Consider the following 72,089-nt stretch of genomic DNA (forward strand, 5'->3'; position numbering starts at 1 on the left):
GTCGTTGGGGGAATGTTCGGTTTTTCACATGATTCGGTTGGGGGATCTTGTTTGAATGTTAAATGACGAGACAGAGACATTCATGCGAGTAACCAGCCTTGTTCCGTACATCACAATACACCCGGGTATCTCAAGCACCCCGGTATGAAACACATGAGTTGCAGTAATGAACATTTACCAACAGATGGCATCACTGTGCCATCTTACACCCATAACATCTTCCCTTTAATAAAATAGGACAGGATGTGTCAATTCACTAACAAAACAAACCTAGTAATAATTTCCAACATGAACAGTTTAGTATTTTTTATTTAATTTTTTTCCCTCAGGTAACAACTTAACACATTTTGATAGTCTCTTTACTTTTTTATCTCTGTCAACAATCCCTGATGGGAAACCTACAGATTAAGTATTTTTGGTGGCTGAGACAAACGCCCGTAGCGTGAAAAGACAGGGGGCTTTTCTGCGAGGACTGCGGGTTCCCGCACAGGCGTGTCACCTGACTGTCTAAGGGGAGTATTGATGGGCGAGGGAGCAGCCGACCTGTGATCACCTGGCTCTTCGCCCAGTGCCTCAGGCCCCATGTGACTTGCTGGGGTTCCGTCTTTTGTCATGCGACCCCTTTGACCATCAGGGTTCTGAGTAGGTGCTGGCTCAGCAATCCGAAGGTCAACCCTGTTGCAACGGTACAATGATCCATTCACTTCGACCAAGTAGGAGCGTGGTGCCACTTTCTGTACACAGCATCCGAGTCTCCAGAGGCCCGTCCGGTCCCCTGGTAGTGGCTTCATCCGCACCGTTTCACCCACCCTGAGCTCAGGTAAGTCTTTTGCTGATTTGTTGTAGATGAACTTGGAGACCTGTCTTCTGTGACGTAGCTTCACCAGCACGTCTGTCACCACACATGGCTCCAGGAGAGTGCTGGCTACTGGCAGAGCTGCTTTTAAGCGCCGTGCCATGAGGCGCTGGGCCGGACTGCTATCCATGCCTTCTGTCGGGGTATTGCGCCACTGCAGGATTGCTTTCCAGGCATCTTTGCCCTCTCGCAGAGCCTTTTTGCAGAGGTTCTTTGCGATTTTTACTGCGGACTCCGCCTTCCCATTAGCTTTTGGGTGTCGTGGTGATGAAGTGACGTGCTCGAATTCCCATCCTGCAGCAAATTTTCGGAACTCAACTACGGAGAATTGGCGTCCATTGTCTGAAATTACTCTATCTGGCTGGCCATAGCGGGCAAACTGAGCCTTGCAGCGTTTGATCGTTGTCTCTGCTGAGAGGTCGGGGAGGAGGTCAATCTCCCAAAAGTCTGAATAATGATCAACTACCAGCAGAAAGTCTTTGCCACTGTGCTGGAAGAGATCTAGACTTACTATCTGCCAGGGGCGCATCGGTAGCTCGTGGGACATCATCGTCTCTCTCTGTTGCTCAATGGCATATTCATTGCAGATTGTGCATTTACTGACATAGTCTTTGATTTCACTCTGCATTCCTGGCCAATACAGTGTGTCACGTGCTTGTCTGTAACAGGCCTCACCTCCTATGTGACTTGAGTGCACGCGCGCCAACATCTCATGGCGCAGAGACCGGGGAATAACGACTCTCTGACACTTGAATATTACTCCGTTTTGAACACTGAGCTCCTCTTTGACTGGCCAATATTCTCTGACGGCTAAAGCAGTTTCTTCCTTGCAGTCGGGCCAGCCCATCATAATCACAGACCTCAATGCCTGGAGTTGTCCGTCCCTGTCTGTGTGCTGTCTGATTTGTATAAGGCGCTGGTCCGTAACATTGAGGTAGTCAGCCTGGTTGATGTGTTCAACATCCACTTGCTCTGTTTGTAAGCTGCACACTGCGTGTTGTTCATGCATGGAGCGTGTGTAAATGCCTGATGCAGTAGCCCTGCTGAGCGTGTCACTCACATACATCTCTGGCCCTGGCTTATACACCACCTTGAGGTTGTAGTTTTGTAGGGCCAGTAGCATGCTCTGCAGTTGTTTTGGGGCATTCAGAAGAGGCTTGCTGAATATAGCAATAAGGGGCTTGTGATCTGTCTCTGCGGTAATATTGTCGCGCCCGTACAGGTAATGGTGGAAACGTTGGCATGCAAACACAATGCTGGGGCACTCCTTCTCTATCTGGGCATCGTTCTGCTCTGTTAGGGTGAGTGCCCTAGAGGCGAATGCCACAGGCTGGCCCTGCTGCATGAGGCAACAGCCAAGTCCATACTGGCTTGAGTCACTCTGAATCGTGACAGGTTTTGACACATTGTAGTATCGCAGTACAGGTGTCTGGGTGACCAGTTTTTTTATTTCCCTCACCGCTGCGTCATGTTTTGGGAGCCAATGCCAGATGGCGTCCTTGTCCATGAGCCTCCTTAGTGGCTCACACACTTCAGAGAGCCGCGGTAGGAATTTGGCCAGGTAAGTGACGAATCCGACGAAGCGCTGCACTCCCTTCACGTCAGATGGGTGGGGCATTTCCAAGACAGCCTTCACTTTTTCAGGATCCGCCTTCAATCCGGTGGAGGACAAGATGTGCCCATGAAAGCGGACCTCTGGCACTTTAAACTGAAGCTTTTTTATGCTTAGCCTTAGCTTAACCTGTCTGCATCTGACCATCAGGGCCAGCAGCTTGGCGTCATGGTCACATTCTGCCTCCTCATCACTGTCCCCACAGCCCACTACGAGGATGTCATCTGCTATGGGTTCCACGCCACTGAGTCCCATCAACAGCTCGTGCTGTTTCCGCTGATATACCTCTGGAGCCACGGAGACACCAAACGGAAGCTTCAACCACCTCTTCCTGCCCCAGGGTGTCCAAAAGGTGGTCATGTAGCATGACCAAAGGTGGTCATGTAGTCGAGCTTGCACTGCAGGAAGGCATCTCTGGCGTCCACGAGCGTGAAGACTCTGGCCTTTGGGAGCTTGTAAAGAACATCCTCCAACGTGGGCATAATGTAATGTGAACGTCGCAGAGCCCGGTTGAAGTGTTTAGGATCAGTCCATTTCCCTGCTGCTGAAATTGATGCTGCTTGCGTCATAAGCAAAGACGACTAATAACCCACATTTCATGTGAAACATAGGCTAGGCCTATACATTTCGCAGACTTTTGAATGAAAATAAATAACACTATAATCTACAAGTAATTTTGATTGATTTCATGATTTGAACCCCGGTTGTGTTATTTCCTCCACAGTGCTCTAGCACACTGCACCACAATGTTCTGACTTCTGTGTTATGTCCTGATCAGTTGTAGTTTTTTTTACTGTAAGATGTATTTTTTCCCCCCTGTTTTGTATATGTTTCCATGTCTGGATGTTTTAAGTACTACAGATGGAAATTAGCTATTCGCTAAATCTGGTGCGACATGTTTCCTCAGTGCTCTGAGACAGCCTATGTTTTTGTTGTGCATTGTCCCTGCCAAACAAACGTAATAAAATTATTATCAGTCTGTTTCCTTTTAGCCCACACATATCTACAGTAACTAACCCTCTACTGCACACATATCTACAGTAACTAACCCTCTACTGCACACATATCTACAGTAACTAACCCTCTACTGCACACATATCTACAGTAACTAACCCTCTACTGCACACATATCTACAGTAACTAACCCTCTACTGCACACATATCTACAGTAACTAACCCTCTACTGCACACATATCTACAGTAACTAACCCTCTACTGCACACATATCTACAGTAACTAACCCTCTACTGCACACACATCTACAGTAACTAACCCTCTACTGCACACACATCTACAGTAACTAACCCTCTACTGCACACACATCTACAGTAACTAACCCTCTACTGCACACATATCTACAGTAACTAACCCTCTACTGCACACATATCTACAGTAACTAACCCTCTACTGCACACGTTTTGGTTTTTCCTTTTTTTATGTTCTGAGGACGTGTCCATCCCCAAGGAGCTGGAGAGAACTCCCCACTACGTAAAAACACAATGCTGTTCGATGCTGCACCTCAGCACTCCGCGCAAAATTGCAGTGGGTTGGTTGGCTGAATGAGGGGACACAAGGTCGAACAGTCTGAGTATCTCCTCTCCTGTAGTTCTACTCCATCACTGTGTGTCTGCAAGGGGCTCAGGTTGTTGAGAATATGCGCATTACACCAACCGCCTGCGCAGCCGCGGGTTATGTTGGAGAGCAACAATCTGCTGAATGGCAGCCAAAATATATGCTGTATTATTGTTATTCCGCTGACGCCTGACAATGGCTTGGTGTTTATAGTGTTCCAGGTGTTTCCAATTTGTACCAGATAAGATTCAGCTTGGGATAAAACTAATCTTGACAAAATGTTACAAATACATATTTCAAATATTACATGAGATATTTTTACATTACCCAAATGTAACATTGTCATCGTATGATCATCCCCAATTACACAAAACTCGTATAAATTGTTTTGGAATTATATCTTGTGAGTTAAGGTAGAAAATAAACCCAACGGTGCACTTTGGCTGCTCTATAAGTGGTCTGGATCACTCGTAGATGTGCAAGGGTTTCAAGAGCCACGTTACTAACGAAGGCTCTGGGAAACACCTCGGCTACTAAAGATACATCGTAAGATGGTTCTAACGCTATACAAAGGCTCTGGGAAAACGATGCCCCGGGCTCGGTTTGCCAAAAGCGTCTTAAAGCTAAATTCGTCAAGATGATTTTGGGGACTGGGCCCCGGTCTTTACCCACGGTTGCGCGTCAGAGTTTGAAAATACGTGTCATATGCTATAGGTCCGTGGACAGAGCTCTTTCAAAAAATATATCACACCTTATTATTTATGTAGCTTATAGGCTCATCACAAATGGCCAGATCCTGACATAGGCCAGACTAAACTAACTATTCTCCATAGGTTATGACCACTGTAGATCATTGGTCATGACGCGCGAATTTCAACGGACCGCGGCTGACTGCCCATGTGGTCATGTTGTCTAAACTCGTAGGCACTGAAGCTTGTGGTGATCAGTGGCATGTTATAGAGCCTATAAACAATTATGTAGGCTACAGGTTAGTCGTTAAGGTTGTAAAAGTTTTGGAAGTTCAAGTGACTGTCTCACTGACCTAGGCCAATTTGGACTCAGGACTGGTCATATGACCCACTACGTTTAGTGTCATTCATCAAATCATTAGAATGAGAAACGTTTTTTTTTTTTTTACAAATAAATATTGTTTGTTTATTCGATTACATATGCAGATTAAACACATGAAGACGCATTTATATGTTCTGTGTTGTCTGGAAGCCACGACTATTAATTGGCCAAAACATACGGTGCACGGATCGAACCAGAACCGATATGTAAAAACAACAGTTGAATAATCAAATCATTATTCCGTTTCTCGTTATTTAATATTTACTTTAGACAATAAAAACAAAACCGTTTGTTTGATTTCAGATTCAAATCAAATAAAGGAAGAACGACCCTTTACTAATTTTCTATCCTTTCATCTAATAGGAAATATTTATTGGCCAAAAAGTACACCGACCCTGTGTCCAACTTTCGTCACTTAAACGCTCCAGTCAGATTTTAAGCTATATTTATGGACGTGCGCAAAAGGGATTTATTTACAATCATAGCAATAAAACGCGTTAAAACGACATGCATTGATGGAAAATGATCTGGCGAGTTTAATAACGGCGAATTGCGCTCTCATTCCTTTATTACATCACGTTAGCTCGCACAAATTATTATTTTGATGAAACCGAATTTGGCTTCTTACGTCGATTTTCCTTAATTCTCTCGATAATGTTATAGAGAAAGGATAAATGTGTCAACTCCTCTCTTGCTGCGCAAAACATTTTTGGGGCTGGTTTTCAGGCCTTGTCCGAGTAGTCATTGGTCTGGAAATGTTTTCTCAACCTGGCAACACTAGAAAGGAGCACACTGCACAATTGTTATTTACAAAGGTTGTAGAGTAGACGCTAGCCTAGGCTAATCAGACAGAGGTTTCAACCAACATTTATTTGACAAAACGAACAGCTAGACTTCCATAACCATCGCCAATATGTCCAAACTACCGTTGCTTAATGTGTTCGTCACCGAGCGTTTGTCGACAGCTGCTGTGGAGATATTCGTGGCCGCGGAGAAGATTATAGCAGAGTATCAGGAACAAATCTGCCGTTCAGCAGAGGAGATCGAGCGCCTACGGAGGCTGTTGGGCATGGTTTTCCAACCAGAGATTAAGTTACATGGAGCAGGTTTGTAGCGAGCTACAGTTGTTGTCACGAAGATATTTGATTTGTAGATTAACGTTATAAGACTAGAGAATTCATGTGGCAGTTTGTAATATGCGCACTCTGAACGCAACATTGCCTTCTTGAATTCAGGGTAAAACGACTGCCCCCTCCCTTTGAAGCCACGAAATTCGAGTCCGTTTCCCTGTGCTTGACATCCAGTAGCGCAGTCTCAGCCAGGATAGCATGAAGTAAAGAGACTGCACCGTTTTCCACCTGCATCTCCATCCCGAATCTCCCCATTGCCCCCCAGCAACATTAGCCTACATTTAGGCTATAGTTTAATTATATGTGTATGTCACACTATGTTGAGGTAAAGATCGGAGTATAATGCTGTATAGATGTCAACCCCAATACATGTTCATGACATCGTCATCAATCAACTGCATTGCAGTTAAAAACTACTGACTACCACCACCTATTTCTATATGCTAACTATGCTACCAGTTTATACGAATGGGAGTTAGCATTTAGCACACTTTTTCCAAACCTGAAAAGTGACGACTTCTATATTTTATGCAGTGAAAACACCAAAATATATCCAAATCGGATTTTAGTAACCACATTGTGGGCCTGTTACAATAGAGAAATCATGATGGATTTGACAAATATCCACTCGGTTAGATCAGATTTGTTGAATGTACGCCAATCCAGCGTCCTATCCCCCATGGTCTGCTACCATTGACCTCTTTACCACATCTATCCCAATGACATATATCCCAATGACTAGCAGTCATTTAGTGTATATATATATAAACGTATACACTAAATGACTGCTAGGGGGTGCTGGGTCGAAGCCACCGCGCCTCCATCTTGGCACTTCGGGAAGCTATATAAAAGCATTTATTAATGTCAACATTAATTTCTGCCACATTTGTTTTATTACAGACACATTAATGCAAAAATGTTCTTTTGGCTGGGGGGGTAAATACAGGCAAATATATAGGCAAATTAATTACTTAAAAATCATACAATGTGATTTTCTGGATTTTTGTTTTAGATTCCGTCTCTCACAGTTGAAGTGTACCTATGATAAAAAATGACAGACCTCTACATGCTTTGTAAGTAGGAAAACCTGCAAAATCGGCAGTGTATCAAATACTTGTTCTCCCCACTGTATATATATTTTTTTTTTCAATATTTTTTATTTTATTATTAACAACAAATCAATACAGAAAGTACATGAGGGAACACAAGTATATATAGATTATATACAAAGGACAATTGGGCTAGGGGGTACAATATCACATTACAATTACACAAGGACCTTAAGGGACATACATACACTTATAATTCTAACAGCTTTTTTGTTAGTAGAGTATTTAACTGTCTTAAAATACAGTTACATTTATTTTTGTAGGGTAAGAAAAAAAAAAAAAAAATGTTTGTAAATTTACATTTGTGTATATTTGGCCAAAAGAATAATGAAATTAATTACATAAAAATGCTTCAGCTTATTTCTATTGTATGTAAAGAATCCAAGCAGTACATCTCTCCACAATAGTGTAAAATCTTCATAAATGTGTTCAATTATAAATCTACTGATGTCTTGCCACAGTTTTCTTACATGAATACAATGCCAAAAAAGATGCAACACTGTTTCTGGGTGGTCATTACAAAAGGAGCAATTTGAGTTGATGTTTTCCTTAAACTTCTTCATATAGTGGTTGGCAGGATAATATTTATGAATAATTTTAAAGGAAACTTCCTTAATTTTGTTAACAAGTAGGTATGTGTGTGGCAACATCCAAACTTTTTCCCAACAGATATTATCAATAAATCCATTCCAATAAGGCATGACATAAGGTATAGACATCCTGCTGAAACAAGGTTCGTATCGCTCTGTTGTTGAATGGACCAAAAGAGAAACAAATCTTTCCTACTGATGAGTCAACAGGGTCAGGTCTTGACACGTTCCTGAATAACAGAGCAACACCTGAGGGAATGGCGTCTAAAACAATTGCAAAATCTTTAGGTGTTAAGGGACCTTGTAAAGTGATAAGAATTCCTTATAACTGAGTAAAAGACCCTCTGCATTTACCAGTTGTCTCACCAATAGGATATTATTTCGGAACCAATATTCTAAAAACAAAGAAGTTTTTTTATAGAATATAACCCGATTATTCCATATATAATATCTGTGTGGAGAAAAATTGTGTTTATAAATTAAGGACCATGACAAGAAAACCTGCCGATGAAAAGCAGAAATTTTCACTGGAATTTTGTCAATATTATAATTGCAAAACAACATGAAGTTAAGGCCACCAAAAGTAGAGAAGACATGATGAGGAATAAAATTCCAGATAGAAGTGGGTCTTCTTAGGAATTGTTTTATCCAATTGATCTTAAAAGTATTATTTAAAGTAGTAAAGTCCAGAAAATTCAGTCCACCATTCTCATAAGTGTTCATTACAACAGTTTTCCTAATGTAATGGGTACGGTTTCTCCAAAGAAAGTTGAAAAGCATCTGGTCTATCTCCTAATTTTACTGTCAAGATATAAAGATAGAGCGCCATATGTTAGTCTAGAGATACCTTCAGCCTTGGTTATTAGGACTCTACCTTTTAAAGATAAGTCCCTCTGTAGCCATTGATTTAGCTTCTTCTGGGTATTTTTAATAAGAGGGTTAAAATTTAGTAAGCCTCTAGACTTCTGATCCTTTGTAATGGTTATGCCTAAATATGTAAGTTCTTCTTTTACTGGAATACCATAATATGAAGGTGTCACACAATCTTTGACAGCCATGAGTTCACATTTATTAATGTTAAGGTATAGACCAGACGCTTTGGAAAAGGATTGTATCACATTGATCGACATGGGAATTTGGTTAGCGTCTTTCAGAAAAAGTGTAGTATCATCAGCCAGCTGGCTTATAATCATTTCTTTACCAGCTATGGAAATACCTTGTACAGGACTATTATTTAAAGAATTTGCAAGAAGTTGGGTGATTAATAAAAACAGGTACGGGGAGATAGGACAACCTTGCCTAATTCCTCTCTTTAACTCAAATCTAGGTGAGGTGCCATATTTCAATTTGATAGAGCTGTTACCATTTGCATAGAGAGTCTTAATAGCCTTACAGAAAAAATCCCCAAAGCCAAGTTTCTCAAGGGAGTGGAAGAGAAACTGATGCTCTACTGTGTCAAATGCTTTATAAAAATCTAAAAATAATATGAAGCTATCCTCAGTTATTAGGTCTGAGTAGTCAAGTATGTCTAATACTAGTCTGACATTGTTAGAAATATGTCTGTTCCTCATGAAGCCAGACTGTGTTTCATCAATGACTGCATCCAGGACTTCTTTAATTATTTTTGCAAGTAGTAAGGCTAATATCTTATAGTCATTATTAAGAAGACAAATTGGACGCCAGTTATCGATGAGCAGCACTTCTTTTTTAGGCTTAGGTAATCTAACTGATTTCCTTGGGTGACTCATTCCTACGTTTTACCTCCGTGGTCGTGTCCCTGGTCTTTTGAATTGGATTGACGATTATATCATCAAATTGATGAAAACGTGGCCATTTTAAGATGTATTAAAAAAAACGATGTTTGTGGTTGAATGTACTTCTGCCAGATGCCTTTCCTAACGTTTTTGCGCTGAAGACTATTCAAAAATGGTTTTACTTTCCACGTCACTTGTATAGCTTATTGAGTCTTCACAAACGAAAGAACGGTGTCATGTGAAACGATGGCTTTGTCCATTTATGTACAGTCATTGGTTGAAACACATGCTATAGTGTAGACTAACAAAATTGTCTTGTTTTTGCAGAATTGACATCAGCATCAACAACCTACCCATTACAAAACAGAGGCATTTCAAACAAAATGGCAGGTATATCATTAAGATTATAGGTCAAAATATTGATTTAATATTTTTTCCCTCCAGACTTTTAACTAGTCACTCCTACTGTTCCCCCTGAAAATCAGAACTGTGAGCAGGAGTGGAGCCCCAGTCTGGGGCAGGATGACCCAGAACCCACACATATTAAAGAGGAACAACAGGAGCTCAGACTCAGTCAGGAGGACCCACCTCAGCCCTCACATCTTTACCAAAACCAAACTGTGGATGATGGAGAGGAGCACTCTACCTATCATCATAACTGAAGAGATCAAAACAGAACCTGATGTAGAGGGCTACAGAGTACCAGAACCAACCAGTGATCAGCCCCTCTCAGTTCATCCAGACTACTCTGTTGCAGTGGAGAAGCCATATCAGTGTAAACAATGTGGCAAAAGCTTTACACGTAAGGGAAACTTAACCTTGCATTTAAAGATACACACAGGAGAGAAACCTTATCTGTGCAAACAGTGTGGCAAAAGCTTCATCCAGAAGGGTGATTTGAACAGACATACAAGGGTACACACAGGAGAGAAACCTTATCTGTGCAAACAATGTGGCAAAAGCTTCATCCAGAAGCGAGACTTGACCATCCATACAAGGGTACACACAGGAGAGAATCCCTATGAGTGCAAACAATGTGGCAAAATGTTTAACCAGAAGGGACACTTGACCGTTCATTCAAGGATACACACAGGGGAGAGATCATATCAGTGCAAAAACTGGCAAAGCCTTCAACCAGAAGATAGAACTGACATTGCACATGAGAGCTCATACAGGAGAGAGACCATATATCTGTCCTGTATGCAGGAAAAGTTACATCGCATTAAGCTATTTAAGACTTCATCAGCGTGTTCACACTGGGCAGAAATCTTACCAGTGCAAAGAATGTGACAAATACTTTAGTTATAAACATCGCCTAACATCACATATGAGCACTCATACTAAAGGGCATAAATGATATTACTACACTGAGTGTAATAATAGCCTGAAATGAAAACAACAAATTAATACTTTGTCATTGTGAATTTCTTAATACGTCCAACTTCTGAATAATTATGTTCTGTTTTCTGGCAATTAACAACAGAACAAACTGAGTAATGTGTGTTGAGGGGAAATCACCAGTCAGTATCAGATTGGTATACTGAATCTAGCGCTCCGTTTCAGGGACCTACCCTCCAGGACACTGCTGGCTTCAGGAAGTCCTCACAGCTGTATCTAGCACAGAACACACACTTGGATTTCTAAACAACAGGAGTTCCTATTCAATTGTTTAACAATGACATACAGGATATCTTCTATCTGTACTGATGGCTGCATGTTAGAATATTGAAGTAGCCTATTACGTTTTTTGTTGACAATCTATATAATGCAGCAAATAATTTGTTTAAATAAAGTCATTTTTTTCAATGGATGTCATAGTGAAACCCTATTTTTCCTATTTTTGCCTATATTAGGCAGGTTAAATACATCCTCTATCAGCTCAATTCCCTGCTTCTTACCCCAACCCTGTCCTGAACCATTAGGCAGATGGGAAACTATCTGAGCCCATATTCAGAAAGGCTCAGATGAGTGCTGATCTAGGGTCAGATCACCACTGTAATTTAAAATGCAAAACTAATCCTAGATCAGCACTCCTACTGTAAGACACTCTGTGAATAGAACCCCTGACCCTGTGTTACTGGTTTGGGTCAACATTTACCTCCTCCCAGTTGGTGTCTCCTGAGACATGATGATTTAAAGGTGCACCAAAGACATTACAGTATGAAGATGGGCATAAACTGCTTCTCCAATAGAAATCCCTGATCACACTTCTAGGCAATGTTGGCTAGCTAAGCTCATGTGCAGAAACACGTCATCGTGTCATCTCGTGCCGAGTTACACGTGCTGGCCGTCAAATAAAGGCACTCCTTCCATATAAAGTTGTTTTTGACGAAAATGAAAACGTGTCAGTTTGTCACAAGGAGAAACACTTTAGGTGACAGACAGTGACACATTCAATACTGCCTTGTACACTCCTGCCTGCATCTAGCTTATCTAAGGTGTAATCATTAGTCCAACAGTTGCAAACGAGAGTTTCTATTAGACAAATTCAGGTATGTTTATTCCTGTTTCATTCCGTCTGCATCCGTTTAAGTAACGTTTTTAAACAGAATCGTCAGAATGAATACACCCCTGATCACGCTGAAACACAGTTCCCTTTCATACCAGCCACATTATATACCTTCTCGCATCTATGCGCTCTCCTTCTCTCACCTTTTCCCTTCGCTTGTGGATTTCAATGCACAACACATCAGCTGTATGTGACCAGGTGAAAAAACCTTTCCAAGCCAAACCATATCATAACCCACTACACACAGCCTACATGTTGTCACCATATTAGCTAAAGTAAGTCATAGTCAACGTAGCTAATAGAAATAACAGGTTAGTAAACTCGCTACAATCATGCAGTAATGTTACAGTGTAAGCAGTTTAGCACTTACACCGGCGGGGCCCAGTGGTAATAAATGAGTAAAACCAAAAGCTTACCTTGACTTGGAAGAGTTCCAGTGTTGTGTTGGATAGTCATAGCCAGCTAGCTAACATAACATCCCTCTGTTTGAGTAGGCTAAACTAGCTTGCTGCATTTGCTAGCTAAGCAAGTGAAACGAAGGAAATTACAGTCTCCCTCTTGCTTCTCCTCAATTTTGGAAGAAATGAAATTGTTCAAAACTGTTCAACTATTGTCTTTCTCTTTGAACTACTCACCACATTTTATGCACTGCAGTGCTAGCTAGCTGTAGCTTATGCTTTCAGTACTAGATTAATTATCTGATCCTTTGATTGGGTGGACAACATGTCAGTTCATGCTGTAAGAGCTTTGATAGGTTGGTGGACGTCCTCTGGAAGTTGTCATAATTACTGTGTAAGTCTATGGAAGGGGGTGAGAACCATGAGCCTCCTCGGTTTTGTATTGAAGTCAATGTACCCAGAGGAGGACGGGAGCTAGCTGTCCTCCGGCTACACCATGGTGATACCCTACAGAGTACTGTTGAGGCTACTGTAGACCTTCAATGCAAGTGTCTTTCAATACATTATTTGGTGACGTGAATATATTTAATATAGTTTTATCTAAAAAGGATAACTTTTTTATGTTTTACTATTTACATTTTTATAAAATTCACTGAGGATGATGGTCCTCCCCTTCCTCCTCTGAGGAGCCTCCACTGGTCTATTGTTGTCCAAAGGTTGCTACCAGCCGCTAAACTAGGTGTCCCGTCCTTCCAGGTTTTTGGCCTGAGGTAGGACTACATAGGTTTAAATAGTGGAATAGGGTGGTGGGGTTGTAATGAGTGTAGGGTTAGATGGTACCGTATTTTACTTTTTTCATGTAAAGTATAAAAGATTTATACCCCAGTCTAGTTGGTGGCGGTAATTCAACATTTATTGGATGCCAACCGCCGTTAAATCTCATCGAAGAAGAAGAAGACGAAGAACGCTAAGCAGAATCAGAGATAGAGGTTTCAACCAACATTTCTTTGATGAAGCGAAAAGCTACTTTCATAACCATTGCTAATATGTCAAAACTACAGATGTTGAATGTGTTTGTCACCGAGCGTTTGTCGGCGGCTGCTGTGGAGATATTCGGAGCCGTGGAGAAGACCGTAGCAGAGTATCAGGAAGAAATCTGCCGTTCAGCGGAGGAGAACGAGCGTTTACGCAGGCTGTTGGATTTGGTTAGCAAACCAGAGATAAAGTTACACAGAGCAGGTTCGTACAACATTCTGTTGTTGTAACGAGATTTGACTAATAGACTAGATTCATGTTTATTTTCGATTTTTTTTAACCGTTATTTTATAAGGGAGTCATTCGTGTGCAGGGTTGCCAGGTCTAGCTAACATTTCTAGACAATGACTACTCAAAACCTGCCCACAAGGCCTGAAAACTAGCCCCAATCTGGGGGGGGGGGGGGCAGTAAAAGAGGATTTGCCACGTTTATCCTTTTTCCATAACGTTATCGAGCGAATTAAGAAGGAATATCCACGTCACGACGTAAGAATCAAAATTCGTTTTGCATGAAAATAATAATTATTGCGAGCTAACGTGATGTAATTGAGGAATTTTAACATGTCGCAAGAGGAAAGATGAATCGCCCTTATTAAACTCGCCAGATCATTTTCCATCAACGGATGTCGATTTAACTCGTTTGACTGCTATGATTGTAAATCAATCCCATTTGCGCATGTGTATAACTATAGATAAATCTGACAGAAGAGTTTGAGTGATGAAAGTTGGACAGAGGATGACAATCTCTGCGCAAGACAGACACACTTGGACGAACTTCAGGCTATTTTCTGGCAGTTGTGTCCTTACGTGCCAGCAGGGTTGGGTAGGTTACTTTCTAAATGTAATCCATTAGTTACTAGTTACCGTTCCAAAATGTAATCAGTAACGTAACTTTTGGATTACCCAAACTCAGTAATGAATGTAATATGATTACATTCCGTCACGTTCCCCTTAAGAGGCATTATAAGAAGACAAAAATGTATGTTTACTTTGTTTAACCTTTATTTAACTGTTGAGCCACATCTATTGCAGAATAAAACAATGTTAAAGTTTACATAGCTGGCCATATATGGATGTTGAATGTTACTTTATAGGGCTGGTTATGTCGGCTTCTTCTAACCATTCACTTTCTACTACATATAATAATACGATTCAATTATATCTTTACATTAAAAACCAAAGTCTATCAGAATTCCAGTCATTCCAATAAATGCTATACACCTTCATCTTCAAGAATAGGACGTGGAAATATGGAAGGATAGTTTATCCAAATTGTTTTACCTAAGCATGACCCCAAAATTAAGGACTTATTAGCCAGCACTGCTCTGTTGTTTATGATTTTGTTGTCATGGAGGACTGATTGGGCTCATTGATTTGAGTGGGAAAATAAATGCAGCGCTCTTGGAATGGCATGCTTTGAGCACTAATGAAAAATGCTATTTACATGTGAAAAATGAATGCCACATGCTGCATTTGCTATAGGCCTATTGTTGACCTTTTTGCTGGTGACACGTTGATATCTTGATAATATGCACCTATTTAAAGGGCAAATCCACAGATGAAACAATAACAAAACGGCCGCCCCGCCTCTGTTTTGGTAAATAGCTGAGGGATCGGCCTGGAGAAATGTAACCACTCTCAGATTAATAGACAGCTATGGATGAAAGGACTGACCATCCATGACATAAAACATATTGTTTTAACCATGTTAAGAGGCTTTACAGTGTTTGTTTACATTTACAATGTTTTAGAAACATTGGAGTAAAACAAGCTTATATTTTGGGTTCTCATGGAATGTGACAGTTGAACAAAGCTCATGAGGCATTTATAAGTTATATTCTTCAATAATCAATTGATATATAGATAGATAGATATATATATATATATATATACAGGACCAGTCAAAAAGTTTGGACACACCTACTCATTCAAGGGTTTTTATTCTACTATTTTCTACGTTGTAGAATAATAGTGAAGACATCAACACTATGAAATAACATATGGAATCATGTAGTAACCAAAAAAGTGTTAAACAAATGAAAATATATTTTTATATTTTAGATTCTTCAAAGTAGCCACCCTTTGCCTTGATGACAGCTTTGCATACGCTTAGCATTCTCTCAACCAGCTTCACCTGGAATGCTTTTCCAACAGTCTTGAAGGAGTTCCCACATATGCTGAGCACTTGTTTGCTGCCTTTCCTTCACTCTGCGGTCCAACTCATCCCAAACCATCTCAATTGGGTTGAGGTCTGGTGATTGTGGAGGCCAGGTCATCTGATGGTTACAACATGATTCCATATGTGTTATTTAATAGCTTTGATGTCCACTATAATTCTACAATTTAGAAATTAGTAAAAAAATAAAGAAAAACCCTGGAATGAGGAGGTGTGTCCAAACTGTTGACTGGTACTGTATATATAATTTATAAATCCAAAAATGGATGTAGCAACTACAGATTGCCACTTTTAAGTCTATCAAAAGTGTGCACGTTTGAGCATGTGTCCAGTAGGCCTATTGATTATTATTATTTTTACCAGCATGAATTAGATTGAGCAATAAAAGCCCCACTTTTATTCCATAGGCTTGGATCCACACTATGCAGCTGTTGCAAGAGCACATTTTTCACTGGCTGTCCACTGGTTTCAAAAACAATGATTGATAGGCAGCTTAAACTTATTGAATTCAACCATTATTGGGTTCAAATACACATTTAGATTTGTGAAAAGCCATCCACAACAACCACGATCCGTAAGGCGCAGATATATAAAATTAGAGCAGCAGTGTGATTCACATCATTGCGCTATGTAGATATCAATAATATGTGATATCTGTATCGCCGTAGACTACACCACTGCTGTCATCCTTACCTCCAAGCGTTTATTCAAGTTGGATAATCTTTGGATGCCGACAACAGTCTCACCATTGGAAGACATGGCTTGGACTGTAGCCTACAAAAGCCTATTCCTGCTCTTTTCCCGCGATCCATCAAACCCATTTTGGTGTCATAGTGGTCTCTGACTTGTTCAGACTCGCTTGGGTTGAACAAATTTAAATTTGCGCCTTTTTTCAATGCTGATTTGAATGCCATTGAGAACAGAAGTGTAAAAAAAAAAAATCCGCAAACATACTTTCTGAATTTAACAGTAATCCACAAAGTAATCACCTAGTTTTTCAAAAGAATGCGTATCCGATTACAATATTTTTGCTGGTAATGTAACGGATTACAGCTACCGTTTTGTTGTAATCCCTTACATGTTACGGATTAGATGTAATCCATTACTCCCCAACCCGTTGTGCCAGACTACAAACCGTTATAAAAGGCCTATTTGCGATATTGGATTGTCATTTCAATAGGCATAGGCTACTGACTAACATCTGGGTTTATGATTGTAATTCAACTTTGGCATGGTTTGGTTAGCTAGATGCATGTAGCCTATAGCCCCTGATAGGCAAGATGTAAAGTGAACGATTTAGCAGCTTGCTTCGTTCAAATTGACAGACTAATTTATTCAACATATAGTAAGGCGATTTTGGGGTAAGAAGTGCTTGTTGCCCAATAGCCTGCTGGAAAAGGCTAATAAGGATGGGGTCGTACTTTCAATCACTGAATCAAATATTAATATGGATATGAACTAATATGTCAACAACAGCCAGTGTTTATTATTTTTTACCTGTAACCTATTCTGACTGACTGTTAAATCAATCTAATGCATTCTAACAACAGCTGATCGGCAATTGCGATAGAGCTGTGAGATCACAATTGATAACTTCCAATTGAATTAACTAAACATGGGCATTAATAATTAATAATAACACAAGGCTACAACAAAAATAACCTGAAGTTATAGGCTATTTATTAAATCCGTTTACCAGCTCCAGATATGCTACACAAGTGGCACAAATTGATTTGCAATGACTCCAATGATATCGTCATTTCAACTATTTTTGTTTCAAATGGTAGGAGGCTACAGTAGCCTACAAAACCATAGAAATTACAACTCTACTTGATGGTCAACATATGCCAATGTGTCATTCTCCACATTTTAATGTCAGTTTTTTATTGTGGACTTTTCCCGGAGAGGGAGTTCCATAACTGCCATTTCAAATGTCCACTCGCGCAGCACTCGAGACTCAAGAACTGCTGCTCTGTCACACCTCCTTCCGGCCCTCCCCACCACTCATTCAGTAACAGCCTCCCTCACTGCCTGATAGTCAGCAGCAACCGGTCACAGTAAAATATATATACTTTATTTTTTTTTAAGAAATGCGATGGTGGCCGCAGTGCAGAGTAGGCCAAAAGTGGGCCAAAAACCAGCAGCCCACGAACAATTCACCCGCAACATCGTTATCCAAGTAGCCCGAGTGTTTCGGAAAACCACGGGCATGGCAACCCTGCTCATGTGACATGTTGTGATATGTTAAAAGGAAGAGGCTATACAAACACGCCTGGTTCCCAAATTGATGACGTGGTCGCGCAGTTGAGAGTCGAGTGGAGACGAATGGATTCGGTTCAGTTAGTTCAGTCAGTCATCCTGCTGAGACAAGTTTATGCTGGCTAGTTTAAACGTGTAAAAGACAGTGATGTTTATATCGATGGGCGAGGGAGAAATAACTTGTGGTATTGGTCACCATCTGGATATCACCCTAATATGCCAATTAGCTAACGTGACGACAAACTCGATCCATTGGAATACTGCGTTACTTGATCTTATTTCAAAGAGCGCTCCGTTAGCCACGCCCCAGAACATTGCTAGGCATGTTGCAGTGGGACACGTTTTAATAGGAAGAAACGCCTCTCAATTTAAAATGGGACTGCCGTGGTTCTGTGTAGCCGTGTTATGCTTACATATTTGAGACCAGTGTATTGCAGGTAATTTCGTCTGATTTAAGTCAAATATATTTGAGTTGGTAACAGGGAAACAACGCTGAGTCGTATACAGTTTGAGGTTCTACTTATTAAAACGTGTCCCAGTCCATGTTTATCTCTGCCCACTGGGCCGTGGTTTATGGAGCGCTCCTTGAAATAAACTCTCCTAACTGGATCCGTTGGATTACGGATTTATCTCACCACACCGTTGTGGATGAACAGTGTAAAATTGCTTCACCGTGCATCTGTATCACATGTCGCTGGCGGAAGATACTTCGTCAATTTGTTCCAGCCCACTTGATTATATTTCAAGTAGGATAGCAACCTGCACGATAAATAATGTGTAATTTTGGTAGTAACCATCTGGATGTCACCATGATGGAGTCTACTGCTCAACGGGGAGAGTTTGCGCTGCAACCCGGCAACAACAAAACAGGGCACAGTCTGTCCTTCACTCTTGATTGCCGAGCACTGCTGTCCTGCAGTAGGGAGAGGGAGGTAGCTAGATAGTCTAGCCAATTGCCAATATCAGGCCAGAGTGACAGCTAAAGCACATTTATTGTAGTGATTTTCACCGAAAATGTACAACTGCGGCAACGTCTACATTTAAAAAAAAATCAACAATGGAATGGAGTCCCAACTTCGGCAAACAAGTTTACAATTCTCGACAGGTTACGTGGGTACAGTAAGGATGTGGCGTGCCGTTAAACATCTTTGATATCAAGCATCTCAATCACGTCGCGTGATTTCGCATAGGTTGTTTGGTGACCCGTTACAAAATAGAACTAGCTAGCTGAGGAGGGCTGATTAGGACGACTGACTGAACCGAATCCGTTCATCCCCACTCAACTCTTCTCTGCACGACATACGTCATCAATTTTGGGCACCAGGCTCGTCCGTATAGCCTCTCCCATGCTAAAGAGCTTCGTCTCTTCCTCAGTCGTCACTAGATACCACAGCCTCAAAGTCATCAATCCCTCCTATTTCTTAAGTCTCGTCATAAAATGAGATTTTAAATTTAACTACACTGCTAACTTTATGCCTAATCTTAAATAAAGGTTAAAAAAATATATCAAAAATATCAAAAAGCACATTTGAGCCAATTTTGACTTTGTGGCTGTGGAAACCCTTCCTCTGGCTATAAGCACCCTCGAACGAAACTCTGGTTCACCAACATTGCTTTGTATAAATCACGTGCTGGGGGAGCGGCTCTAAGGACATTCCTGACCCGTAAACGACTAACCAAAATCTAAAACTGACCCTTACCTTAACCCTAACCAAACCATTAACCTTAATTAACACTGAACTTAAACTAATTTTAACTAATTCTGAAATAAAATAAATTTTTGCAGATCAGGAGTGCCCTTATAGTCTTTTCTGTGCTGTTTAGTGTAGACTAGTCAACAAAATCGTCTTATTTTTGAGCACAGAAACAAAATTTCTGATACTTTATTAAAGCTGGAATATGTAATTATTTGGCCAACTGACCAAATTCACATGGAAATGTAGTTATAGATCTGTCATTCTCATTGAAAGCAAGTCTAAGAAGCGGTAGATCTGTTATATATGTGCTATGCTCATTAATTCTCTGCTTCCCATTCTTAAGTTTAGTTTTTACTTTGTTTTTTTACACCAGCTTCAAACAGCTGAAAATACAATATTTTTGGTTATGGAAAATATATTTCACAGCAGTTTAGATGGTACAATGATTCGCTACACTATGCTTGCTTGTTTTGTCACTTAAACTGAAATAATACAAACTATTAGAATTTTAGCAACCAGGAAATGACTGAGCGATTTCTGCATAGTTGCACCTGTTTAAGATATATTTTTTCCCTCCAGACTTCCAGGTACTGACTCCTGCCGTTCCCCCTGAGCAGCAGAACTGTAAGCAGGAGTGGAGCCCCAGTCTGGGGCAGGAGGACCCAGAACCCACACAGATTAAAGAGGAACAACAGGAGCTCAGACTCAGTCAGGAGGACTCACCTCAGCCCTCATATCTTTACCAAAACCAAACTGTGGATGATGGAGAGAGGGGTATTCTACCTATCATCATAACTGAAGACATCAAAACAGAACCTGATGGAGAGGGCTACATAGTACCAGAACCAACCAGTGATCAGCCCTTTTCAGTTCATCCAGACTGCTCTGCTGCAGTGGAGAAACCATATCGGTGTCAACAATGTGACAAAAGCTTCACACGTAAGGGACACTTGACCATCCATTCAAAGATACACACAGGAGAGAAATCTTATCTGTGCAAACAATGTGACAAAAGCTTCATCCAGAAAGGCGACTTGGACAGACATACAAGGGTACACACAGGAGATAATCCATATCAGTGCAAACAATGTGGCAAAATGTTTAACCAGAAAGGAAGCTTGACCATCCATTCAAGGATACACACAGGGGAGAAACCTTATCAGTGCAAAGACTGTGACAAATCCTTCAACCAGAAGATGGAATTGATATTGCATATGAGAGTTCACACAGGGGAGCGACCATATAATTGTCCTGTATGCAAGAAAGGTTACATGGCATTAAGCTATTTAAGACTACATCAGCGTGTTCACACTGGGGAGAAACCTTACCAGTGCAAAGAATGTGGCAAATGCTTTGGTTATAAAGGAAGCTTGAAGTCTCATATGAGCACTCACACAAAAGCTTCAGCCTGAAGTGAGAACAACAAATGATTACTCACATGAATTTCTTGTTACATCCAACTTGTAAATAATTTGTTATGTTCTATTTTCTGGCACTTGACAACAAAACAAATGTAGTTATGTGAGAGGAGTGATAAAACATCAGTCAGTATCAGATTTGTAAGCTCATTTTAGCTCTCACTTTTTTTGGATACCTACCGGCCAGGACAATGAGGGAATTAGACAATGCTGGCCCGGCTGAAAAGTGATTGCAACCTTTTTGAAACCAGGCTGCCTCACGGGCATGACAGGCCATAGTCCGGTGCACCGCGGTTCAGCCTAATCAAACTCCTGCACTGCTGGCTTCAGGAAGTCGTCACAGCTGTGTCTAGCAGAGCACACACTTGGATTCCTAAACAACAGGAGTTCATATTCAATTGATTAACAATGACATACAGGATATTTGGGCCACTATCTTCTATCTGTACTTCTGTCTGCATGTTAGAATATTGAAGTAGCCTATTATGTCTTTGTTGACTATATAATGCAGCAAATATTTTGTATGTTATATTTATTTCATTTTTGGGGGGGGGGGGGGGGGGGGGATCAGCTTTAATATTGCAGACAGATTGTTGCTTTCAATGTAATTGTCTGCATCATTTCCAATCCCCCATATATCTTTTTGTGTGTGTGTGTTTGTATATATATATATTTAATTTGATTATTTCCCCCTAACCCTACCATCCCTCTCCTAATTGGAGTAAACTAATGGACAACAACACTTAGGCTTCTACTTCCATCTTATATATACAATATATACATTTTACGGACACAGTATATTTTACAATAGTTATCTTTTGTTTGTTTTTAGTCCCTTCCTTCAGCTACCCTCAACCCCTCCCATATATCTCTGAACACCATCCAATTTTGATTTCTATTTGCCATATGTTTTCCAACTGTGCTGTTTCATATACGTTCTGAAACTATACACATTTTACGGACACTGTATATTTTACATGAGTTATCTTGTTATTTTTAGACCCACCCTTCAACTCCACTCAACCCCTCCCACCTATCTCTGATCATCAAGTTTTGCCAGACCAAAGGACAGATTTCCACCTGTCTAATGTCAAGTGCTCGTGTTTCTTGGTCCAAGCAAGTCTCTTCTTATTATTCGTGTCCTTTAGTAGTGGTTTCTTTGCAGCAATTCAACCATGAAGGCCTGATTCACGCAGCCTCCTCTGAACAATTGATGTTGAGATGTGTCTGTTACTTGAACTCTGAAGCATTTATTTGGGCTGCAATTTCTGAGGCTGGTAACTCTAATGAACTTATCCTCTGCACCAGAGGTAACTCTGGGTCTTCCTTTCCTGTGGCATTCCTCATGAGAGCCAGTTTCATCATAACGCTTGATGGTTTTTGAGACTGCACTTTAAGAAACTTTCAAAGTTCTTGACATTTTCCGCATTTACTGACCTTCATGTCTTAAAGTAATGATGGACTGTCGTTTCTCTTTGCTTATTTGAGCTGTTCTTGCCATAATATGGACTTGGTATTTTACCAAATAGGGCTATCTTCTGTATACCACCCCTACCTTGTCACAACACAACTGATTGGCTCAAACGCATTAAGAAGGAAAGAAATTCCACAAATTAACTTTAAACAAGGCACACCTGTTCATTGAAATGCATTCCAGGTGACTTCCTCATGAAGCTGGTTGAGAGAATGCCAAGAGTGTGGAAAGATGTCATCAAGGCAAGGCAAAGGATGGCTACTTTGAAGAATCTCAAACATATTTTGATTTGTTTAACACTTTTTTGGTTACTACATGATTCCATATGTGTTATTTCATAGTTTTGATGTCTTCACTATTCTACAATGTAGAAAATAGTAAAAAGGTGTCCAAATGTTTGACTGGTACTGTAATATATATATATATATAACATTCTATTGGTTGCAAGAATTTTGTATAATAATTAAAAATGAAAAACACTGTTTTGAATCCACCGTCATTTTGTGTATCAGTTCATGTGCCATGGAATCAGTACATCAAAAATCTCTTCTCAACTATTTTGCAATCTATATGGACAGCTGTCAATTTTTTGGTCCTTAAATGAAACTGGTATACTTTTATTTATCACAATTTTCTTTAACCAATTTTGGTCTTTAATGCAGGGCCGACAGACAAGTTATTTTCTTCCTCCCCTCACAATTTTTCTCCTTTTCCCTCCCCCTCCCTCTCTACGGATGACTTTGTCAACCACTTTGAAAAATAGGTTGACGACATCCGCTACTCATTCACTCAGGCTATTGAGTCAACTGGTCCCACTCACACAGAACTATCCTATGCCTTGACCTCTTTCTCCCCTCTATCTCCAGATGACATCCGCGACTTGTGAGGTAAGGCCGCCTGAACCTGCCCGCTCGAGCCCATCCCCTTCTTCAGACCATCTCTGGAGACCTTCTCACTTCCCTCATCAACTCATCCCTTACCACTGGCTGCGTCCCCTCCGACTGCAAAATAGCCTGAGTTGCTGACCTCCTCAAGAAACCAACACTCGACTCATCTGACATCAAAAACTATAGACCTGTATCTCTTCTTTCTTTTCTTTCCATAACACTTGAGTGTGTTGTCTCTGATCAACTTTCTTGTCATCTCCCTCAGGATGATCTTCTTGACCCTAACCAGTCAGGCTTCAAGACGGGTCACTTAACCGAGACTGTGCTTCTGTGTCATGGAGGCTCTCTGCACTGCCAAAGCTGACTCTGTCCTCTGTTCTCATCCTCCTAGATATATCCGCTGCCTTCGACACCGTGAACCATCAGATCCTCCTCTCCACCCTCTCAGGGCTGGGTGTCTCAGGCTTCGCACACCCTTGGATTGCATCCTACCTGGCAGGCCGCTCTTACCAGGTGACGTGGAGAGGATCTGTGTCTGTACCACGTACTCTCACTACTGGTGTCCCCCAGGGCTCAGTTTTAGGCCCTCTCCTCTTCTCTCTATTGTCATGGAAATTCTAACCAGAAAGGAAGACAGAGACTGTAGATTCCTCAAAACAACTTATTGTAACGGTAGTCTTCGTTTTCCTCGTCTGAGGAGTAAGAAATGTCGGACCAAGATGCAGCGTGGTGAGTATTCATATTTATTACGAATACTTTCAAGAACGAACAAAACAATAAACTGAACAAAAATAACCGAAGACGCTACAGTCCCGAAATAGTGAACACAGAACACAGGAACACACGAACAGGAACAATCACCCACAAACCACAATACAAAAACAGGCTACCTAAATATGGTTCCCAATCAAAGACAATGACTAACACCTGCCTCTGATTGAGCAGTACCCCCCCCCCCCCCCCAAGGTGCGGACTCCGGACGCAAAACCTGAACCTATAGGGGAGGGTCTGGGTGGGCATCTGTCCGCGGTGGCGGCTCTGGCGCCGGACGTGGACCCCACTCCACCATTGTCTTAGTCCGCTTCAGTAGCGTCCTTTGAGCGGCGACCCTCGCCACCAACCTTGGCCTGGGAACCCTAATAAATGGGCCCACGGGACTGAGGGACACCTCTGGACTGAAGGACGCCTCTGGACTGAAGGACGCCTCTGGACTGAAGGACGCCTCTGGACTGAAGGACGCCTCCGGACTGAGGGGCAGCTCCGGACTGAGGGGCAGCTCAGGACTGAAGGGCAGCTCCGGACTGAAGGGCAGCTCCGGACTGAAGGGCAGCTCCGGACTGAAGGGCAGCTCAGGACTGAAGGGCAGCTCAGGACTGAGGGGCAGCTCAGGACTGAGGGGCAGCTCAGGACTGAAAGGCAGCTCCGGACTGAAGGGCAGCTCAGGACTGAAGGGCAGCTCAGGACTGAGGGGTAGCTCAGGACTGAAAGGCAGCTCCGGACTGAAAGGCAGCTCCGGACTGAAAGGCAGCTCCGGACTGAAAGGCAGCTCCGGACAGAAGGGCAGCTCCGGACTGAAGGGCAGCTCCGGACTGAAGGGCAACTCCGGACTGAAGGGCAGCTCCGGACTGAAGAGCAGCTCCAGACTGGCAGGCGGCTCTGGCAGCTCCTGACTGGCGGGCGGCTCTGGCAGCTCCTGACTGGCGGGCGGCTCTGGCAGCTCCTGACTGGCGGGCGGCTCTGGCAGCTCCTGACTGGCGGGCGGCTCTGGCAGCTCCTGACTGGCGGGCGGCTCTGGCAGCTCCTGACTGGCGGGCGGCTCTGGCAGCTCCTGACTGGCGGGCGGCTCTGGCAGCTCCTGACTGGCGGGCGGCTCCTGACTGACGGGCGGCTCTAGCGGCTCAGGACAGACGGGCAGCTCAGGCGGCGCTGGACAGACGGGCAGCTCAGGCGGCGCTGGACAGGCGGGAGACTCAGGCCTGCTGAGGCGCACAGTAGGCCTGGTGCATGGTGCCGGAACTGGTGGTACCGGGCTGGGAACACGCACCTCAGGACGAGTGCGGGGTGCTGGAACTGGAGGCCTGGTACGTGGCGCCGCCACCGGAGGGCTGGTTCTTGGAGAAGGCACCGGATAGACCGGACCGTGGATGCGCACTACAGGTCTCGAGCACCGAGCCTGCCCAACCCTACCTGGCTGAATACTCCCCGTAGCCATGCCAGTGCTAAGCCGCACTGGGCTATGTACACGTACAGGAGACACCATGCGTAGGGCTGGTGCCATGTACCCTGGCCAGAGGAGACGCACTGGAGACCAGATGCGTAGAGCCGGTTTCATGGCACCTGGCTCGATGCCCAATCTAGCCCGGCCGATACGTGGTGCTGCTATGTACCGCACCGGGCTATGCACACGTACTGGAGACACCGTGCGCTCTTACGCATAACACGGTGTCTGCCCGTACGCTCGCTCTCCACGGTAAGCACGGGGAGTTGGCTCAGGTCTCCTACCTGGCTTAACACCACTCCCCGTGTGCCCCCCCCCCCCCCCCCCCCCAATACATTTTTTGGGCTGCCTCTCTGGCTTCCATCCGCGCTTTCTTGATCGCCGTGCCAACTCCATTCGCCGGTATCCCTCCTCGCACTGCTCCAGAGAATCCCAGGCGGGCTCCGGCACTCTCCCTTGGTCGACCGACCACCTTTCTATATCCTCCCAAGTTGTATAGTCCAGATCTCGCTGCTGCTGCTGCTGCTGCTGCTGCTGCCCGTTACCACGCTGCTTGGTCCTGTTGTGGTGGGTGATTCTGTAACGGTAGTCTTCGTTCTCCTCGTCTGAGGAGTAAGAAATGTCGGACCAAGATGCAGCGTGGTGAGTATTCATATTTATTACGAATACTTTCAAGAACGAACAAAACAATAAACTGAACAAAAATAACCGAAGACGCTACAGTCCCGAAATAGTGAACACAGAACACAGGAACACAGGAACAGGAACGATCACCCACAAACCACAATACAAAAACAGGCTACCTAAATATGGTTCCCAATCAGAGACAATGACTAACACCTGCCTCTGATTGAGAACCATATCAGGCCAAACGACAAACCCAACATAGAAACACAAACATAGATAACCCACCCAACTCACGCCCTGACCATACTAAAACAAAGAAAATACAAAAGAACTATGGTCAGAATGTGACACTTATTTTATTATAAGATTTGCAATAATGGAGCAGGTGCAACAGTCAAGAGCCCAACAAACAACAGTTGGTTCTCGGCCTTTATAGGAAAATACAACCTCTTTTGTCTATGTGGCATTTTAGCAGGGGTGTGAGATCATGGTGGGAGCATAGCGTACAAACAAGTGATAATGCCAGTTTTGTTACCCATTTCTGCTGATAGAATTGTCATTGCTGCTCAAGCTAGCCTCTCTCTTCATATCTCCATAAGATAGGAAAAGAACAGGACGGACCAAAAAACGGGTCACTCAGACGGCCCTTTTGTCTTTGGCCTCGTGACTAAGTTACTCAGAAACAAGAGAGGAAAAACACTGGCTTCTTCTTACATGATAGAAACAGACAGTGGAAATGTACAGGTTTAAGGCGTATACAAATGATGTGCATAACCGAGTTTGTAATTTTGTCACTATACTATACACCAAGTCACTCGGCTCCATCATATCCTCACATGGTCTCTCCTATCATTGCTATGCGGATGACACTCAACTACTCTTCTCCTTCCCCCTTCAGACACCCAGGTGGCGACACGCATCTCTGCGTGCCTGGCAGATATCTCAACATGGATCTCGGCCCACCACCTCAAGCTCAACAAGACGGAACTGCTCTTCCTCCCGGGGAAAGCCTGCCCGCTCAAAGACCTCTCCATCACAGTTGACAACTCCACAGTGTCACCCTCCCAGAGTGCAAAGAATCTTGGTGTGACCCTGGATAACACCCTTTCATTCTCTGCAAACATCAAAACAGTGACACGCTCCTGCAGGTTCATGCTCTTCAACAGCCGTAGAATACGACCCTACCTCACACAGGAAGCGGTGCAGGTCCTAATCCAGGAAATCGTCCTCTCCCGTCTGGACTACTGCGACTTGCTGTTGGCTGGGCTCCCCGCTCGTGTCATTAAATCCCTGCAATTATCCAGAACGCTGCAGCCCGCCTGGTTTTCAACCTTCCCAAGTTCTCTCATGTCACCCGGCTCCTCCGCACACTCCATTGGCTTCTAATCGAAGCTCCCATCCACTACAAGACCATGGTGCTTACCTACGGAACAACAAGAGGAACTTCCCTTACCTACATTCAGGCTTTGCTCAAACCCTACACCCCAAAAAGAGCACTCCGTTCTGACACCTCAGGTCTCTTGGCCCTCCCACCCCTACAGAAGGGCAGCTCCCATTCAGCCCAAGTTCTTCTCTGTCCTGGCACCCCAATGGTAGAACCAGCTTCTCCCTGAAGCTAGGACAGCAGAGTCACTGCCCATCTTCCAAAAACATCTGAAAACTTTCAAACAGTATCTTAAATAATCCTCCTCCTCACTTCAAGGTTTTTGGTGTCCATTACTGGCCGTTACAGGAAAGCCACACACAAACCACCACCATAGATTTTTTAAACTAACCTCTTCTTGGCGATTAATTTCTTAGTTCTCGATTCCATTTGCAGGTGGTTCTACAAAAACAAGAAAACTCAGAAAGATATTAAATCCATGTTTGATACCCTGCAAGGAGGTTCCTCGCCATTTTAGCTGCCACACACCTAACATTTCCCAGCATTTTTTCAGGAACTAGTCATTTCTATGCGAAGCGTCAACGGCCACGTGTAGAAGTAGATGACAGCGCGTAACAAAGTGCGACCAAAACAAAGATCTACACACATGGAAGAGGCATATCTCATTCGATACAAAACATGAATGTAGTAACTTTCTGAATTTTCGTTGCCAAGAACAGGTTAGTTGAAAAATCTCTGGCGGCGGCTTCTATGGAGCATTCCTGGAACGCCCTGTAATGGACATAAAAAAAGTATCATCATTCATAACTATCATCAATATGTGCAAACTACAGTTGTTGAATACGTTAGTCACCAAGCGTTTCTCGGCGGCTGCTGTGGAGATATTCGGGGCCGTGGAGAAGAACATAGCGGTGTCAGGAAGAACAAAGGTTACGTACGTAACCACGGTTATGTGAGCTATTGGATCAATCCAATATGGTATCCTTCAATAAGGTATTATATATATTATATATAGCGCAGGCACCTTACATTCTGAGTAAGGATTTCAGATTTGTACCAGGTAGTGCTGAGGCTGCGGCGAAACCCCTTAAATAGCTGCCACCGCACTACTTCCACCTCATGTCCTTTTTCGAGGTGCCATAGATCACCGACAAAGAGGGTTGGAGTGATCCGGTAGCTCACATAACCTTGGTTACATACGTAACCTTATTTATGTTGCACTATATTGGATCACTCCAATATGGTATCACAATACAAGATTAATCGGTGCACTATGTAAGGGCCAGACAGAGAACAAAGTCCCATAGAACTGAGCTCAGGGCAGTCATAGTTGCTGTGTCCCTCCGTCCCCACTCAGGGAAGTGAAGGCAACACCCAGCACAGCCGTCCCGACCTTATTGACAGGGGTAACATTGACTCGATCGTACCTAGAAAAGGTGCTATACGATGCCCAACTGTCCGGGGCGAAAATGTAATTGAGGGGAAACTCCTCAGATCAGGGTCCACCATGTAGCTACTCCTCTAATAGAATACGCTACTACAACAGAGGTCAGAGGCCGGCTGTCCAGCCAATATACTGTAGTAATAGTGTCCACAATCCAATGTGAGAGTCTTTAGGCTTTGTAGGCTCTGTCCCAGAACTCTCTCACTATAGCAATGAATAGCCAATCAGACTGTTGTATTGCATGTGTAATGTAAGTGTCCAAGGTTCTGGCCGGGCACAGCACACACTCGGGGAAAAACACCCATCTCACCCGCAGCCACGAAGGGGCATACAGTGCATTTGGAAAGTATTCAGACCTCTTCCCCTTTTCCACATTTTGACATGTTAAAGCCTTTCTCTAAAATTGATTAAATCACATTTTTCCTCCTCAATCTACACACAATACCTGATAATGACAACGCGAAAACAGGTTTTTAGACACTTTTGTAAATTTATAAAACATAAAACATAAATACCTTATATAAGTTTCTACAACTTGATTGGAGTCCACCTGTGGTAAATTCAATTGACTGGACATGATTTGGAAAGGCTGTCTATATAAGGTCCCACAGTTGACAGTGCATGTCAGAGGGAAAACCAAGCAGTGAGGTTGAAGGAATTGTCCGTAGAGCTCCAAGACAGGTTTAAGTCGAGGCACAGATCTGAGGAAGGTTACTAAAACATTCTGCAGCTTTGAAGGTCCCCAAGAACACAGTGGCCTCCATTATTCTTAAATGGAAGAAGTTTGGAACCACCAAGACTCTTCCTAAAGCTGGCCACCCGGCCAAACTGAGAAAATGGTCACCTCCTTGTCCGGGAGGTGACCAAGAAGCCAATGGTCACTCTGACAGAGCTCCAGAGTTCCTCTGTGGAGATGGGAAAATCTTCAGGAAGGACAACCATCTCTGCAGCACTCCACCAATCATGCCTTTATGTGGCTAGACGGAAGCCACTCCTCAGTAAAAGGCACATGACAGCCCGCTTGAAGTTTGCCAAAAGGCACCTAAAGGACTCTCAGACCATGAGAAACAAGATTCTCTGGTCTGATGAAACCAAGATTGAACTCTTTGGCCTGAATGCCAAGTGTCACGTCTGGAGGAAACCTGGCACCATCCCTACGGTGAAGCATGGTGGTAGCAGGATCATGCTGTGGGGATGTGTTTCAGCGGCAGGGACTGGGAGACTAGTCAGGATCGAGGGGAAGATGAACGAAGCAAAGTACAGAGAGATCCTTGATAAAAAACGTGCTCCAGAGTGCTCAGGACCTCAGACTGGGGTGAAGGTTCACCTTCCAACAGGACAATGCCCCTAAGCACACAGCATAGACAATGCAGGAGTTGCTTCGGGACAAGTCTCTGAATGTCCTTGAGTGGCCCAGCCAGAGCCGGGACTTGAACCCGATCGAACATCAATCAAGTTTCAATCAAGTTTATTTTATATAGCCCTTCGTACATCAGCTAATATCTCGAAGTGCTGTACAGAAACCCAGCCTAAAACCCCAAACAGCAAGCAATGCAGGTGTAGAAGCACGGTGGCTAGGAAAAACTCCCTAGAAAGGCCAAAACCTAGGAAGAAACCTAGAGAGGAACCAGGCTATGAGGGGTGGCCAGTCCTCTTCTGGCTGTGCCGGTTGGAGATTATAACAGAACTATGCCAAGATGTTCAAAAATGTTCATAAGTGACAAGCATGGTCAAATAATAATCATGAATAATTTTCAGTTGGCTTTTCATAGCCAATCATTAAGAGTTGAAAAACAACAGGTCTGGGACAGGTGGCGGTTCCATAACTGCAGGCAGAACAGTTGAAACTGGAATAGCAGCAAGGCCAGGCGGACTGGGGACAGCAAGGAGTCATCATGCCCGGTAGTCCTGACGTATGGTCCTAGGGCTCAGGTCCTCCGAGAGAAAGAAAGAGAGAAGGAGAAAATTAGAGAGAGCCAAGATGTTCAAAATGTTCATAAATGACAAGCATGGTCAAATAATAATCAGGAATAAATGTCAGTTGGCTTTTCATAGCCGATCATTAAGAGTTGAAAACAGCAGGTCTGGGACAGGTAGGGGTTCCGTAACCGCAGGCAGAACAGTTGAAACTGGAATAGCAGCAAGGCCAGGCGGACTGGGGACAGCAAGGAGTCATCATGCCCGGTAGTCCTGACGTATGGTCCTAGGGCTCAGGTTCTCAGAGAGAGAGAAAGAAAAAGAGAACGAGAGAATTAGAGAGAGCATACTTAAATTCACACAGGACACTGGATAAGACAGGAGAAGTACTCCAGGTATAACCAACTGACCCTAGCCCCCCGACACATAAACTACTGCAGCATAAATACTGGAGGCTGAGACAGGAGCGGTCAGGAGACACTGTGGCCCCATCCAAAGATACCCCCGGACAGGGCCAAACAGGAAGGATATAACCCCACCCACTTTGCCAAAGCACAGCCCCCGCACCACTAGAGGGATATCTTCAACCACCAACTTACAATCCTGAGACAAGGCCAAGTATAGCCCACAAAGATCTCCACCACAGCACAAACCAAGGGGGGGGGGGCGCCAACCCAGACAGGAAGATCACGTCAGTAACTCAACCCACTCAAGTGACGCACCCCACCCAGGGACGGCATGAAAGAGCACCAGTAAGCCAGTGACTCAGCCCCTGTAATAGGGTTAGAATCCCAGTGGAGAGAGGGGAACCGGCCAGGCAGAGACAGCAAGGGCGGTTCGTTGCTCCAGAGCCTTTCCGTTCACCTTCACACTCCTGGGCCAGACTACACTCAATCATATGACCTACTGAAGAGATAAGTCTTCAGTAAAGACTTAAAGGTTGAGACCGAGTCTGCGTCTCTCACATGGGTAGGCAGACTGTTCCATAAAAATGGAGATCTATAGGAGAAAGCCCTGCCTCCCGCTGTTTGCTTAGAAATTCTAGGGACAATTAGGAGGCCTGCGTCTTGTGACCGTAGCGTACGTATAGGTATGTACGGCAGGACCAACTCGGAAAGATAGGTAGGAGCAAGCCCATGTAACGCTTTATAGGTTAACAGTAAAACCTTGAAATCAGCCCTTGCCTTAACAGGAAGCCAGTGTAGGGAAGCTAGCACTGGAGTAATATGATCAAATTTCTTGGTTCTAGTCAGGATTCTAGCAGCCGTATTTAGCACTAACTGAAGTTTATTTAGTGCTTTATCCGGGTAGCCGGAAAGTAGAGCATTGCAGTAGTCTAACCTAGAAGTAACAAATGCATGGATTAATTTTTCTGCATCATTTTTGGACAGAAAATTTCTGATTTTTGCAATGTTACGTAGATGGAAAAAAGCTGTCCTTGAAACAGTCTTGATATGTTCGTCAAAAGAGAGATCAGGGTCAAGAGTAACGCCGAGGTCCTTCACAGTTTTATTTGAGACGACTTTACAACCATCAAGATGAATTGTCAGATTTAACAGAAGATCTCTTTGTTTCTTGGGACCTAGAACAAGCATCTCTGTTTTGTCCGAGTTTAAAAGTAGAACGTTTTCAGCCATCCACTTCCTTATGTCTGAAACACAGGCTTCTAGCGAGGGCAATTTTGGGGCTTCACCATGTTTCATTGAAATGTACAGCTGTGTGTCATCCGCATAGCAGTGAAAGTTAGCATTATGTTTTCGAATAACATCCCCAAGAGGTAAAATATATAGTGAAAACAATAGTGGTCCTAAAACGGAACCTTGAGGAACACCGAAATGTACAGTTGATTTGTCAGAGGACAAACCATTCACAGAGACAAACTGATATCTTTCCGACAGGTAAGATCTAAACCAGGCCAGAACTTGTCCGTGTAGACCAATTTGGGTTTCCAGTCTCTCCAAAAGAATGTGGTGATCGATGATGTCAAAGGCAGCACTAAGGTCTAGTAGCACGAGGACAGATGCAGAGCCTCGGTCTGACGCCATTAAAAGGTCATTTACCACCTTCACAAGTGCAGTCTCAGTGCTATGATGGGGTCTAAAACCAGACTGAAGCATTTCGTATACATTGTTTGTCAGGAAGGCAGTGAGTTGCTGCGCAACAGCTTTTTCTAACATTTTTGAGAGGAATGGAAGATTCGATATAGGCCGATAGTTTTTTATATTTTCCGGGTCAAGGTTTGGCTTTTTCAAGAGAGGCTTTATTACTGCCACTTTTAGTGAGTTTGGTACACATCCGGTGGATAGAGAGCTGTTTATTATGTTCAACATAGGAGGGCCAAGCACAGGAAGCAGCTCTTTCAGTAGTTTAGTAGGAATAGGATCCAGTATGCAGCTTGAAGGTTTAGAGGCCATGATTATTTTCATCATTGTGTCAAGAGATATAGTACTAAAACACTTAAGTGTCTCTCCCGATCCCAGGCCCTGGCAGAGCTGTGCAGATCCAGGACAGCTAAGCCCTGGAGGGATACGCAGATTCAAAGAGGAGTCCGTAATTTGCTTTCTAATGGTCATGATCTTTTCCTCAAAGAAGTTCATGAATTTATTACTGCTGAAGTGAAAGCCATCCTCTCTTGGGGAATGCTGCTTTTTAGTTAGCTTTGCAACAGTATCAGTATCTGCAACAGAACATCTCTGGAGAGTCCTGAAAATAGCTGTGCAGTGACACTCTCCATCCATTACCTGACAGAGCTTGAGAGGATCTGCAGAGAAGAATAGAAGAAACTCCCTAAATACAGGTCTGCCAAGCTTCATACCCAAGATAACTCGAGGATGTAATCACTGCCAAAGGTGCTTCAGCAAAGTCCTGAATAATGTTTCTGAATACTTATGTAAATGTGATAATTCAAAATTTTTAACAAACCTGTTTTTGCTTTGTCATTATGGGCTATTGTGTGTAGATTGAGGGGGGGAAAACAATTTCATCCATTTTAGAATATTGCTGTAACGTAACAAAATGTGGAAAAAGTCAAGGGGTCTGAATACTTTTCGAATGCACTGTACAAGTTTTGCTCAAAGCAGCCAACTAAAGTAATGTAGTTAACGTAAGTTCAATCACAAAGGCTGGTCTGAGTGCATTTCCTGTTTCATTCAATAGTACAGCACAATTCACAGTTGCATTTCATCATGGGCACAGTGGGAATTTATATCTGTGATGTTTAAATGATGTCTTACCCCCAGAGCGAGAGAGTACATCACTTCCAGAAGATCTCCTTGCTGAGGGTGACGTTGATCATGCACTGCTTCTCGTGGGGTGAGCCTGATGTTCCGCATATCATGTCTATGTGTTTAACATGGGGAAAAGGGGACACAAAGTGAAAATTGATGCATCTACAAATTCACTGTTTTACACAATATTGTATCATATTTGATGAGTTACTGACCTGTCTGTCTACAGGCTTGTTCTGCTGTAGTCTCCACAACCGGATCACACTGGCACGGGATGTCCACGCACTGGATGGACTGAGGGATGCACTCCTGTTGGACTGGAAAACAAAGAGACATGGTCAGTGGTAGGTATTTTTCAATGCTGTATCACCATCTTTATCTGGACAGAAAACAAATTGTTTCTCATACTCAACACCCAATCCTCATGCCTTATTGTTTGTTCTTGTTTCCCAATCAACAGTCTGGATCTTCATCTTCTGCCATGGTGGATGAGCTACCTTTTCTGGTAAATACAGGGCCTTTTCTCTTTCCCACCGGAAAATGGCAGCTGCAGACCCAAGTGTTGTCACTGGGTTTCCGGTCCATCCACCTGAAAGACAACAAATGTTACTTTTACCAGCTAGCTAAATTGATTACTGAAATGATAACATCTACATTAAAACACCATAACCCACAGACTTAACTATAGTAACAGTAAAATAGACTGGGCTTTGGTCTATCTGCACATCTAAAATCCTACTATGTGGATGGGACATTTCTGCTTAGATGGAGGAATTATCTGGAATGCTCAACTAGATGATCAGGACAGTCTAGGTTACTATTTGCCAGAAGAGGTGAAATATTGCAATGAGCCATACAACTACTTCTGATTCTAATTCTCAAGAGGAAAGTTAAAACCTTCAGCCATAAGGTCACTGAAGAGGACCAACAGTGATAAGGGGATTGTCTGAAAGGTACTGACATGCAGGGATATAACATAAGGATTTTGGGCACTGGCCAGCAGAACAAGATTTCTACATTCAGGTCCTAAATCTGTGGCATGCGATGTTTATAAAGAAACATTTTCAATAAAGAGGTCACAACATTCATTATGCTATTATGTGCTAGTTTTTTTTTTTTACTTTTAAGGAGGGTAATGTGCATTGTACACATAACTACAGTCAGTGGTTATCTATACTGCAAAAAATCTAAACGTAACATGTAAAGTGTTGGTCCCATGTTTCATGAGCTGAAATTAAAGATCCTTGAAAGGTTATTTCCCTCAAATGTTGTGCACAAATTTGTTTACATCCCTGTTCGTGAACATTTTTCAGTTTTCAAGATAATCCAACCACCTGACAGGTGTGGCATATAAAGAAGCTAATTAAACAGCATGATCATTACACAGGTGCACCTTGTGCTGGAGAAAATAAAAGGCCACTAAAATGTGCAGTTTGTCACACAACGCCACAGATGTCTCAAGTTGAGAGAGCGTGCAATTGGCATGTTGACTACAGGAATATCCACCAGAGCTGTTGCCAGAGATTTCAATGTTAATTTCTCTACCATAAGCTGACTCCAACGTCTATTTAGAGAATTTGGCAGTACATCCAACCAGCCTCACAATCGCAGAACATGTGAAACCACGCCAGCCAAGGACATCCACATCCAGCTTCTTCCCCTGTGGGATCATCTGAGATCCGCCACCTGGACAGCTGATGAACCTTTGGAGTATTTCTGTTTGTAATAAAGCCCTTTTGTGGGGAAAAACTCATTCTGATTTGCTGGGCCTGGTGATGCAGAGAATGCCAAGAGTGTGCAAAGCTGTCATCAAGGCAAAGTGTGGCTACTTTGAATAATCTCAAATATAAAATATATTTTGATTTGTTTAAAACTTTTTGGGTTACTACATGATTCCCTGTGTTATTTCATAGTTTTGATGTCTTCACTATTATTATACAATGTAGAAAATAGTAAAAATAAAGAAAAACCCTTGAATGAGTAGGTGTCCAAACTTTTGACTGGTACTAATATATATATATATTATATATATATATATATATATATTCACCTGTATTTACTCCACAAAAATGAAACACTAATTAGCTACTAATGTTGCTTTCATAAAGAACTACAATTCCCTATGGGAAAAATGAATGGTGGAAAAACGATTGGAACCATTTCCCTGTTTGACCACTAGATGTTATGGGTATTATGATACCTCCACTGTGGGGCTCTATTGCAACTTTAATTAGAAGGTACTAACAGACAAGGCAAAGGCATGAATAAAACGGCGTCTTGGGACCCACATTGAAACTGAGGGCAAAACTCTGCTTTGTCCAGGTAATGGGTTGGATCCAATAACTGGTTTTCCATGAAATGCTCCAAAACAGCAGGTGGCGCTAATGTAATGCAGTATTTTGTTTCTGCCGACCAGCTTTTGTGAAAGGAGAACACTATCAATTGTTTAAAAAAAAAATAGAAATTGTTGTTCAAAGGTCGCTAAGCAGATTCATAGAGAAAGGTTTCAACCAATATTTCTTTGATAAAACGAACAGCTACACTTTCATAACCATTTCCAATATGTCGAAACTACAGTTGTTGAATGTATTCGTCACCGAGCGTTTATCCGCGGCTGCTGTGGAGATATTCGGGGTCGTGGAGAAGACCATAGCGGAGTATCAAGAAGAAGTCTTCCGTTCAGCAGAGGAGAACGAGCGTCTACGGAGGCTGTTGGACATGGCTACCAAACCAGAGAGAACGTCACACATAGCAGGTTTGTAGTGAAATACAGTTGTTGTACGAGATTTGACTTGTAGACCAATAGATTAGATTAATGTGGCACATTGTGATATGCCAAAGGGGAGGTGAAGGGTGTAGCTTCATCCCAATATGGCGACTGGATTAAGGGCGAGTATAATGAAGTGGGTACGTCAAAAGCGCTCTGCTATGGGTTAGACGGTTAGATTGGTGTTTTTTTCTTTTTCTTCGGGTTCTTACCATGCTACTCAACTACTTTACATGGAGCTACTGTACCGCAAGAGTTTGGATTTCTGTTTTCAAGCTAGAGGATGAGTCTGAGCATTGGTGGAAAAAGTACTAAATTGTCATACATGAGTAAAAGTAAATATACCATAATAGAAAATGACTCGGATAAAAGTGAAAATCCTAGTAAAATATAGTACTACTTGAGTAAAAGTATTTGGTTTTAAATATACTAAACACTAGAACCGCTGGGCCTCGAGGGACCCCCTTTATGCAAATGAGCAGTCATTCTGACTGCAAAATTCTAACAGTGTAATTAATACATTTCATATGCTATCACTGAAATAATCATTTGATTGTGTTCATGATGGTGTTTGGTAACATTGGTAAATATTTGTTCCCTGATTCCAAGTAACAAAATAGCATTTTCATTAGTTAATGTAGGCTATATGTAAAAACACAAATTCCACTGTTAAATCAATTTTATTTGTGGAGTGCCTTTGTTACAACTATGAAACATAAACTATATAGTATGCTTTGGAACATGGTAACAGCTTCTTTTTATAAGTAGTTTTTTTAAAACAAAATACTAGGGCTGAGTGATATGGACAAAATATCATATCACAGTATTTTTCTAAATGTTGACAGTATTTGACGGTACTTTATGTTTTTGAATAATAAAAGTTAGACATTTGCTTTATGAGTAGTGCTTGACTCAAGGGTGGCAACACATCCATTCTAAGTTATTTCAATGGGTCTTACTCATTCTAATTGTTTTATACTGTTAAATTAAACTTCAACTCAAAATAATTTCCTGCACTCATTTGAGATTATTTCCACACTGCCAAGTAGGGCTGCACAATATGGACAAAAAAAAATCGAGGTAGCCTAGTGGTTAGAGCGTTGGACTAGTAACAAAGGTTGCAAGATCGAATTCCAGAGCTGACAAGGTAAAAAAATCTGTCTTTCTGAAACCTGAACAAGGTAGTTAACCCACGGTTCCTAGGCCGTCATTGAAAATAAGAATTTGTTCTTAACTGACTTGCCTAGTTTAATAATGGTCAAATACATTTTTAAAAACTTGCGATTTAGATCAACACTTGGGTGAATTGTTGGAATCATGGAAAAATAATGATTATTCCAATTCTATAGCTAGAAGATAATAGTGGACACTTTGAATACAGTGTTGTTTGACATGACACAAAGAAAAATACCAGGGAGGAGTTAGTGACAGGGTAGGAACCAAAGTGATGGTCAGTGTTTCCTTGGGTACCCTATAATCTCTCTCTTAGCTACTTCATGTAGCTAACATATTCAAGCTTTGCCTATTCCTCTTTGATTTAGAAGATACTGTTGCACAAACAGCATGCTGATTTAGGCCTACACCATCACTGGTATCAGGCTGTATAGCTAGCTAAGTTTGCTCTGACTCAGTACATTTATTAGCTAGCTAGCCAGATAACTAGCGATTAGCAGCTAACACAACTTAGACACAACTTCCTAAGAAAAGACAAACTAGCAGTTTGTAGATGTAAGAAACACAAACTAATAGTGTAATTATAGAACGTTTGTGGATTTATATTAAGACGCTAAGTGGAAACAGCATCGTAGTTATCAACATTGTTGCATGTGCTGCATTGAACATGCGGACTGAATGCAAGTGTCCCGTGGTCGAGCAACAACAAATGCACTCCGAGTGAAAGGGGGTGGGGCTAGTTCTGTGTGGAAAGCGGCATGAGCGGTGACTGAAGTAGGGGAGTAAACTATAAAAGTGGACATTACACACAGCGTATCACATTTAACAAACCAAACATTCAAATACCGTTATAGAAGGTAAAGTAAAAACCCAAACCGCTCCGTGCATCAATGCCGGTATATAGTAATATACGATATACCGCCCAGCCCTACCACTGTCTGGTAAACAACTAACCAAAATCTAAAACTGACCCTTACCTTAACCCTAACGATAAACTTAACCAAATTTTAACTAATTCTGAAATTAAATATATTTTTGTAGGTCAGGAGTGTCAGTATAGCCTTTTCCGTGCTGTAGTGTAGACTAGTCAACAAAAATAGTTTTTTTTGAGTGCAGAGAGGTCTTCCAAACAAAATTACAGGTATTGTATTAAGAAGTCAATATTGACTGAATGTTTGGTTTTTTACCTCCAGACTTCCAGCTACTCACTCCCTCTGTTCCCCCTGAGCAGCAGAACTGTGAGCAGGAGTGGAGCCCCAGTCTAGAGCAGGAGGACCCAGAACCCACACAGATTAAAGAGGAACAACAGGAGCTCAGACTCAGTCAGGAGGACCCACCTCAGCCCTCACATCTTTACCAAAACCAAACTGTGGATGATGGAGAGAGGGGTATTCTACCTATCATCATAACTGAAGAGATCAAAACAGAACCTGATGTAGAGGGCTACAGAGTACCAGAACCAACCAGTGATCAGCCCCTCTCAGTTCATCCAGACTACTCTGCTGCAATAGAGAAGCCATATCAGTGTAAACAATGTAGCAACAGCTTCACACGTAAGGGACACTTGACCATCCATTCAAGGACACACACAGGAGAGAACCCCTATCAGTGCAAACAATGTGGCAAAAGGTTTAACCAGAAGAGCAACTTGACCATCCATACAAGGGTACACACAGGAGAGAATCCCTATCAATGCAAACAATGTGGCAAAATGTTTAACCAGAAGGGACACTTGACCGTTCATTCACGGATACATACAGGGGAGAGACCATATCAGTGCAAAGACTGTGACAAAGCCTTCAACCAGAAGATAGAACTGACATTGCATATGAGAGCTCATACAGGAGAGAGACCATATATCTGTCCTGTATGCAAGAAAGGTTACATCGCATTAAGCTATTTAAGACTTCATCAGCGTGTTCACAAAGGGGAGAAATCTTACCAGTGCAAATAATGTGACAAATGCTTTGGTTATAAAGGAAGCTTGAAGTCTCATATGAGCACTCACACAAAAGCTTCAGCCTGAAGTGAGAACAACAAATGATTACTCACATGTGAATTTCTTGTTACATCCAACTTGTAAATAATTATTATATTTCCTGCCGCTTGACAACAAAACAAATGTAGTTGTGTGTTAAAGGTTTTGTTTTTTCAATTTATTGGACTTTAGGATGTATAGCACCGATTTGTGTCACCTCGTTAGTCAGTATGTGTTACACCTGTGCTGGCCCTTGTGCTATTTAAGAGTTGCTGGCCCAGTGCTTCAGTTGTCTTGAGATGTGGATGTCCGGTCAACACCTTTTTAGTTGGCTCTCCCCATTTCATTTATAGAAAAATGTTCATTTGTCTGATCTTCCCTGTATTTGTTTTGCTCAACCTTTTGGTTTGCTTCCTGTCTTTTAAGTTTAGTGTGGGTTTTTCTTGTGTTGGCCTCTTCTTGGGCAAATTTAGTGGGTGCTTGTGGTAGTTGTCATTTACGTTCCAGTTGTTGTGACTAGTCAACTTTCAGTGGATACCCCAACGAGTGTCTTTCAGAACCCCTCCTAAAACCCTGCCTGTTTCGTTTTGGTTGTGTCAGTGACTTTATGTTACTTCCCCCTTCTGTTTGAGCAACGTTATTTGGTTTTGTAGCTGAGGAAAGTAACAATGTGTGTGTGGAGTGTAAAGCATCATTCACTATCTGATTTGTAAGCTCATTTTGGTGCTCACTTTTTTGGGATGCCTATTCGCCGTTACAATGAGGGAATTTTATTATGCTGGCCCGGGTGGGCGGAGTTTGCACCAGGTGAAAAGTGATTGCATCAGTATGAGACCATGCTGCCTCACGGGTGTGAGCCAATCACATGACAGGCCATAGCCCGGTGCACTGCGGTTCAGCCTAATCAAACTCCCTCACTGCTGTATTTAGCACAGAGCACACATTTGGATTCCTAAACAACAGGAGTTCATATTCAATTGTTTAACAATGACATACAGGATATTTGGGCCACTATCTTCTATCTGTACTGACAACTGCATGTTAGAATATTGGAGTAGCCTATTACGTCTTTGACAATCTATATAATGCAGCAAATCATTTGTTGTAATAAAGTACTTTTTTTTTTTTAAATGGATGTCATTCATATTAGAGAATGTATTAAACCTGCCGATCAGCTCTATTTCCTGCCTCCTACAACAACCCTATCCTGACCCATTAGGCAGATGGGAATGTATCTGGGCCCGTTTTCATAAAGCATCTTGGATGAGTGCTAATCTAGGATCAGATCACTCCTGTCCATTCATTATAATTGAAAAAGCAACACTAATCCTAGATCAGCACTCCTACTGTAAGACACTCTGTGAATAGAACCCCTGACCCTGTGTTACTGGTTTGGGTCAACATTTACCTCCTCCCAGTTGGTGTCTCCTGGGACATGATGATTTAAAGGTGCACCAAAGACATTACAGTATGAAGATGGGCATAAACTGCTTCTCCAATAGAAATCCCTGATCACACTTGTAGGCGATGCAATGGCGACATTGGCTAGCTAAGTGAATGCGCAGAAACGTCATTGGGTCTTACGGTCGCCCCGCCCCGAACTGCGCATGTGCAGGCCGTCAAATCAAAGGCACTCTTGAAATAAAGTTGTTGTTGACAAATGAAAACGTGTCAGTTTGTTACTTTCACAAGGTTGGAGTAATAGCATTTTCAATTACTTATTACAATGACTCAAATCTAGTTTGTGCCTTTTAGATTTAGAGAAAATGAAAAACAGAAAATGCTCTACAGGAATGATGGAGTCCATCTGAATCATCTTGGCTCCTGGACTCTGTCCATGCATTTCATGGATGCGTTGAGACAATGACTTATCGATGACCCCAGCTCAGTTAAGCCCTACCATTTTGTCGCTGAGTTGTCATAATGCTGCAGCAAATGTACATTATCCCCGTGGCGTTTGCAGACACAATGTCCCTCTAACTGCCCTGAATGCCTCTGTTGATCCTACAGTTATTGTATGCAGTAATCATGTGCCTATGAACCAGAGTTCAACTGCTAGCACTGAGGCGGTGTGCCTGAGTAGGAAGTCCACTCAGCTCAAACATAATGAGCCCACATTAGCATATGTAACATAAGAAACATGGTTCATGAAATCAATAACTTGCTACTAACAGATGGAATTCATATCTCTGAAACTCACTTAAATAATACATTTGATGATACAGTGGTAGAAATACATGGTTATAACATTTACAGAAAAGACAAAATGCCAATGGTGGAGGTGTTGCTGTTTATATTCTGAACCACATTTCTTTAAAGCTTAGAGAGGATCTCACGTTAAATACTGTTGAAGTAATATGGCTACAGGGTCATCTGCTTAACCTAAAGCCCATTCTTGTGGGAAGCTGCTATAGACCACCAAGTGCTAATAGTATCTAGATAATATGTGTGAAACGCTTGATAATGTATGTGATATCAACAGAGAGGTATATTTTCTGGGTGATTTAAATATTGACTGGCTTTCATTAAGTTGCTCACTCAAGAAAAAGCTTCAAACTGTAACCAGTGCTTGCAGCCTGGTTCAGATTATCAGTCAACCTACCAGGGTAGTTACAAACAGCACAGGAATGAAATCGTCAACATATATTGATCACATCTTTCCTAATGCTGTAGAAATTTGCTTTAAAGCAGTATTCAAATCCATCGGATGTAGTGATCACAATAAAGTAGCCATATCTAGGAAAACCAACGTTTCAAAGGCTGTGCCTAGTAGTGTACAAGAGGTCATACAATGTGTAGTGATACTTATGTTGATGTAAATAATATTTGCTGGTCTGTGGTGTGTAATGAGGAGCAACCAGACGCTCCACTTGACACATTTGTAAAATTGCTTATTCCAGTTACTAATAAGCATGCCCGCATTAAGACAATTACTGTAAAAACTTAAATGGAGTTTGAGTGAAGAATTAAAAAATTGTAGGGTTGAGAGCAATGAGGCAAAAGTAATGGCAAATAAGTCTGGCTGCACAACCGATTGGCAAACATACTGCAAATTGAAAAATCATATTACTAAACGGAATTAAAAGAAGAAACTATACTATGAAACACAGACAAAGGTATATAAAGAATGATAGTAAAAAGCTTTGGAGCACCTTAAATTAAATTTTGGACAAAAAGGCAAACTTGGCTCCATCATTCATTAAAACAGATGGCTCATTCGTCACAAAACCCACTGATATTGCCAATTACTTTAATGATTTTGTCAATAGCAAGATTAGCAAACTTTGGCATGACATGCCAGCAACAAACGCTGACACTACACATCCAATTATAACTGATAAAATTATGAAAGATAAGCATTGTCATTTTGAGTGTGGAAGAGGTGAAAACATTATTGTTGTCTATCAACAATGACAAGCCACCCGGGTCTGACAAGTTGGATGGAAAATTACTGAGGATAATAGTGGATGATATTGCAACTCCTATTTGCCATATCTTCAATCTCAGCCTACTAGAAAGTGTGTGCCCTCAGGCCTGGAGGAAAGCAAAAGTAATTCCACTACCAAAGAATAGTAAAGCCCCCTTTACTGGCTCAAATACAGTGGGGCAAAAAAGTATTTAGTCAGCCACCAATTGTGCAAGTTCTCCCACTTTAAAATATGAGAGAGGCCTGTAATTTTCATCATAGGTACACTTCAACTATGACAGACAAAATGAGAAAAAAAAAATCCAGAAAATCTCATTGTAGGATTTTTAATGAATTTATTTGCAAATTATGGTGGAAAATAAGTATTTGGTCAATAACAAAAGTTTATCTCAATACTTTGTTATACAGTGATCCCTCGCCACTTCGCGGTTCACTTATCGCGGATTCGCTATTTCGCGGATTTTCATAATGCATTTTTTTTTTTTTTTTGGTGCATTGTGCTCTGCATTCTGATTCGCTAAAAACTCACTCCCGCTTCTTGTATCAAAACATGCTACGAATTGTGCTATCATTTTGTCGTCTCGTGCAGTTATGTGTACGTACATAAAACAGCTTGGCAAATTTACATTAAGTTGGCCAAATTATCTTGTAATTTCGAACATCTCCTAAACCCATAATGTCGACGAAACGGCCTACACGTGAGTCACTGTATTTGTATACATGTAATAGTTGCTAATTGTAAAAAAAAAAAAAGTTTTCTATTTCGCGGATTTCACTTATCGCGGGTCATTTTCGGAACGTAACCCCCGCGATAAACGAGGGATTACTGTATACCCTTTGTTGGCAATGACAGAGGTCAAACGTTTTCTGTAAGTCTTCACAAGGTTTTCACACACTGTTGCTGGTATTTTGGCCCATTCCTCCATGCAGATCTCCTCTAGAGCAGTGATGTTTTGGGGCTGTTGCTGGGCAACACGGACTTTCAACTCCCTCCAAAGATTTTCTATGGGGTTGAGATCTGAAGACTGGCTAGGCCACTCCAGGGCCTTGAAATGCTTCTTACGAAGCCACTCCTTCGTTGCCCGGGCGGTGTGTTTGGGATCATTGTCATGCTGAAAGACCCAGCCATGTTTCATCTTCAATGCCCTTGCTGATGGAAGGAGGTTTTCACTCAAAATCTCACGATACATGGCCCCATTCATTCTTTCCTTTACACGGATCAGTGGTCCTGGTCCCTTTGCAGAACAACAGCCCCAAAGCATGATGTTTCCACCCCCATGCTTCACAGTAGGTATGGTGTTCTTTGGATGCAACTCAGCATTCTTTGTCCTCCAAACACGACGAGTTGAGTTTTTACCAAAAAGTTCTATTTTGGTTTCATCTGACCATATGACATTCTCCCAATCTTCTTCTGGATCATCCAAATGCTCTCTAGCAAACTTCAGACGGGCCTGGACATGTACTGGCTTAAGCAGGGGGACACGTCTGGCACTGCAGGAATTGAGTCCCTGGCGGCGTAGTGTGTTACTGATGGTAGGCTTTGTTACTTTGGTCCCAGCTCTCTGCAGGTCATTCACTAGGTCCCCCCGTGTGGTTCTGGGATTTTTGCTCACTGTTCTTGTGATCATTTTGACCCCACGGGGTGAGATCTTGCGTGGAGCCCCAGATCGAGGGAGATTATCAGTGGTCTTGTATGTCTTCCTTTTCCTAATAATTGCTCCCACAGTTGATTTCTTCAAACCAAGCTGCTTACCTATTGCAGATTCAGTCTTCCCAGCCTGGTGCAGGTCTACAATTTTGTTTCTGGTGTCCTTTGACAGCTCTTTGGTCTTGGCCATAGTGGAGTTTGGAGTATGACTGTTTGAGGTTGTGGACAGGTGTCTTTTATACTGATAACAAGTTCAAACAGGTGCCATTAATACAGGTAACGAGTGGAGGACAGAGGAGCCTCTTAAAGAAGAAGTTACAGGTCTGTGAGAGCCAGAAATCTTGCTTGTTTGTAGGTGACCAAATACTTATTTTCCACCATAACTTGCAAATAAGTTCATAAAAAATCCTACAATGTGATTTTCTGGATTTTTTTTTCTCATTTTGTCTGTCATAGTTGAAGTATACCTATGATGAAAATTACAGGCCTCTCTCATATTTTTAAGTGGGAGAACTTGCACAATTGGTGGCTGACTAAATACTTTTTTGCCACACTGTAGCTGACCAATCAGCCTGTTACCAACCCTTAGTGGGAGTTGTTTTGTTAGACTTCAGTGCGGCTTTTGGCATTATCGATCAAAGTCTGCTTTTGGAAAAACGTATATGTTATGGCTAGGGCTGTCGCTGTGACCGCATTACCGCCACACCGGCGGTCACGAGTCATGAAGGCAGTCAAATTCCACGTGACCGTTTAGTCACAGTAATTAGGCTTCTCCAAGCTCTGATGCTCATTAGTAGTCTACCAAACTTACTAACTGCCTGGTACTCAACACTCTATTGTCTCTCTAATCACTGACACCAATGCAAATGTATTCGAAAATCTAATCAAACCCTTCATGAGAGCCCATGAGCTCATGTTGCGCAACATTTCAATAGGCTATGCAATTTTGTGAGAAAAGAGTGATGGCCTCTACTGAAAAAAGGAGGATCAAATTTCTGATAATAGTCCATTCTAAATCAAAATATTTTTCACACATTATTTAGTATATGTAAAGACAAGTTTAAATCAAGAATAGTCTGATGGGTTGATTGTTTTAGGGTGCATTACGGCCACACAAAGGGAATGCCGGAGTGAAATTGTAGGCATTATCAAGTGCTTGTCAAATTGTGAATGAGTGACTGATGTACAGTAGTGTGTACAGCCTGCACACAAAAAACAAAGCAGAGCTAATGCCTTTCAAGCAACTTTTTTCAAATCATCATTAGAGTCGCATCATGCAGCCTTACAATGTATTAAAAAGTGTGTGGAAGCCAGGAGATGCTAAATGTGTTTATGTGAATTAACGGTCAATTACCGTGAGACCGATGGTTGTTGTCTTGACAATCACCGGTTAATGAAATGTCATGACCACCACAGCCCTAGTTATGGCTTTACACCCCCTGCTATATTTTGGATAAAGAGTTACCTGTCTAACAGAACACAGAGGGTGTTCTTTAATGGAAGCCTCTCCAACATAATCATAGAATCAGGAATTCCCCAGGGCAGCTGTCTAGGCCCCTTACTTATTTCAATCTTTACTAATTACTTGCCAATGGCTTTGAGTAAAGCAAGGAATATATTTGTCCTAAATATTTCAAAAACTAAAAAGCATTGTATTTGGGACAAATCATTCACTAAACCCTAAACTTAAATTGAGCAAGTTGAGGTGACTAAACCACTTTGAGTAACCCTGGATTGTATACGTGGTCAAAACATGTTGATAGCTAAGATGGGGATAAGTCTGTCCATAACAAAGCACTGCTCTGCCTTCTTAACACTATCAACAAGGCAGGTCCTACAGGCCCTAGTTTTGTCGCACCTGGTCTACTGTTCATTCGTGTGGTCAGGTGCCACAAAGTGGGACCTGGGGAAATTGTCTCAGAACAGGGCAGCATGGCTGGCCCTTAAATATATACGGAGCGCTAACATTAATAATATGAATGTAAGTCTCTCATGGCTCAAAGTGAAGGAGAGATTGACTTCACTACTTGTTTTTGTAAGAGATGTTGACAAGCTGAATGCACTGAGCTGTCTGTTTAAACTACTAGCACACAGCTCAGACACCCATGCATACCCCACAAGACATGCTACCAGAGGTCTCTTCACAATCCCCAAGTCCAGAACAGACTATGGGGGGCGCACAGTACTACATAGAGCCATGAGTACATGGAACTCTATCCCACATCAGGTAACTGGTAGCAGTAGAATCCGATTTAAAAAGCAGGTAAAAAATAAACCTTATGGAACAATGGGGACTGTGAAGAGTTTTGCAGACTAGGGGGTTGGGTCAAAACGTTTACACAGATCAGACATGGACAGAGTAGGATTAGCTCAGTTTCAAAGGTGTTTATTAAAATAATAGTCCAAAAGAAAATAATAGGTTTTCCCCAAGAGACCCTCTCCAGGATACCATTTTATGGGCTCCGGGTCTTGCTGTATCCTGTGGGGGTCAAAAGTGAACTCCTTCCTGTTACCTCTGGTACTGTCCCCAACTATACGGGAGTCCTTTCCTCCACCAGTCTCTCCTGTGTGCTGCCCTTCTGGCAGCTTTATGGGACGTGTACAGCTGGTGAGCAATCAGCCCTTGATTAATTAGAAGGTACTAAAGGACAAGGCAAAGGCATGAAAAAAAAGTGGTGTTTTGTCTGGTTGGGACCCATATTGAAACTTAGGGCAAACTTGGTCCAGGTAATGTGGCCCAAAGATCTCGTACCTTAACATAAAATATTTTGGAATATACTGACTGACAACAATGGTTTTCCATGAAATGCTCCAATACGGCAGGTGGCGCTATTGTAATGCAGTCTTTTTTTCACCGACCAACTTTAGTGAAACGACAACAAAGGTCGCTATCAGCCGGTACGCAGAATCAGAGAGAGAGGTTTCAACCAACATTTCTTTAATAAAACGAACAGCTAGACTTTCATAACCATCGCCAATATGTCTAAACTACAGTTGTTGAATGTGTTCGTCACCGAGCGTTTGTCAGCAGCTGCTGTGGAGATATTCGTGGTCGTGGAGAAGATTATAGCAGAGTATCAGGAAGAAATCTGCCGTTCAGCAGAGGCGAATGAGCGTCTACGGAGGCTGTTGGACATGGCTAACAAACCAGAAATAACGTTACACAGAGCAGGTTTGTAGCGTAATGCAGTTGTTGTAATGATATTTGACATGTAGACTAGTTAATAGACTAGATGCATGTGGCACGTTGTGTTATGCCGAAGGGGATAAGCTATACGGACATGCCTTGTGCCCAAATTGAGGACGTATGTCGAGTGGAGACAAATGGATTCGGTTCAGTCAGTCGTCCTGGTGAGACTAGTTTATGCTGGCTAGCTGTCAACGACCGCATTTATTTCCATGGGCAAGGGAGAAATAACTTGTATTATTGGTCATCATTCTAGATTTCACCGTGACCTGCCAATCAGCTAACGTAACGAATTAAAAACTCGATCCGTTGGAATACTGCGTTACAAATGCTTATTTCAAAGAGCCACGTACCAGTGGTTGAAAACTATGTATGTTGCACTGGAACACATTTTAATATGAAAAAGAGCCATACATTGGGTCCGCCATGGTTCAGTGTAGCCTAGTAATGCTAATATATTTGAGACCAGTGTGTTGCAGTTAATTTCGTCTTTGACTTAAGTTAAATATCTTTGACTAGTAAATAGAATATACAATGCATTCGGGAATCTATTCAAACCCCTTCCACATTTTGTTACATTACAGCCTTATTCTAAAATGGATACAATTTTATTTTACCCTCAAATATACACACAATAGCCCATAATGACACAGCGAAAACAGGTTATACATTTTACATTTACTTATTTACAGAAGTATACAGACCCTTTGGTATTAGACTCGAAATTCAGCTCAGGTGCATCCTGTTTCCATTGATCATCCTTGAGATGTTTCTACAACTTGATTGGAGTACACCTGTGGTAAATTCAATTGATTGGACATGATTTGGAAAGGCACACACCTGTCTACATAAGGTCCCACAGTTGACAGTGGATGTCCAAGCAAAAACCAAGCCATGAGGTTGAAAGAATTGTCCGTAGAGCACAGATCTGGGGAAGGGTACCAAAACATTTCTGCAGCATTTGAAGGTCCCCTAGAACACAGTGGCCTCCATCATTCTTAAATGGAAGATGTTTGGAACCACCAAGTCTCTTCCTAGAGCTGGCCACCTGGCTAAACTGAGCAATCGGGGGAGAAGGGCCTTGGTCAGGGAGGTGACCAAGAACCCGATGGTCACTCTGACAGAGCTCCAGAGTTCCTCTGTGGAAATGGGAACACCTTCCAGAAGGACAACTATTCTCTGCAGCGCTCCGCCAATCAGGCCTTTATGGTAGAGTGGCCAGACGGTTGCCACTCCTCAGTAAAAGGCACATGACAGCCCACTTGGAGTTTGCCTAAAGGCACCTAAAGGATTCTCTTTGGTCTGAATGCCAAGCATTACATCTGGAGGAAACCTGGCACCATCCCTACGGTGAAGCATGGTGGCAGCATCATACTGTGGGGATGTTTTTTCAGCGACAGGAAGACTAGTCAGGATTGAGGGGAAGATGAACGGAGCAAAGTACAGAGAGATCCTTGCTCCAGACCGCTCAGGACCTCAGACTGGGGCAAAGATTCACCTTCCAACAGGATAATGACACTAAGCACACAGCCAAGTCAACGCAGGAGTGGCTTTGAGACAAGTCTCTGAATGTCCTTGAGTGGTCCGGCCAGAGCCCGGACTTGAACCCGATTTGAACATCTCTGGAGAGACCTGAGAATAGCTGTGCAGCGACGCTCCCCATCCAACCTGACAGATCATGAGAGGGTATGCAGAGAAGAATGGGAGAAACTCCCCAAATACAGCTGTGCCAAGCTTCTAGCTTCATACCCAACAAGACTCAAGGCTGTATTCGCTGCCAAAAGCACCTCAACAAAGTACTGAGTAAAGGGTCTGAATAATTATGTAAATGTGATATTTCCTTTTTTTTTTCATTATGGGGTATTTTGTGTAGATTGATGAGCGGGAAAAAACAATTGAATCCATCTTAGAATAAGGCTGTAACGTAACAATGTGGAAAAAGTCAAGGGGTCTAAATACTTTCCGAATGCACTGTACTGTACCAACGTTTACTACGTGAATTATTGGGATCATCTGGTTACCACCCGTGTTTGGAATACATTGAGCTCGTTGACAAAAACAGACCATGGGACACCTTTTTACACAGAGATGTATTTGTCAAAGGTTCGCGGTGGGTCTGTGTAAACTATGCGGTTATATTGGAGAAAGGTTTATAGCAGTGAATGTCATCAAATGATTTACTGTTGTAGCAATAAGATAAATCTATATTGATTGAATATATTTTTTCCCCTCCAGACTTCCAGCTACTCACTCCCGCCGTTCCCCCTGAAAATCATTACTGTGAGCAGGAGTGGAACCCCAGTCTGGGGCAGGAGGACCCAGAACCCACACAGATTAAAGAACAACAGGAGCTCAGACTCAGTCAGGAAGACCCACCTCAGCCCTCACATCTTTACCAAAACCAAACTGTGGATGACGGAGAGAGGGGTATTCTACCTATCATCATAACTGAAGAGATCAAAACAGAACCTGATGTAGAGGGCTACAGAGTACCAGAACCAACCAGTGATCAGCCCCTCTCAGTTCATCCAGACTGCTCTGCTGCAGTGGAGAAACTATATCAGTGTAGACAATGTGGCAAAAGCTTTACACGTAAGGGACACTTGACCATCCATTCAAGAACACACACAGGAGAGAAATCTTATCTGTGCAAACAATGTGACAAATGGTTTAACCAGAAAGGTGACTTGGACAGACATACAAGGGTACACACAGGAGAGAATCCATATCAGTGCAAACAATGTGGCAAAAGGTTTAGCCAGAAGGGAAGCTTGAAAGTCCATTCAAGGATACATACAGGGGAGAGACCATATCAGTGCAAAGACTGTGGCAAAGCCTTCAACCAGAAGATAGAACTGACATTGCATATGAGAGCTCATACAGGAGAGAGACCATATAGCTGTCCTGTATGCAGGAAAGGTTACATCGCATTAAGCTATTTAAGACGTCATCAGCGTGTTCACACAGGGGAGAAACCTTACCAGTGCAAAGAATGTGACAAATACTTTAGTTATAAACATCGTCTAACATCACATATGAGCACTCATACTAAAGGGCATAAATTATATTACTACACTGAGTGTAATAATAGCCTGAAATGAAAACAACAAATTAATACTTTGTCATTGTGAATTTCTTAATACGTCCAACTTCTGAATAATTATGTTCTGTTTTCTGGCAATTAACAACAGAACAAACTGAGTAATGTGTGTTGAGGGGAAATCACCAGTCAGTATCAGTTTGGTAAACTGAATCTAGCGCTCAGTTTCAGGGACCTACCCTCCAGGACACTGCTGGCTTCAGGAAGTCCTCACCGCTGTATCTAGCAGAGCATACACTCCTGTTCTCCGTATACACAAATAACAACTGTATGCAAAAACAATGACCTCACCTTCATCAAATACCTGTATGCGGACGACATGGCTCTGGTTGCTTGCCTGGATGGCAAATCCAGCTCAAGTTTCTCCCAGTTAATTGATGACCTCGTGACATGTTTTGACAATAGCTTCATTGACGTCCATTTCACCAAGACTAAAGAACTATGCCTTGGTGGTAAGATGCGGAATAATGCAAGCAAACACACACTGACCATGGTATAAAGATCCCTGATCGAGAGTGTTCTCACCTTCATCTCCACCTGGTATGGGAATTGGGAACCTCTCGTTCAGGGACAGGAGTAAACTGGCAAAAGTTGTCAATCAGGTCAGCAAAATAATCAGCAGCAAAACAGCCACAACTGCAAGAACTGTATACACAGAACATTACAAGGAAAGCACTCCAGGTCTTCAACGACCACGCCCGCCCACTGCATGTATCCTTCCAAATGCTGTCTGGTCGGAGATGAAAGGTGCCACTCGCCCGGAAGAATGGCTGGATAAATCCCCTCCGCAGTGACAATTCTAAATAAGATGAACAACATGTAAATACTTCATGTAATGTGTATGTTTTCATCCATTTAATGTAAGCCAGAGCGCCAAAGACACTTTTCCATTCTGTGCAAACTTAATGGACCAAAACCTTTTTCTAATCTCATCTTTCTAAACAACAGGAGTTCTTGTTCAATTGTTTAACAATGACATACGAGACATTTGGGCCACTATCACATCTGTACTGACAGCTGCATGTTAGAATATTGATGTAGCCGATCACATTTGTTTTGACATAATCCAGGAAACAAACTACCTTTCCAGTGTAACCCCCTAGAGTCCATTGACAATCTAAGTAACAATAATAAAAATCTGTCAGTTTAAGCTAGAGATGTTTTTTTTTTTTGCATCGGATGCTTCTCAATCCGCCTATGTTGCACTTCCGCATTTGTGGTAAACGGTGGCAGAGCTAGAGCGGTGTTTGTCAGACCATGTGACATCGGTCTTCTCACAAAAACGTCTGTCAGTGTAAACAATGTGGCAACAGCTTCACATGTAAGGGACACTTGACCATCCATTCAGAGATACACATACGGGAGAGACCATGTCAATGCAAAGACTGTGGGAAAGCCTTCAACCAGAAGATAGAATTGACATTGCATATGAGAGTTCATACAAGGGAGAGACCATATATAGTAGCTGTCCTGTATGCAGGAAAAGTTACGTCGCGTTAAAGTACACTACATGACCAAAAGTATGTGGACACATGCTCGTCGAACATCTCATTCCAAAATCATGGGCATTAATTTGGAATTGGTTCCCCCTTGCTGTTATAAAAGCCTCAACTCTTCTAGGAAGGTTTTCCACTAGATGTTGGAACATTGCCGTGGGGACTTGCTTCCATTCAGCCACGAGGATTAGTGTGGTCGGGCACTGATGTTGGGCGATTAGGCCTGGCTCAAAGTCAGCGTTCCAATTCATCTCAAAGGTGTTCGATGGGGTTGATGTCAGGGCTCTGTGCAGGCCAGTCAAGTTCTTCCACACCGATCTCCACAAACCATTTATGTATGGACCTCGCTTTGTGCACGGGGGCATTGTCATGCTGAAACAGGAAAGGGCCTTCTCCAAACTGTTGCCACAAATTTGGAAGCACAGAATCGTCTAGAAAGTCATTGTATGCTGCAGTGTTAAGATTTCCCTTCACTGGAACTAAGGGGCCTAGCCCGAACCATGAATAACAGCCCCAGACCATTATTCCTCCACTGAACTTTACAGTTGGCACTATACATTGGGGCAGGCAGCGTTCTCCTGGCATCCTCCAAACCCAGATTTGTCCTTAAGACTTCCAGATGGTGAAGCGTGATTCATCACTCCAGAGAATGCGTTTCCACTGGTCCAAACTCTAATGGCGGTGAGCTTTACACCACTGCAGCGGAAGCTTGGCATTGCGCATGGTGATCATAGGCTTGTGTGCGACTGCTCGGCCATGGAAACCCATTTCATGAAGCTCCAGAGGCAGTTTGGAACTCGGTAGTGAGTGTTGCAACCGTGGACAGACTATTTGTATGCGTTACGCGTTTCAGCGGTCCCGTTCTGTGAGCTTGTGTGGCCTACCACTTGGCGGCTGAGTCTTTGTTGCTCCTATATGTTTCCACTTCACAATAACAGCACTTTCAATAGACCAGGGCAGCTCTAGCAGGGCAGAAATTTGTTGGAAAGGTGGAATCCTATGAGCTCTTCAGTAAGGTCATTCTACTGCCAATGTGTGTCTATGGAGATTGCATGGCTTTGTGCTCGATTTTATACAATTGTCAGCAATGGGTGTGGCTGAAACAGCCAAATCCACTAATTTGAAGGGGTGTCCACATACTCATGTATATATAGTGTATCTAAGATGTCATCAGCGTGTTCACATGGGAGATCTCTTACCAGTGCAAATAATGTGGCAAATACTTTAGTTTGAAAGGAAACTTGAAGTCTTATATAATCACTCACAAAAGGGGTTACATTAAAGCTTAACCTGAAGTGAATCTGAAGTTAAAACAATAAATTCATACTTTGTCATTGTGAATTTCTTGACACATCCAACTTGTGAATACGTTTTATATTATGTTTTCTGGCAATTGATAACAGAACAAATTGTGTAATTTGTGGAGAGGGAAAAGCATTAGTCTATCAGATCTGTAAACTGAATCTAGCTCTGACTCAGGGACCTACCCTCCAGGACGCTGTTAGCTTCAGGAAGTCCTCACGGCTGTCTACAACAGAGCACACACTGTTCTCCGTATAGACGACATGCTCTATTGCTTGCCTGGAGGGCAAATCCAGCTCAAACTTGACCCAGTTCATTGACGGACTCCGGACGTGGTTTGACGTGCTCCAAGACATCAGGTGGCGCTAATGTAATGCAGTCTTACACCGTCCGCGGTTGATGAATAGAAAACACAACACGTGACATTGTTGTTTGCAAAGGTATCTACTAGGTAGCGTAAACCCGCTAGGCTGAAGCAGAAAGACGTTTCAACATTTATTTGATAAAACAACAGATAGACTTTCATTGCACTCGCCAATATGTCCAAACTACAGTTGCTGAATGTATTCGTCACCGAGCGTTTATCCGCGGCTGCTGTGGAGATATTCGGGGCGGTAGAGAAGACTATAGCAGAGTATCGGGAAGAAATATTCCGTTCAGCAGAGGAGAACGAGCGTCTACGGCGTGAGATGGACATGATTATCAAATCAGAGATACAGTTATACAGAACAGGTCTGTAGCGAGTTAACGTTCGAGTTATAACAATATTACAATATTTTACTTGTAGAATAATGATACTAGACAATTTTTGTGGCACGTTGTGCAATTCTCACCCTGACCGCAACTCAGGGGAGTAATCATTAGTGCAAAAGATGCAAAATGAGAATTTCTATTAAACAAATTCAGGTAGATCCCTTCCCGTTTCGTTCCGTTTGCTTCCGTCTAAGAAGCGTTTTGCAACAGAATCGGCTTAAGGAATACACCCCTGGTTTGCCAACGTTGCTTCATTGAATCACGTGCTGTAGTGTAGACAGAAAGAGGTGCAACGTTGAATTTAACGGAAACGGAACGAATAGTTGAAAAAGTTTTGATTATGGTGGCCAGAGGGCAGTTACCATATGGGGATGGACGACTTTTTGCGATTTCAGACTGAGGGGATTCGATTAACCTGCCCGCGTTGAACCGCTAGCCCGGGCTACTCAAATTGAATGGTAATCTGCGCTGCTCGGTAATATTGTCAGAAATGGAGCATGGTGCATCATTCAGGAACATTCAACATCTCTTCTCCATAAAATATAAAGTACCAGTCAAAAGTTTGGAGACACCTACGCATTCAAGGGTTTTTCTTTATTTTTTACTATTTTCTACATTGTAGAATAATAGTAAAGACATCAAAACTATGAAATAATACATATGGAATCATGTAGTAACCAAAAAAGTGTTAAACAAATCAAGATATATTTGACATGATTCAAAGTAGCCTCCCTTTGCCTTTATGACAGCTTTGCACACTCTTGGCATTCTCTCAACCAGCTTCATGAGGTAGTCACCTGAAATGCATTTCAATTAACAGGTGTGCATTGTTAATTTGTGGAATTTACTTCCTTCTTAATGCGTTTGAGACAATCGGTTGTGTTGTGACAAGGTAGGGGTGTATACAGAAGATAACCCTATTTGGTAAAAGACCAAGTCCATATTATGGCAAGAACAGCGCAAATAAGCAATGACAAACGACAGTCCATCATTACTTTAAGACATGAAGGTCAGTAAATGTGGAAAATGTCACAACTTTGAAAGTTTCTTAAAGTGCAGTCGAAGGGGTCTCCCGGGTGGTGCAGTGGTCTAAGGCACTGCATCGCAGCTGTGCCACCAGAGACTCTGGGTTCGACCCCAGACTCTGTCGCAGCCGGCCGCGACCAGGAGGTTCATGGGGCGACGCACAATTGGCCTAGCGTTGTCCGGGTTAGGGAGGGTTTGGCCGGTAGGGATATCCTTGTCTCATCGCGCACTAGTGACTCCTGTGGAGGGCCGGGAGCGGTGCACGCTGACCAGGTCGCTAGGTGTACGGTGTTACCTCTGACACATTGGTGCGGCTGGCTTCCGGGTTGGATGCGCGCTGTGCAACCCAACCAAGCAGTGCGGCTTGGTTGGGTTGTGTTTCGGAGGACGCATGGCTCTCGACCTTCGTCTCCCCCCGAGCCCGTACGGGAGTTGTAGCGATGAGACAAGACAGTAACTACTAACAATTGGATACGACAAAATTGGGGAGAAAAAGAGGGTAAAACAATTTTTCTTTTTTAAGTGCAGTCGCAAAAACCATCAAGCGTTATGATGAAACTGGCTAGCATGAGGACTGCCACAGGAAAGGAAGACCCAGAGTTACCTCTGCTGCAGAGGATAAGTTCATTACAGCTACCAGCCAAAATAAATGCTTCACAGAGTTCAAGTAACAGACACATATCATCACCAACTGCTCAGAGGAGACTGCGTGAATCAGGCCTTCATGATCAAATTGCTGCAAAGAAACCACTACTAAAGGTGGATGATCTCTGCATATGTGATTCCCACCGTGAAGCATGGAAGAGGTGTGATGGTGTGGGGTACTTTGCTGGTGACCCTGTCGGTGACTTATTTAGAATTCAAGGCAACCAGCATGGCTACCACAGCGATATGCCATCCCATCTGGTTTGTGCTTCGTGGGACTATCATTTGTTTTTCAACAGGACAATGATGCAACACACCTCCAGGCTGTGTAAGGGCTATTTGAGCAAGAAGGAGAGTGATGGAGTGCTGCATCAGATGCCCTGGCCTCCACAATCAACCGACCTCAACCCAGTTGAGATGGTTTGGAATGAGTTGTACCACAGAGTGGAGGAAAAGCAGCCAACAAGTGTTCAGCATATGTGGGAACTCCTTCAAGACTGTTGGAAAAGCATTCCAGGTGAAGCTGGTTGAGAGAATGCCAAGAGTGTGCAAAGCTGTCATCAAGGCAAAGGGTGGCTACTTTGAAGAATCTAAAATATATTTTGATTTGTTTAACACTTTTTTGGTTACTACATGATTCCATATGTGTTATTTCATAGTTTTGATGTCTTCACTATTATTCTACAATGTAGGCTTTATTCATCGGTCAGAACGGGGCACCTGGGTCACGCCCGGGAGGCAGCCCGGTTCCAAAACAAATGCAGTCAACGCTAACCCGGTACACCAGGAGCATGCATCGAATCCCCTCATGTTTACACATATGTATCAGGTAATACCGCCTTGCGACCAGGGGTGTGTTCAGTTTGCTTGAAAGTTTGCTATGTTGCGGAACGGTTTGTCTTGTACGTTCTTTGAACCCACAACCCAACCTTATCCGTTCAATTGAACATAATTTTAAGTTGTTATGTACTGAACGCAACCCAGGCAGATGAACTGCCACAGGCGCTTTAAAACCTAGCACAGACCTCAAACAAAGTTGTTTTTCTACAGATTTTGGAAAAACTCAAATTTGAGCTTCTCATATCATCCCAAATTTACTCCAGTTACTGTGTGTGGGGAGAATCAGTAATATTCAGTCAGATCCTATGGCTGTCTCATAGTCACCAATGTGATATCAGCTGAACATACAGTTTATCTTATGCATTGAAGTGTGTATTAAATCAAATCAAACTTTATTTGTCACAAACACCGAATACAACAAGTGTAGACCTTACCGTGAAATGCTTACTTACAAGCCCTTAACCAACAGTGCAGTTTAAGAAGAGTTAAGAACATATTTCCCAAATAAACTAAAGTAAAAGAATAATAAAAAGTAACACAATAAAATAACAATAACGAGGCTATATACAGGGGGTACCGGTACCGAGTCAATGTCCAGGGGTACAGGTTAGTCGAGGTAATTTGTACATGTGTGCAGGGATGAAGTGACTGCGTAAATGGCTACCACTCTAAGTAGACACTGTTTTAGAATTTGTGGGCAGTGCACCATAGGTTTGAGAAAAAGTCAACGCAAAACAGGCCCTATTCAATTCAAACGATCTGTTTACAGGTCCACAGCAATTTGCAATTGTTGTGTTTCATAACCTTTTGTCTGTAAGATTCGGTCAGATCCTATGCCTCTTTCATAGTCACCATTGCGAAAGCAGCTGGATCTGGGGCCTCATTTATAAACCGTGGGTACGTGCAAAATGTACCCCAAAACGTGTGCACCAGTTTCCACATAAAAGTTGGAATTTATAAAAACTGAAGTTGATGTGAAAATGTGCTCACATTCCCGCAAACTTTAGACCATGCACACGCACAGTTTCTAGTGGTTGAAGTATTGCATTGCAAGTAGATTAGTATTTTGTGCAAAAGGGGCTGATGGACGGCTTATTCATAACAAACGGGTTAATATCAAGATGCAATAATTTGCCATTAGTGAGGAGAGAAAGTCTAATTTGTTTATCTTTGCATTTTAAAACAATTAGAAATAGGTATATTTCCTAGGCTATTATTTATTTCATTGCATAATAAATTCCTCTCCTTTTTGCAATGGTTTCATACTCACGAGGTAGCCTATAGGCCTACAACAGTGATACCATTCGTTCCATCTCTAGTTTAATTGGACCCACTTCACAGCAGTCAATAGATAAGCTACAGTATTTGAAGTACTTGCAGTATTTTGCAGTATGCCATCTGATCTGGAGCGCAGGTTATTAAGCTGTAGGTTACTTCTATCGTTTACGTCTGAATACTGTCATTTCAAATTTCTTCAGTAGACAATATTGGATTTATACACAACTTTTCATAACCATTGTAGAATAAATTCTTCACCTTTTCTGGGCATGCTGGGTTCATATTCCCGAAGTAGCCATAGCCTATATACAACAAATTACCATGCGCATCTCTCATTTAATTGGGCCTTTTAGATATGCTACCAATCTTCTTCTAAAGTGGGATTTTAGGGCAGACAGCGTCAGTCATCCAAAATGCACTCAGAACCCTACTGGGGACCTGACAGGACGAAACTGCTCCAGCCAGTACTCTGTGTAGCCCCTCGTCCATGACATCCTTCAATCCCAAGAGGTGTTCAGCTGCAGATATGATATCGATCAATCTTGAGTTCTTATCCACTCCGGCAGTGCAGTTTATAACCATAGCGATAAATGTCAAAGTCCACCTTTTTCACGACGAGGGTATCTGGACCCTGCACCTGGCGAACGGCACCCACGGGACTAGACTACAGTGTATCCACCATGGCAACTGACCCACTAGCACTTTCTTTCATTCTTTTGGCTGCCTCGGCATAAGAGACACTGGACAGCTCTTATCCTGGAAATCTCGGCCTCCTTCACCCTTACAGGGAATTCAGGGAGCTCATGTTCATGTTTCCCATCAGTGTAGACAAGACAACAAATCATCTTGTTTTTTTTGCACAGACAGGCCTTCCAAGTAAAAGTACAGATTTTGTATTAAGATAAGTCAATATTGATTGAATATATTTTTTTCCCTCCAGGCTTCCAGCTATTCACTCCCTCTGTTCCCCCTAAGCAGCAGAACTGTGAGCAGGAGTGGAGCCCCAGTCTGGGGCAGGATGACCCAGAACCCACACAGATTAAAGAGGAACAACAGGAGCTCAGACTCAGTCAGGAGGACTCACCTCAGCCCTCACATCTTTACCAAAACCAAACTGTGGATGATGGAGAGAGGAGCTCTCTACCTATCATCATAGCTGAAGAGATCAAAACAGAACCTGATGTAGAGGGCTACAGAGTACCAGAACCAACCAGTGATCAGCCAATTTCAGTTCATCCAGACTGCTCTGCTACACTGGAAAAACCATATTGGTGTAAACAATGTGGCAAAAGCTTTACACGTAAGGGAAACTTGACCTTGCATTTAAAGATACACACAGGAGAGAAACCTTTTCTGTGCAAACAATGTGGCAAAAGGTTTAACCAGAAGAGCAACTTGACCATCCACACAAGGACACACACAGGAGAGAATCCCTATCAGTGCAAACAATGTGGTAAAAGGTTTAACCATAAGAGCAACTTGACCAGCCATACAAGGATACATACAGGAGAGAATCCCTATCAATGGAAAGCTACTTAAGACTTCATCAGTGTGTTCACACGGGAGAAATCTTACCAGTGCAAATAATGTGTCAAAAGCTTTGGTTATAAACAGCCATACATCACATATGAGCACTCACATTAAAGGGTATACATTATATTACTGCAGTGAGCACAGCAAAAGCTTCAGCCTGAGGTGAAAGTGAAAACAACAAATGATACTTTGTATCATTGTGGATTTCTTCTCACATCCAAATTGTAAATTAATGTTATGTTCTGTTTTCTGGCACTTGACGACAAAACAAATTGAGTTGTGAAAATCATCAGTCAGTATTAGATTTCTTAGCTGAAACTAGCTCTCACTTTCAGAGACCTACAGTGCATTCAGAAAGTATTCAGACCCCTTGACTTTTTCCTTTCAGCTTTGCCTCGATCCTGACTAGTCTCCCAGTCCCTGCCACTGAAAAACATCCACACAGCATGATGCTGCCACCACCATGCTTCACCGAAGGGATGGTGCCAGGTGTCCTCCAGATATGACACTTGGCATTCAGGTCAAAGATTTCAATCTTGGTTTCATCAGACCAGAGAATCTTGTTTGTCATGGTCTGAGAGTCTTTTAGGTGCCTTTTGGCAAACTCCAAGTGGGCTGCCATGTGCCTTTCGCTGAGGAGTGGCTTCCGTCTGGCCATTCTACCATAAAAGCCTGATTGGTGGAGTGCTGCAGAGATGGTTGTCCTTCTGGAAGGTTCTCCCATCTCCACAGAGTGACCATCAGGTTCTTGGTCACCTCCCTGACTAAGGCCCTCCTCCCCAGATTGCTCAGTTTGGCCGGGCGGCCAGCTCTAGGAAGAGTCTTGGTGGTTCCAAACTTCTTCAATTTAAGAATGCTGGAGGCTACTGTGCTGTTGAGGACCTTCAATGGAGCAGAATTTGGTACCCTTTCCCAGATCTTTGCATCGACACAATCCTGTCTCAGAGCTCTACGGACAATTCCTTCAACCTCATAGCTTGGTTTTTGCTTTGACATGCACTGTCAACTGCTGAACCTAATATAGACAGGGGTGTGCCTTTCCAAATCAAGTACAATCAATTGAATTGTAGAAGTTGTAGAAACATCAAGGATGATCAATGGAAACAGGATGCACCTGAGATCAATTCCCAGTCTCATAGCAAAGGGTCTGAATACTTATGTAAATACGGTATCTGTTTTTTATTTTTAATACATTTGCAAACATTTTCTAAACTGTTTTCGCTTTGTCATTATGGGGTATTGTGTGTAGATTTAATACATTTTAGAATAAGGCTGCAATGTAACAAAATGTGGAAAAGGTGGAGGACACTGCTGGCTTCAGGAAGCCCTGATTTGAGGAAAAATGTCTCTGTATTTGTGTTTTTGTTTTTAATGCGTTGGTTGTTTTGTGTAAAGAATTTTTTAAAAATTAATGAATTGTCTACAAATAAAGAAAAAGGAAGCCCTCACTGCTGTGTCTAGCACAGAGCACACATTTGGATTTCTAAACAATAGGAGTTCTAATTCAATTGTTTAACAATGACATACAGGATATTTGGGCCACTATCTTCTATCTGTACTGATGTTAGAATATTGAAGTAGCCTATCACATCTGTGTTGACAGTTAATAATGCAGCAAATCATTTCTTTTAATAAAGTAGTTTTTTCAATGGATGTCATAGTGAAACACTATTTTCCTCTGTTGAACATGATTTCTGTGCTGGTTCATACTAGGCAGGTTTAATACATCCTCTATCAGCTCTATTTCCTGCCTCTTACCCCCAACCCTATCCTGGACCGTTTTCATAAAGCGTCTGAGATAAGGGCCGATCTAGGATCAGTTCGCCCCTTCCCATTCATTATAATTGATATAAAGCATCTCAAATGAGTGCTAATCTAGGATCAGATTGCCCCTGTTCATTCATTATAATTGACAAGGCAAAACTAGATCAGCACTCCCACTCAGACGCTTTGGATCCGATTACGATTTAGGAAATTATGCCTTTTTTACCCACTTCTCAGTAGTTGGTATTCAGACTTATCATATGAACGTGCGTAATGGGCTTTGCAGGCGTGATTCTTCTGTGTGCGCTGAACAAATGTAATTCAACCGCTGAAAACCGATGGCCAACAGATGTTCTCATTGAGTTTTAATTCAGCAAGGTTTTCAGGTAATTTATCTTAAGCCGTGATCCCTTTAAATACAGTGTACCTTCAATTAGAATTTTGTCGACAGACTAGAATACATTGAGAGAACGAGTTCAGAAACGGTTCAGAAAATAGGGGTAAATGAAAGAAAGCCATCTAAATACTATTTTTTTAAATCCATATCCCTTTTTTCTGAACCCGTTCTTCGATGTATTCTAGTCTGTCGACAAAATTCTAAATATTGCGCCATGGGTTTGGTTCAAACTGTCACGGCTCAGTCTGTGCCCCAGCTCCAGAACCATTTAATTAGCCTACATCAGTTTTTTTGTTAACACTTTACTTGACACCTAGCATCATAACATGTTATGACACGGTCATATTCATGTCACAAATATGTCATAACAGCTGACATAACTTGTCATAACCTGTCCATAATATCGTCATAACCCTGCCATGACCCATATATTTATACCTGTTGTGACATATTGCGTTATTTTATGGCTGGTTATTAAGACACCTACATAAGAGTGTCAAAATCGACATTTATTCAAATGTGTTCTTTCGCTGCCAAGAATTGTCCTTTAGTTTGAAAGTTTGCCAAGAGTGCGCAAAGCTGTAATCAAGGCAAAGGGTGGCTATTTGAAGAATCTCAAATATAAAATATATTTTGATTTGTTTAATACTTTTTTGGTTACTACATAATTCCATATGTGTTATTTTGCGGTTTTGATGTCTTCACTATTATTCCACAAGGTAGAAAATAGTAAAAATAAAGAAAAATCCTTGAATGAGTAGGTGTTCTAAAACTTTTGACCGGTAGTGTACACACATTACATTTGAAATAAATAGTCATCAGACATCTCCGGTATACATTATGTAGTTATGTAGAAATCTTACTTTGTGCATCTTGTCTTTGGTGTCATAAACAATCCTTGCTTCCTGCCTGTGCTTGGTAGGGATATGAGAGGGGCCCGTTATAACCTCCTCCTTTAGACTAGTTGGCAGAACGCCCAGAATATGTTCTTTAAGTTAAGATACGAGACAGTGCCAGACACATGCCGGAACTAACCCTATGAACTATGCCTATGTAACGTGTCTGTAACCAGTCTATAAGTGAACTAAACGGGACTGCCCCATTAGAGCATCTGACAGACGTTCACTATGGTGCATTAAGTTTGTTGGAACCTCTCCAGTGCGCTGACAATAAACCATGATTAATTTAAGATTGACTTCAGGTATCCCTATGTAAGAATTTCCATGACATAGTGTTTTCAGTAATAACCATTACAGATCATGGACTGAGAGCTCTACTCTCAGTCCATCCCACTTATCTCCATAGACCACCCTCTTTTGATTTCCAAGTGCCGTTTTTCAACTGTGTTGTGATGTTTTACATTCATTTTGCATACTATACACAGATTGTGAGCTAAAGATTAAGACCTTTCCTATGAGTGTTATTATGTTGTTGATTGATTGACTATGGCATTCCAAATCACCCAACACTGCTATTTGTAAGATTAATTTTTAATTAATGTTAATTGTTCAGCCATTCCTGAACCTGTGACCAGAAACAAGATACATTGGGGCAATACCAGAATAAATCAATGGAGGCTTCTCAGAGGAGGAAGGGGAGGACCATCCTCCTCAGGGAATTTCATAAACAAATAAATAAGAAACATTAACAAAGTTATCATTTATAGATAAAACTATACTAAATATTATTTATTTGTGTTGTTCCAAATGTCTGAATATAAATTACAGTTAGTGCAGAATGGTGCTTTTGTTGTTGTTGGGGGGACTGAAGGGGGATGGGGGGCTGAAGGGAGGGGGGTTCGCTCAGGGAGTCATACAAGCTAGAACCGCCACTGATGTGCCATGGAATCGGTACATAGACAATCTCTTCGCAGCTATTTTGCGATCTGTATGGCGCAGCTGTCAACATTTTTGTCCTCAAATGAAACTGGTAAATTTGGTCTATTAATGCCGATTTTTTTCACCCAATTTTGGTCTTTAATATAATGCTGACAAACATGTTCCCTACTTTCTCCCCTTTCCACTTGCCTCCTCCATTTTTGCGGTAATGCTGCAATCAGTTGATTGTAACTTTGGATAAAGCAAAAAATCCCATCTTTTTTTGATATTTGCATGTGTGACATAACTCCACCATTCCTATTCATAATACCATTAATAAATATAAAACGATGTTATAAAAGTTCCATAAAGAATTATTATTTTTTATCAATCAGTATATTTGAGTTTAACCATAATATTTGTTGTAATATTTGTTCCATCTTTTCTGGAGGATAAAACTGAAATTGTAACCAGCTGTGTATAACTTGTTTAAAACCTCAAGAGATGTAAAGACCCCTGTTTAGGGGACCTGCGTGGTTCTGGTACTGGTTCCGACCAACATTTTCACTTAAAAATCAATCTATGGACACTAGATCAAAATGGCTTGCATTGAGCGATAGCCCAGGTTCCCACGGATACAGTCATATATTGTCTGAGCCTGTGTGATGTAGGATGTGAACATAGAAACCCCTTGAAGCTGGGATGTCCCTCCTACTATTTCATTTTCACTTCTGACTGTCCATCAACTCCTGGCTGAACCCTACATCACATCCACCGACAAAGCACATGCCTGCAATCATTACACCATAGTCCAACAGTGGTGGCTCATCACTGTAGCACATTCAGAGATCGATTTGTAGCCATTGATCTAAAATTATTCATATATTTTAAACATAAAAATGTTTGTTTGTCATAGACAGACAAGATTCATATGAAATGAAACACTAGACACACAAATATGTATTTTACAGTTATAACAAAGGTGAAATCTTATAGTTTGATTATACTATATTTAAAAAGCACACTGTACGTCATTTCAAGCCTTATTCATAAAGTTTTGTTGAATAGGAAATGCATCATGTAAAATATGTCATATTTGTATCATATTTGTACTGTGTACTTGAGCTTCTGACCTTAAAAGTGAGTACACCTCAGAAATAAATAACTATTTTTACCAGAATGGGGAGATTTACTTTCTTGGAGTATGCAGGATGACTATTTATAGTCTGTGGCCATCTCGTGATAAATAATTACTTTTGGGGATTATGTAGATTACATTTTCGATTACATTTAGTTGCATTTAACTGAAAGGGCGATACTTTGAACAAAGTTTCATTTTCAATTAATCGAAAATGAGAATTTGTAATCTGTATAAACGCAAAAAGGTCATTTTTGAACAAAGGTTGAGCCTTTCTTACTAATCTACTGTAGAACCAGTTTGGGTTTAAGTATAACTTACGTATGAGTGAAGCTTTTAGTGAGAGGTTTAATGCTTTCATATTTAAAGGCATAGCCACGGGAAGTAGGGGTGCTGTAGGTGCTGCAGCATCCTCTGAAAATCACAATTTAAAAAATGATTAATATAGAAAATATAAAAAAATGTATGCAGCATTTGTTTTGTTTCACCAAATTAGTGCACTAGGCCTTTATTACTCCTGTATGAGCGGAGAGAAGCAAAATATTGGATAACAGAGCGGGAAGAAATGCAGAATCTTCCCGCGGTCATGTTTAATAATTTCAGTCGCCCAAACTCATATTCATTATATGGATAGGCACCTTTAATTTGATCTGGCTTAGCAATATTTTTGGCTCATATGATGTAAAAACATGTTATCTGGAGTAGACCTGTGCCATAAATTAGTCAGTTCAAGGGAGATTGGACTAGAGTTAATCAATGTGATTTGTCCATAAATATACAGGTATACCTCTCCATGGTTGCAGAATCTTCTCTATTTTTCTTAACTTTCTATTGAAATTTCTTGTGGTAAATTAATTGATATCTTTAGAGATATGAATATCAAGTATGTCTACTTCACCATCAGGCCATTTTATAGGTAAACTACAAGATAATGTAAAAATGTTGTCTTTTAACGACCCAATACACTTATCATAATTGGGTTTAAGTCCAAAGAGGATAGAAAAGGGATCAAGATCTTCAATGAGACTGTGCAGGGATCCAGATTTGCGGATTTAAGAGTAATTTTAGTCATTGGCATACATTGACACTTTTGTTTTCAAGCCCTGGATTTCTAACCCCCAGAATTGGTGCCTTTGTGAATACAACCCCTGGCCCTAAGCCTGTGTTACTGGTTAGGGTCAACTTTGACCTCCTCCCAACTGGTGTCTCCTGGGACATGATGGTTTAAATAGAAGGCACTAAGAGACAATGCAGATGCATGAAAAAAACGTCTCGTTGTTACAGAATATACTGACAACAGAAATCTAAACGAGCAATTAAGCGTATAGTCTGCTAGAAACGAAGAAGACATTTTAGCTCAATTTGGTGTTGGGGGTATGATCCAGTAACTGGTTTTCCATTAAATGCTCCAAGACAGAAGGTGGCGCTATTGTAATGCAGTCTGTTTTTCACCGATCGCGTTGTGTAAGGAGCACACCGTCCATCGTTGTTTACATATGTTCTAGATTAGATCTGCTAGGGCAAAGCAGACAGAGAAGTTTCAACATTTCTTTTATCGCCAATATGTCCAAACTACAGTTGTTGAATGTGTTTGTCACCGAGCGTTTGTCGGCGACTGCTGTGGAGATATTCGGGGCCGTGGAGAAGACCATTGCAGAGTTTCAGGAACTAATCTTATGTTCAGCAGAGGAGAACGAGCGTCTACGGAGGCTGTTGGCCATGGTTATCAAACCAGAGATAAAGTTACACAAAGTTGGTGTGTATAGCGAGCTACAGTTGTGATACGAGATTTGTATATTTAACGTCACTAGACTAGATAATTCAGGTGGCACGTTGTGATATGCGCACTCTTAGCCCAATATTATACATTTGATACAATATTAATTTAATGAACTAATGAGGTTCAAATAGCCAGCAGATGCGACCTGTTTGCAGCTGCACTGGGATCGGACAGTCTTCCTGCATATGTAGCCGATGTGAAATGTCTATCAAGTTAGCGGTGGTGCGCGCTAATAGTGTTTCAATCGGTTACGTCACTCGATCTGAGACGTAGAAGTAGTTGTTCCCCTTGCTCTGCAAAGGGCTGCGGTTTTTGTGGCTCGATGAGTAACGATGCTTCTTGAGTGACTGTGGTTGATGTGTGCCGAGGGTCCCTGGTTCGAGCCCAGGTTGTGGCGAGGAGAGGGGCGGAAGCTATACTGTTACACATAGATTAAAACCCCGTGGAGGGATGACCCTACAACGCATTTCTCATCTCTGCATTGAGATACATTTTCCGAGCCATATCTCGCGCCGGCTCTGTAGGAAGCCTGTCCAACCCTACTGCAGCTGTAAACAAGCGGGTTGGATATGCTGACTGAGGTCTGAAGGGCATTCCATAACGACTGCATTAGAGAACTCATGGTCCAATGACTGTACCTGTAGTAGACCCACGTGTCCGCGTCTGAAGCTATCTACATCCTAGGCCTGGATAGCTAAACACATTTACAGTGCATTCGGAAAGTATTCAGACCCCTTGACGATTTCCACATGTTGTTATGTTTCTGCCTTATTCTAAAATGGATTTTAAAAACAAAATCCTCATCGATCTACACACAATACCCCATAATGATAAAGCGAAAAACATTGGCGTCCATATTAGATTTTGATTTGGGGAGCGGAATAGCATATAAAAACTGGATTTAATCGGTTTTTGTTCACTGGTCAGCGACACAAACGGCGATTCAGTTTCTGCAATTTCTGTTATTCAATACGTTTCAATGGGCTTTAGTAGTAAAGGCCAAAATCAATATTTTATCAAATAATTGTAGATTTTCTTTTGATACCTAAAGGGGTCCTACAATTAAAAATCAAATAGCTAAATGATCCATATAGTATGACCATCTTAAAACAATTTCATATGACAGTTTAGCAAATTTCTATTCTTGAACTTATTTAGGCTTGCCATAACAAATAGGTTGGATACTAATTGACTCAAGACATTTCAGCTTTTCATTTTTAGTTAATTTATAAACTTTTCTCAAAACATAATTCCACTTTGACATTATGGGGTATTGTGTGTAGACCAATGACACAATCTCAATTTAATATATTTTAAATTCAGGCTGTAACACAACTAAATCTGTCAAGGGAATACTTTCTGAAGGCACTCTAGCTTTGGACTTGGGACACATGCTGCTAGTGGTCATTGGACCATGAGTTATCTCAATGCAGTCACTATGAAATGCCCAAAGACCTCGTCATTCATTATTTCATGAATTAGTAAGACATGTATAATATTGGGATAGCACACCCTGAACATAACTTTAGTTGGCCAACATTGCTCTCTTGAATCATGCTGTAGCTAGTGTAGTAGACCATTCAACAAATCCTCTTGTTTTTAAGCACAGGCCTTCCAAACAAATTTTTAGTCATTCAAAATATTGATTTAATATATTTGTTTCCCTCCAGACTTCCTGGAACTCACTCCAGTCGTTCCTCCTGAGCAGCAGAACTGTGAGCAGGAGTGGAGCCCCAGTCTGGGGCAGGATGACCCAGAACCCACACAGATTAAAGAGGAACAACAGGAGCTCAGACTCAGTCAGGAGGACCCACCTCAGCCCTCACATCTTTACCAAAACCAAACTGTGGATGACGGAGAGAGGGGTATTCTACCTATCATCATAACTGAAGAGATCAAAACAGAACCTGATGTAGAGGGCTACAGAGTACCAGAACTAACCAGTGATCAGCCCTACTCAGTTCATCCAGACTGCTCTGCTGCAGTGGAGAAAACATATCAGTGTAAACAATGTGGCAACAGCTTCACACGTAAGGGACACTTGACCATCCATTCAAGGATACACACTGGGGAGAAACCTTATCAGTGCAAACAATGTGGTAGATGTTTCAATGTTCTGAGTAACCTGAAACAGCATATGAGAATACACACAGGACAGAAATCTTATCAAGATAGAATTGACATTGCATATGAGAGTTCATACAGGACAGAGACCATACAGCTGTCCTGTATGCAGGAAAAGTTACATGGCATTAAGCCATTTAAGACGTCATCAGAGCGTTCACACAGGGGAGAAACCTCATCAGTGCAAAGAATGTGACAAATTCTTTAGTTATAAAGGAAGCTTGAAGTTGCATATGAGCACTCACACAAAAGGGATACATAATATCACTGCAATGAGTGCAGCAAAAGCTTCAGCCTGAAGTGAAAACAACAAATTATACTTCATCATTGTGGATTTCTTGTTACATCCAACTTTTAAATTAATGTTCTATTTTCTGGCACGAGACAAAAAAACGAATTGAGTTGTGTGTGTGGAGGGGGAAGCATCACTCAGTGTCAGCTTTTTAAGATGAATCTAGCTCTCACTTTCAGGGACCTACCATCCAGGACACTGCTGGCTTCAGGAAGTCCTCACCGCTGTATTTAGCATAGAGCACACACTTGGATTTGTAAACAACAGGAGTTCTTATTCAATTGTTTAACAATGACATACAGGATATTTGGGCCACTATCTTCTATCTGTACTGACAACTGCATGTTAGAATAGTGAAGTACCCCATCACACCTGTATTGACTCAATACAGCAAATAAACTTTGTTTTAATAAAGTAGTTTTTTTCAATGGATGTCATAGTGAAACCCTCTTTTTCTCTGTTGAACATGATTTCTGTGCTGGTTCATATTAGGCAGGTTAAATACATCCTCTATCAGCTCTATTTCCTGCCTCTTACCCCAACCCTATCCTGGAACAGCATTCCTAAACTCTCAGACGCTTTGTCCATACAGGCCCTGTGTCAATTTTAACCTCCTGACTGGTGTCTCCTGGGACATGGCTGAAAGTAAACAGGTGCCTTTGTTTTAATTATTGGGTCACAAAGACCTTTGTTGGGTAAAGGCCAGGCTGTAAAGGACTTTGGGAACTATTACCTTATACTGACAGTGGCTTCCTGTGAATACTGTGAGTGTTGAAATGTAGGTCAGTGTGATATTTGACAGGCCACATTCCTAAGGAACACCAGCGTCATGGAGGATCCTCAACATTCCAACTGACCTGACCGCGCCCTCCACAAACGTGTCTCCTTCCCCCATCCCCGAGCCTGACCCCAGAGGGCCCTGAGGTACAGTGTTGTGAGAATCAGGACCAGCTTTAACTGAGTGTTTGGGTACATCTCAGTAGTCATAAGTCTGACCCCTCCCCTTTCCACTCCTTTGCAATTCTTCTGCAGGTCGTTGTTTTGTGAGAGAAGGGTTCTCCGTTAACTAAAGTAACTGGAATAAAAGATCAGGTAGATGATAGCAGGATACCTATAATGATACTTTTTGCCTGTGCATACTGCTCTCTACTTGTGCAGTGCTCTCAACACATTTCTGGGTTGTGGTCATTCCTCCTATGGTAGTGGCTGTCAGAAATTACACTATAATGGCAAGCTTGAACTGCTGCTGACCGGACACCAAGACGACTGTCTCATCATCTCTAATGAAATGTGGCAAAAGAATGTTGTAGGGATTTATTCGGATAGATATTACTAGATCCACAAAAATCGATCATTTACATCTAGCATGTTTACATTTACCCAAATATTTGCCTGTAGGATTAGGGGGACAGTGTCGCTGGCGCCCGTTTTCCAAAAACAATAAAGAATCAACCGCAAAGTTGACGAATCATGAAATATAATAAAAATATTTCTGAAGATAATAAACGGGTGGTCCCACTTCTAAACTAATCCGCGGCCAGCTGTGGGGTGGTTTGATTTGGCCCTATTTGGTCAATGCCTCCTAATAATCTCCAGTCATTTATCAATCAATAAGAACTGAATTTGAACTAGTACTGGCCACTTAACATTTGTCTGGGCGACTTTTGACAGAACTGGTGGTTTCCTCTGTTCCCTGTGTTTCCAGGGCAGATCTGGGTCTGTGTTTGTTATCATAGGCTGTGATAATCGCTCCTCAAGCTCCCACCAGTACAAACTAAATGAAGGCCTCTGAAAGGAAGGCCAACCGAAATGAAGTCCAACTGAAAGGAAGCCAGAAACATTGTTTTAAATTAGATTCATGTAAGCCGGCATTGTTCGTGTGCCAATGGTGGAAATGCCAGATTAATTTCAGAGAGAAATGGGTCAAGAAAACAGAGAGAGGAGCTGGAGGGTATATGACTCTTTTATTACTAGTTTTCAGAGTAGAAATATGTAGGATAAAAATTCCCTGAGGTCTATCATCTAGTTTTCAAAGGGCCCAGAGACCGTAATAGATGACATAGGCCTGCTAGCAGAAAACAATAGACCCTAGATACGATCACTAGCAGGGTAAATACAAATATAGCTAGCGAAAACAATAGACCATAGATACTATCAATAGGCGGGTAAATACAAATATGGCTAGCAGACGTGATACACATTACAAAGGAATAACATGTAGGCCTATCTGAAACACTACAGAGAAAAGTACTACAATTGT

The 72,089-nt window shown here is 42.0% G+C and overlaps 5 protein-coding genes and 1 pseudogene across 5 annotated transcripts; all 6 read left to right on the plus strand.

Annotated features, from left to right (window-relative positions):
- The first annotated feature begins 5,927 nt into the window (after positions 1-5,927).
- On the plus strand, positions 5,928-11,504 carry LOC120033775 (annotated as a pseudogene).
- A 1,952-nt stretch (positions 11,505-13,456) lies between these two features.
- On the plus strand, positions 13,457-21,727 carry LOC120033770 (zinc finger and SCAN domain-containing protein 12-like). The gene is made up of 2 exons (XM_038980227.1): positions 13,457-13,840; positions 20,348-21,727. The coding sequence occupies exons 1-2, from the start codon at positions 13,612-13,614 to the stop codon at positions 21,178-21,180; spliced, it is 1,062 nt and encodes a 353-aa protein (XP_038836155.1). The 5' UTR covers positions 13,457-13,611; the 3' UTR covers positions 21,181-21,727.
- Positions 21,728-36,766: 15,039 nt separating this feature from the next.
- Positions 36,767-41,943, plus strand: LOC120033773 (zinc finger protein 239-like). The gene is made up of 2 exons (XM_038980229.1): positions 36,767-37,119; positions 39,498-41,943. The coding sequence occupies exons 1-2, from the start codon at positions 36,927-36,929 to the stop codon at positions 40,256-40,258; spliced, it is 954 nt and encodes a 317-aa protein (XP_038836157.1). The 5' UTR covers positions 36,767-36,926; the 3' UTR covers positions 40,259-41,943.
- Positions 41,944-48,254: 6,311 nt separating this feature from the next.
- Positions 48,255-52,747, plus strand: LOC120033772 (zinc finger and SCAN domain-containing protein 12-like). Its single transcript, XM_038980228.1, has 2 exons — positions 48,255-48,529; positions 50,780-52,747. The coding sequence occupies exons 1-2, from the start codon at positions 48,337-48,339 to the stop codon at positions 51,643-51,645; spliced, it is 1,059 nt and encodes a 352-aa protein (XP_038836156.1). The 5' UTR covers positions 48,255-48,336; the 3' UTR covers positions 51,646-52,747.
- Positions 52,748-54,868: 2,121 nt separating this feature from the next.
- On the plus strand, positions 54,869-60,936 carry LOC120033776 (zinc finger and SCAN domain-containing protein 21-like). Its single transcript, XM_038980232.1, has 2 exons — positions 54,869-55,174; positions 59,925-60,936. Exons 1-2 carry the CDS (start codon positions 54,982-54,984, stop codon positions 60,521-60,523), a joined length of 792 nt encoding a protein of 263 aa, XP_038836160.1. The 5' UTR covers positions 54,869-54,981; the 3' UTR covers positions 60,524-60,936.
- A 6,191-nt stretch (positions 60,937-67,127) lies between these two features.
- Positions 67,128-70,217, plus strand: LOC120033774 (zinc finger protein 527-like). Its single transcript, XM_038980230.1, has 2 exons — positions 67,128-67,389; positions 69,084-70,217. Exons 1-2 carry the CDS (start codon positions 67,197-67,199, stop codon positions 69,731-69,733), a joined length of 843 nt encoding a protein of 280 aa, XP_038836158.1. The 5' UTR covers positions 67,128-67,196; the 3' UTR covers positions 69,734-70,217.
- Positions 70,218-72,089: the final 1,872 nt, after the last annotated feature.

Source organism: Salvelinus namaycush, chromosome 40 (genome assembly GCF_016432855.1).
Source record: "Salvelinus namaycush isolate Seneca chromosome 40, SaNama_1.0, whole genome shotgun sequence".
NCBI lineage: Eukaryota > Metazoa > Chordata > Actinopteri > Salmoniformes > Salmonidae > Salvelinus > Salvelinus namaycush.

Excerpts from the sequence above, each read along its gene's own strand:
- LOC120033772 (XM_038980228.1), top strand. The coding sequence starts at position 48,337 with ATGTCTAAACTACAGTTGTTGAATGTGTTCGTCACCGAGCGTTTGTCA. Across the intron at positions 48,530-50,779 it reads AATAACGTTACACAGAGCAG|ACTTCCAGCTACTCACTCCC; the intron begins GTTTGTAGCGTA and ends TTTCCCCTCCAG.
- LOC120033770 (XM_038980227.1), top strand. The coding sequence starts at position 13,612 with ATGAAGCGAAAAGCTACTTTCATAACCATTGCTAATATGTCAAAACTA. Across the intron at positions 13,841-20,347 it reads GATAAAGTTACACAGAGCAG|ACTTCCAGGTACTGACTCCT; the intron begins GTTCGTACAACA and ends TTTTCCCTCCAG.
- LOC120033774 (XM_038980230.1), top strand. The coding sequence starts at position 67,197 with ATGTCCAAACTACAGTTGTTGAATGTGTTTGTCACCGAGCGTTTGTCG. Across the intron at positions 67,390-69,083 it reads GATAAAGTTACACAAAGTTG|ACTTCCTGGAACTCACTCCA; the intron begins GTGTGTATAGCG and ends GTTTCCCTCCAG.
- LOC120033776 (XM_038980232.1), top strand. The coding sequence starts at position 54,982 with ATGTCCAAACTACAGTTGCTGAATGTATTCGTCACCGAGCGTTTATCC. Across the intron at positions 55,175-59,924 it reads GATACAGTTATACAGAACAG|GCTTCCAGCTATTCACTCCC; the intron begins GTCTGTAGCGAG and ends TTTTCCCTCCAG.
- LOC120033773 (XM_038980229.1), top strand. The coding sequence starts at position 36,927 with ATGTCGAAACTACAGTTGTTGAATGTATTCGTCACCGAGCGTTTATCC. Across the intron at positions 37,120-39,497 it reads GAGAACGTCACACATAGCAG|ACTTCCAGCTACTCACTCCC; the intron begins GTTTGTAGTGAA and ends TTTTACCTCCAG.